Source organism: Argopecten irradians, chromosome 2 (assembly GCF_041381155.1).
Source record: "Argopecten irradians isolate NY chromosome 2, Ai_NY, whole genome shotgun sequence".
Lineage (NCBI taxonomy): Eukaryota > Metazoa > Mollusca > Bivalvia > Pectinida > Pectinidae > Argopecten > Argopecten irradians.
In genome coordinates, this window is record NC_091135.1 from 9213228 (window position 1) to 9285316 (window position 72089).

A 72089-nucleotide genomic window follows, 5' to 3' on the forward strand; every position below is an offset into this window, starting at 1 on the left:
AATTGGTATAAACTGATTGAATAGCATTGCCTATACTTTGTGTTTAAATATAGTGTAAAGGTTTTTTTTGTATCTAGTATACTTTTGTGTGTATAATACAGTGTAAATGTAAGATATAAATTTTTAATATACTGCGTATATGAAATGCTCATTCTCAATCGAATATAACGATAGTATACACCACTTGTTTTGTTTTCCGCTCATATTAAGTTACTTAGACTTGAGGTTGTGGGGTTTGTGTAAGAAACACATGAGCATACAGACATATTGAATAATGAATAGTCAGCTATACTACCTATATCAAGAAAACCCATGTTTGTGCAAAATGTTTAATTTGTAAAATACAAATATACATGCAGTGTGTTGGAATGTATATAAGAAACTATAAAAACAATTATGTGTATATATATTAACAAGGTATTAATGTGTAAAAGCGCAAAAGTGCCTTTCATGTATATGGAGGAGTCATATTTCAAAATTATCAAAACAGATATATGTGGCATGGTGCCTATAATACTTTAAAACAAAAGAAAACAAGTATGTAAAATCTGTTAAACAAAAGTTGTTTTGTTAAGGAGTGTCAATAATAAACTACTAATTCAAGGTTGTTTGCCATGTAAAGATATTTAGGACTAATGTACAAATGTACATGCAATATAATGAGTGTATATATGTGACCTCAAGGTATTACTATATCAAAGTAAAAATGTAAACGTGAACATTAATGTAAACTATACATTCATGTTTAATAGTATACATGGGTGTGACTGTATGAATAACACCCAAAGGGGATAACAAACTTTTGAAATGTGGGATAAAAAAGATATACGTCTATTTGTGTACATACAACACCAAAACTACATACATTTTATGTTAAAATAGAGATACATTTAACAGCATAATAACATATATATAAAAAAAAAAAAAAAAAAGATATAACATGGTATAAAAAATTTCCATCTTATCTATTAGAATGCATCAGGGATTGAGAGACTCATCTAAAAGACAACGTCTATTACAATATATAAAAACAACAGAAATGTGGACAATAATTTTTCTACAAGAAACACATTAATACTCTAGAGTTATTTCCCTTGATATAACAAAAATATGGATGGACAACTATCTATAATAGTATTGGAGTGAAAATGCGATAGTAATAGAGTTTTTTCAATTATATATTCATAAAAATGTGCAATATAATTTTGATAGATAATTTTAATGTCTGAAGATGGGTAAGGAATTTTGTTTATGTTAATCTTGAAAATAAATAATAACACATATACATTAAAAAATGCTTATCGGCACCAAATGAGCCAGATAAAACGAAAATACATATTTTGTGAATAGATTAAAAGAAAACTTAAAATGAATATAAGTGTTGGCATAAATATCATTGGGTGAGATTTCAATTGAAACTCTGAAACCGATATAAACAGAAAACAAAATAAATTATTCAAAAAATGGGAAAACCAGTGTTTGGTCTGACGGAACCTAATTAAATCATTAAATCTTATTGATATATGGCGAAGTAAACATTCATATACCAATACAATACAGTTTGAGGAAGAAGAAAAAATGGAAAAGAAGCAAGCAGGAAGATTACTTTACTGAGCTATACGCAAAAGATTTTCTTAAATAGAATTAACTCCTGTGATATAAGACCAAGCTCAGATACGCTCAACTGATCATATGGCTTTATACACTAAAACTGATAAATGTAGACGAAACGAACCGCGGAAAGGGAATTTGGAAAATGAAACAACAGATGTGCAAAAAGACATATAAACTAATTACTGTAAAAAATTTAAAATGTAATTGTTAATGCGAAAAAAGAATGTCGAAGGAGTAATCTAAATAGAAAAGGCAAACATGGGGATTATATAAAAATTCTAATTAAAGAAGCAACAATTGGTTACTGTAAAAATTTAAGTAAAAAGAGGAAGGATAAAAGTTATATGCCTTGAAGAAAAAACTTAAAATTGTTCATGAAAGAAATGAAAGTAAATCAGAAAAAGTGAAAATGAAGAGCAAATCCTTATATTGGAAAACGAAAATAGATGATATATTATGAACACACAAAGCACAGGGTGAACAAATTTAGGTCAAGATGGTCAATACATAAAAAAGGGAGAGAAACCAAATAAATACTTTTTGGGCTTAGAAAAACAAAGACAAGCTAAAAAAGTTATACATAAGGTTAAATACCAAGAATAATAAATTAGTAACGAAAAAGATGTAAAAATCCTGGATGATTTATTCGTCTGTTTTACGAGGACCTATACAAAAGTAAAAATCCTAATGACAGAATCCATAAAGCAATATCTCAGAAATACAAATTGTCAAAACACCCTAAATGAAATCGGAAAAGGCTATTTGTGATGGACCCCTAACAAAATCTGAATGTACACATGCTATCAAAAATATGAAAAAAAATAAAAGCCACCGGTTTAGACGGTCTAACAGTAGAATTACTATGAGCATGTCTTTCTGGAGTATTAATGGAGATGATGTAATCAACGCCTTAAATGAAGGGTATTATGCAGGAGAAATGTCAGAGTCAACAAAAATAGGTTTACTTTCTTTAATTACAAAAAGGATGATGAAACTTCATTACAAAATTGGAGACCGATCACCTTACTAAATATAGATTATAAAATTGCAGCATTTGTATTAGCTCAAAGATTGAAAAAAATAATGCCTAAAGTTAATACATACAGATCAAAATGGTTACATCAAAAATAGGTTTTTATTGGGTTTAATATACGAACAAATACAAAGATGTGATAGACTATGCTGAAAAATTTGGAACAGATAGCGCAATTTTATTTTTAGATTTTAAAAAGGCCTTTGATACTATTGAATGGGTATTCATGCTAGAAGCTTTAGACAAATTTGTTTATATTTTGGAAATCTTTTTATCTCTTGGGTACAGACACTGTACTATGATATATACGGGTGTATTTCCAACAATAATTATGTATCTGATACATATAAAATCTCACGCGGAATAAGACAAGGTTGTCCATTAAGCTGTTTGATCTTTGTGATTGCAGTTGAAATTATGGCAATAAATATAAGAGAAAACCAAAACATCAAAGGGGTTAAAATTAAAAGAAAAATAATAAAAAATTTCCCAATTAGCAGATGGTACAACATTATTTGTAAAATCAAGTGATATAAAAGAAGCAATAAAAGAAATTGAGAACTTTGGTATACATTCTGGGCTTGAGCTTAATAAAGAAAAATCACAAGGTCTTTGGCTAGGTAAAAACAAGAACAAAAAAGAGGTTTATGGTATAAAGATGACAAGAGAAAACATCAAGTCTCTAGGTGTGATTTTTTGTGTTAAAAATAAAGAAGTAGAGCAAATGAACTGGGAAAAAATATAAATGCTATCAATTATCTCATAAAAAACTGGAAAAAAAGAAAACTGACACTAATTGGAAAAGCTACTATAATAAATGCATTAATCAATACCTAAAATAACTTTCCTGGCAACAGTTCAACACTATATAAATAGTGATCAAATAAAGACACTGGAAAAAATAATATTTGGATATTTATGGGATGATAAACCAGACAAAATTAAGCGAAATGTACTGATAAATGAAATAGATAATGGGGGTTTTGAACATAATAGATATTGAAACGCATATAGAAATGCTTAGGATTACATGGGTGAAAAGACTATTTGACACAAAAAATACTTTTTCGAACTGGACAATAATACCTAAACTCTATTATGATAAATTTGGTAACAATTCACTAATATTCAGAATGAATATCAAATCACTTAAAAAGATACATAATATTGAAGAGATCCCAGCTTTTTATAAAAAAAATACTACAGTCTTGGATTAAATTTAGATCACAAGACCGAAATGCTTTACCAACATACGTGCATAATGAGATAATAAGTGTGGGGTAACTCCCAGCATTAATTACGAGGGTAAATCTATTATTTTTAAAAAATTGGATAACAGTAATATAATACAAATAAAAGATTTATTTGATGAAACTGGAAAAATTAATGAATGCTAGCATCTATGAAAAACTAGTTTGCAAAGCAAACTGGATTGCAGAACTTATCAAATTAAAAAAAATCAGAATACCGAAAACATGGATAGAAAAAATGAAAACACAAGTAAGAACAGAGCCAAGTAAAAAAATAAAGATGTAATTCAAGTATTAAATGGACATACAAACAAATTCTTATATAAAACCTTACTTAATCATAAAATAGAAAAACCCAAACCTATTAGAAAAATGGAGATATCATTTTCGATGTGATATCAATGAGTTTCTGTGAAATTTTGAAATTTAATTTAAAAAATTTACATGACAATTCATTAAAAAATTTCAAATGGAAATTGATTCATAATATAATTCCAACTAGAAAAAAATCTGAAAAGGTGGAGAATAGAAAATTCGGGCATTGTGTCCATATTGTAATAAGGTGGACGACAACACACATTTTTTCATAAGAATGCACACATGTGGAAATGTTTTTGGAATAAACTGACAATGAATCTTTATAAAATAGGAATATTTATAAATGTACGATCTCTGAAATATATGGTTTTGGGTTATTATCCGGAAAATAAGATGTGTAAACAACTTTAAGTTTTTGCTTGCACTTTGCAGGATACACAATGCTATATAAATCTTACTATGTCAGTGACAAAAGGCAAAAAAAGTCTTGACATATATAGTATGATTTTATAGCATCACTTGACATTTTTTCTAAGAATTTCAGTCAACTTGGTCTATTATAATTAGCATACATTGTGATACAAAGTAATAAACTTTAATTGTTCAGCTGCAATTTTGAATATCCACTTGATATACACACTGATCTTCGTCTGTAGTATCAACAACACTAACTTCTTTAGAAAATAAATCCCAATGGCATGGATCACTTGAAATAACACAAACAGCATAGGCATAGCTTCAACAGGCACTTTTTAGAATAAATCCAACTGATGCTGAAAAGAAATAATAGCAAATCAAAATAATTATAGTAGCAATTTCATTTAATTTTAAACTGAATATAATTTTGTATTATTTTCATATGAACTACATTTAGTTGCATATATGACAATGTGTAAAAAAAATCACTGTGAAGTACTTTTGTTTACATTAATTGGTATATAAACTGTACAGGAACTTTGGATATTGACCTAGAAATTATTTAAATAACAATTTTACCGGTAGTTTGTAACTTTGTATCTTAGACTGCTGGAGTATGAAAGATTTATTTACATGTATAGAGCAGCCAGGGCTAGAGTGTAAGCTTACTAGACTCCCAGGACCCTAATAAACAATACAAAAATGTATTTGGAAAAATGGTCTTTTTTATAATAATATAAAATTAAGCAGTTCACTTACCTGAAATAGTAGACAACTGTTTATCTTTACCACCCAAGTGTATACTATAGCTAGCTTAGTGGACCACGTGTAGACGCCAACATGTGGATACTTGTACATGTGTTTCGCGTGAAACTACTGACTTCCGGGTGGTATTAAGAGTTACCTCCCTTAATATAAGGTATCACGACATAAATCTGTAGGTTCTAGGCCTAGCTATGTATGAAAGTGGGAATGATGAATGGATCTCCTCCTGTGTGAGGACACTACATGTATAATGATAACATGCCTATTATGAATAAACTTTTATGTTAAAAAAAAAAAAAAAAAAAAAAATCCTCTAAATAAATCAATCTATTACGGGGATTTAATCGATGTTGGCGGCCATCTTTGAAAATGGACGCCATTGACGTCATAGAAAATGTCGCTTAATACTACATTTAAAAAATAATAAAGTCAAAAAATCAGTCATTTAAACATTGGTGGAGAAGGTTTTGAGGCGAAACATTTCAGAAAAAACGGTTACAATAAATCTGAAATGGGGTTTTACAATTAATCTGAAATGGGGTTTTTAAAGTGTTTTTGGCGGCCATCTTGAAAAATGGCCGCCAGTGATGGCGTATTAATGTCTGTAAATTCATTTTATTTAGAAACTTAAGTGTTATTAATTCATTTTCAACATTTAGTTTTTAATCAATGTTGGCGGCCATCTTCCGCCATTGACATCATCAGAAAATGTCGATAAATAATATCTTTAAAAAATAATAAAGTCAATAATTCATTCAATCATTTAAACATTGATTGAGAAGGATTAAGGGCAAAAAAAATCATAAAAAAGACCTACACTTAATCTGAAATGAAGTTTTAAAGTGTTTTTGGCGACCATATTGGAAAATGGCCGCCAGTGACGTCATATGGCTAATTCGCGATGGCCCAGAGGCCAAAAAAAATTTCTTTTGGCCTAAAACTTCATTTGTGCCAAGTTTTATGTTTTTATCATAATGTGCACGAAATATGCACTTATCTGCCCCACTAATAATAGATAAATAGAATGTGAATTCACAAGTCCTTTAATTTATCTAAGGTTGCTAATAACCAAATGTAAAATGATAAAAATAGAGAAGATAAAAGAAAGACGCATTCATGTTTTATTTTAATGATTTAACTTCTAACAATGAACAATTACTTTATATGTCAACTTATATTTTATTAAATATTTGAAGAATTACTGTTTGGCCTGTGAAATCGTTAAAATTCTGAATGACATGACATCTTAATTTATCAGTCCGAAACTGAATAAATTTTGTTTTTTCCTTACAGAGCACAAACGGTAGCTGTACAGCCAAATGGTCTCTTCCGCAGGTATGAGAACACGTCTTAAAGTTGTATATTTCATGTGCTGCATGTACATATGATTACGGCAATTTTCATGGTAGTATTGTATTTGTATTATAGGGTTTTGTTACATGTATAGTTTGTCCCTTGTTTTGTCCTTTTGCCTGTAATACATGTTGTGCATGATATAGAATATGTAATATGTTGTTGCTGTACAGTTTTATATGATGTTTGTCGAAATCGAAAGGGTTAATTGCGCTCTATTGTGCTGCTTGATATTTGTCAACTTGCATTGTCCTGTATTACTGTCCGTATCATATTATGTAATTGTGTTCGTTTTGTGAGTCTAGATAAAGGGGCAGATCGCCTCGAAAATTTGACATTTTTTTTGTCCACATGGTTGGAATTGCTTCTTTGTCCCCCATATATAAATATATGACAAATATAGAATAAAAATCAGGATTATACATCATTTAGTTTTCAAGATATTATTTTTTGATTTTTTGCCGTCACTAGCAAAATCCGTTTGGGGTCCCGTTCTCAAATACCTTGTATGTATTTAGTAATATGCCCTCAAGAAATCTATAAGGAAATAAATTCGTGGCTGAAAAGTATCCAGGATGAGTAATGATTTGGAAGTAAAAAGAAAACGACGATCTGTTTAATAACAATATTTAAAACATATCTAAAATTAGTAAATCATCCTAGTTGATATTAATATAAATTGCAGTACCATGAGACTTCGCGTGTGTTTGACAGTAATAATACATTGATTTGGTCAGGGACCACTGAGACAATGTGATCGCATGTTTCTTACCATATTGGTAATTAAATACTAAATGTATTTAGGGAGAAGTTTATATCGTATTCATTTCTTATGGAAGACTTTTAAAATGATTTCGTTTTTATTACAGCCGCCGATTTGGAGATTATAATCAGTTTAAGACGTTTGTGGTGAACAGTATAAAGGTTTTGCTGTACGCCATCGAAAGGTAAGAATAAAACTATGGGGAAAACCCTCAAATGGTTAAATGTTCAAATCAAAAGATGAAACATGGAGTTGTTAAATCAATGCTTACATTTAATGTTACACGTGCTATATTTTCATAATTAAAAAAGAAACAATATGATATCGGCAGATTGACAATGATTATTAGTCTTTGATATGGTTATATATTAAACATACGAAAGCATACACATCGAATCCTTTTGACATTGTAATGCAACTGGCGGCTATAGATTATATCATGGAATATGATATATATGGAGGCTCCAAATTGATTGCAATGTGCTTATTGAATGTTATAATGTTATTTGAACATAGTGGGAATTATGTTTTTAAGACAAAATGTTAAATTGAGGAGTTTTAAGTGCATTTCCACAAATCATCATGTTTTGCCCCTTATACAATGATTGAACACTTTTTTTTCTAAAAACTAGTCGTTTTCATATTCAGTATTCCTCAAATTATACAATATAAGTATTTGAGATGATTAAAATGCCTTCCTATCAATGGCATATTAGCAGCATGTAATCTGCAATCGCCATTTGCTTGACAAGGTAAAACAGGATCTGATGTGTATGCCTGTGTAAAGTCGTATCCGTTCAATACGAACCAATTATATTTCATAAGAATAGAGCGGGGTAGATCAAATCATTACAATATTACTATAACCTAAGCAAGTCAAAATGGTTACGGCAAAATCGATATGAAACTGTTTTATTGGTATAATATGAGCATTTGCCAATGAGTGAATAATAATAAGGTAAGCATTGACATGTCTTAAGGCATTTACACTGTGTGGTGTACTATGTATAAATAGTGATATATAAAAAAACAGATTATTGGTCAGAATACATGACCATTAATATTGATCGACCTCAATGCAATGGCATAATTTAGAGCGAATCACATAATTTGAATCTTTCGAATTAATGACTGTATTGTGTTTGTTTTATTTTCAGCGTCATAAACGAATGCAGAAAGGTTGTCTTCAAAGCAGGAATTTTTTTGAAAGAGGTCTGTATGACATAAAGAGATGTAAGGGTCGATAACTCTAGTTATCATTTGTTCGGAACGAAATTTTAACACGACAACTTTTAGCTACATTGTATCAACCTGCTTCTAACCGCGATTTGAGTAATAAGGAAATTAATGCATCAATTATGATGACAATTTGAAATTTAACAAATCATGTATGAAATGTAGAGACGTACATCTAGTTATCGGACAGGAAAATAAAGTTGACAATATATCGGATTCCGATAATGACTCATAAATGAAGAAAACCAAAAGTTAATTCCAACTATGTGCAAAAGGTGCTATTGCAGAACCACCCACAGCGATTTCCTGAAACTGACTATATTTTCAAGTTAAGCTGTGAAAAACAGTGGTCGAACTGTTTTAATCATTATACGGACTAAAAATATCGTGTTATATGTCAACATAGATTCAGCGATTATTTATTTAACTTTTGTAATCGTACATAATCAATCATTAATCAACAACACTGGCATTCGAATAATAATGCCAGGTCGTGGGCATGCCCCTATTTCATGATCGTAAATGGCGACTACTTTTTAACTAACTTTCTTCATCCTCACGTCTGAAACCATAGGTTACTTGATACGCTCTGCGTCGTTTTCCCGAAGAAAGTTTCTTCGGAAATTCCGACCAATCAAAATAAAGGTTTCATAGTACCGTGAGATAAACGTAACCAATGCAAGGTGTATACATACTTTAGTGTTGAAACATGAAACTATTTTGTTACAATGATACAACGTATTAATATAGAAGATATATCTAAAATATCAAAAAAGTCACCCGATCATCAACCATTTTTATCTTAAAATATCAGTTTAATATCTTAGACAAAGGGCCGCAGGGGTTCCTAACATTGCAACTGCTTTATCAACTACACTACTACTAATAATAGTTATAACCGAAGTCAATGAAGATCGTCATGTTGGAGATTCATTTTTAAATTCCACGGCTTCTGATTGGTCAACAGTTAGATATTGTCTGATTTCAGTGGAAATTGCATTAGTACAGTTGGGTTTTTAGGGATGCCGAACCAAATCTATGTACATAACTACCAGTCATTAGAGTTTTAATCATAAAAGACATTTTTGCCTGGTGATTGCTCTTCCTAAAGATCTTTAAAACACACATTTCAGAACCGTGCTCTTGTTTGCAGTGGTTAATAATGTCATCAAAATTTTCTGGGCTATAACTGCATGATCCAAGTTATCAATCTGTGTGAAAAAGGGTCTTGTTCCCTAACAGACAAAAGTATTAATCCAACAAATCATACAATCATATAAAACCAAAATCGCTATTAACATACAGTTTTGTCGCTTCAAACGATACAGTGTTCAAGGGTGCTGTTTAAACATTAAAGTCTATTCACTTTCTGACGGTCTGATATTTACCCGTGATCTTGCACTGAGAACAATTCTGAGATACATGTAGACTATTACATATACAACATATAATCATCCCTATGAAAACATCCCTTCCTACCCAGAGTTGGTGTTCGGGGAAGACCCCATATGCACGTACCAGCGCGCATACTCCGATGCGATCTTCTCTTGTCCACATGTGATGTTTTTTTCCGTTCGGTTGATGGCAAACACTTTACACGCTTTAAACGTTAAACAAATTGCTTGTCGGTACTTTAAAATGTTGTAATTGAGAGAAAGTGTAAGTTTTAGGAAATATAATAAGCTGCATAACGCTTGACTTCTGTTTATAACGGTGAAATTTAAATTATTAGTCGCTTTAAATGAAAATACTCGGCGTAATTCCAAAGTCACATGGGTCAAACGATATTATAACTACTAAATAAGGTTACCACAGGAATATTATTTGGTTTAGAACATTGTGACAAAAACCGGACCCGGGGTGGTATTAAAATCTTCCTTGGTAGCGGTTTGGCAGTACCAAGCACCCAGGTCGCAGTTTCTGTCTGAATTTATACTTTTGTATGATCCGTAGGTTAAGACTACAAGTCTAAACGACTGTTTATCTGGAGATTGAATAAAAGACTCAAACCAGTACTAAAATTCAACAATAACTGAGAAAATAACAACATGTGATAACAAATCAACAATTCTATACACTAACGCCGACGCCATTGTTGACAGCGCGATACATACGAACGATGGTTGTCGCGATTCACCACAGCGAATAAAATAGAAGTCTGACAATGGAATCGGCACTATATCTCACATATATACAACAAATAGGTCAGTACTACATCATTCTGACAAATAATAATATTGAATACACTTTAAGACCTAAACTGACATAAATATTGCTAGGCATACTATCGAGGCACGACGGCCTCGTACGAGCCATGGCCTCGCCTCGTACATCTCAATCGCCCACTCCTTGCACTCTTAATATAACACAAGTAAACATTTCACAAGTATCAGATAATGTAGCATTCAATTTACAAATGTTACAAATGCCATCCTTATAGAAACATTACGATTTAGTTTATCTATCTACTCTCGAAATACCGGAACAAAATATATTTGTCATGTAACCTTGTCATTTTGGCCCAACCGATCATCTGATCACAACTATACCTATAAAAAAGAGGCAAATTGGCCGATTTCGTTACAACATCATTAAATAATAAAGGGCGAATAATTTCAGAGTAATTTATTCATATCAATAACAAAGGTCTATGTGATTAGAAGACTTGTCATTCGCCCTGAAGCAGGTTGATGTTACCTTGACTTCGTTCAAGCTTAAAATGGCTCCATTTGGAAATAACGATTTCTTATCAATAACAGAATGCTAAATGCGTAATACTTTAAATCCACTCTGTAGCATTATTTGATCGGTGTCTAAAAACTTTAATGATATGAATTAATTCAATTGATTTTATCTTATGCAAGTTTAAAGGGGTAGTATATATGAACATTTATAATTAGTAAGTTATTCATGACTTTAAATTATGCATGAAGCATGCATTGTTTGTGACCTATTAGATCTATCTGATGAATTATCTTAACGTTCACACATGTCCACGAATTAAGATATCATTATTTTTAAAGGTTGTTTTCTACTGTTTGTTTACATAACAAAGAGTGTCATTTAAGCTGCAGTTGTACTTGCATCATACAGAAATAAAGGAACCGTTTTCTGGGTTATCAGCATAGAATATTGTATTTCTATTTTTACTTTTTATCCAGAGACTTCATATTTATGATCCTGGTGCCTTGCCCTACTGTCGTCAATTCTGAAAGCAAATTGCCTCATTGTCTCCATTGTTCGAAGAAAAGTTTACCTTATGACAAAAATGTATCCCTTCATTTCTTGTTAAAAATCAATGTTTTCTTATTTTATAACTGTTCCTCAACAATGTTTTAAGATTTTATTCGCCCTGTATATCAGATGTTTTTTTTATTAGAAATCTTATACAAATACTGCTGATTACTTGCTGGACATCTAGAATTAATTGTGCATTTTGATGACTCGCAACTATATCATTGTTGTAAGCATTAAATAGGATACCTTAAAATGCTTTCATGTTCGCACAGAAAATTGATTCATACATTTTGTTTGTTTTTTAGCGCCCATACATTGACATAGGCATTGCTTCTGGCTTAGTAGCTGGTGGTACATATATGCTAACCGCAGCGGCATATACTGTCGGTAAAACAGTGTCGGTAACTGCCATGAATGGTGTCGTAGTTGGTTGTTTATCACATTTTGTAAGTATTACTAATCAACACAATAACTGATGATCGACTTTCTGGCAATCTATTTTAGCACTGAATTTCTTTCTTTGTGACTGAACCTTCGAATGTCAACCCTTTCGCTGTAGTATTTGTAAAATAGCCCATATATAATTTACAACCGTAATTTTCATGCCAAGTTCAAAAACTACTCGATGTGTATGCTTTTGTAAAGTCGAATGCGCACAAACAAGCGCTACTTGTACTTACTATAGACACCAGTAAACATAGTGGCATGGTTATTTGGTGACATAAATGTGTGCATATTTTCCCAATTTTACCAGCAACAGAGCAATCTACAATTCAACGATAATACCTAAGGTTAGGCCCGATGCATACGCGCTTTTTATCACATAATCCGCCTGATATCTACAGCTTTTGTCTGTGTAATATTTTACATACATTGTATGTCACGAGTGTAATATGACCTGGAGCGATTTTCATTGGCTGGAAATTTATTGTGACGTTATGACAGAAACAATGCAATGACATCAGGAACAATGACATGACGTCAGAATTTCGAGGACGGCGGGACAAGATGGCAGCCTCCGCTGGATTTTCGCAATACCTTTTGACGTGAGATTCTTCGAAATGTACGTTGTTGTAGTTATGTGATGAAAAGTATCTTAAATTTGTGATCTTTTCATTAGAGATTTTATGAAACTCGTCAAGGCTCGCAATAACAAAAACTTCTTAGACTTATTTGATGAAATCTTGTATGAAATGAACACTCATTTAAGATCCTATATTTCTATATTTATGAAGTGATAAGTGATTTATTGGCATACAGCGTGGCACTAGTTTAAACAGGGGCTAAAACCTTAATACCTTTAATAATATGACTCACTTTTATTATAAATAAGGAATACAAATGTATACACATATAAATCAATTGATTTCTGGTATTCTTTTTCTATTTATAAAAAAAACCCAGTCTATGTTTTAATGAATGCTCTGCCAACTACAAATCGATATTACTAATGAATTTATCTTTACTTAATAGTTTTGTTAAAATATTCATAGTTTCGACAAAAATGCACATTACGAATATATAACAAGAAGCTCAAGGGCCTTAGCGGTCATTTGACTACCTTAGCAACAGTCGTATAGGAAATTAATTAGATATGGTATCATGGTGACCATCTTCAATTTTGGGATCAACCTAAAATGTACAGAATTCTTTCTGCCAAATCGCACTGATAGAACTTGAGAAGAAGTTCAAAATACGTTTTCGAGATGGCGGCTGTAGCCGTAACGGCCCCCGAAGCAGCAGTAATTTTGGGGAACAAAACCAGAACTAACAAATACAGGATTGTTAGAAACTACCAGAAAACCTGATTCTTTCTCCTTCCTTAAGATAAGGACGAATTCCTCTTACGTGAGGAAGAAGATCGCCTGGGTGTTATGCAGGACTAGTCATTAGCATCAGAAAATTAACAGTTCACAAGGAGAGGATTTACTTGAACGCAACTAGGTTGGTGAGAAAACTGAATGCATCATGGCTAACATAAGGTATTACCGTTTGACTCGTACGTTTGTAAATTTCATTTATGCGAGAAAAAAAACCATTTCAGTATAACACGTCCACTGGTTTCGTAACATATTGGTACACCGAGCGTTTGTTTGGCCAGATTCGACTTTACAAAAGCAAACATTTACAAGTAATGAATGCTTTGTATAGTAGGATTTTATCAACACAAATGGAACTGTGTTTTAAGTTAGAGTTAAGCCTCATACTGTACTAAAGTTACGAGACAGTATAGCTACGAGGCCCGTTTACTGTGTGCAATTTTCGTCCGTAAAGGTCAGAAGAATATTTACGTTCATTTCATTTATAAACCCACGGCTGGTCAAGCAAATGCTATAGATATTGGTGAACATTACTTTGGGTCAATTTCGATAGTTCCTTATACACGATTTATCCTCTGAAAATATTGAATAAAACTCCTATTAAATCGGTAGCAAGTTATAACAATGACAGGGCTAACCTCCTGGGGTGGTGAAGAGAGCGCTTACTTATAAGATATGTGACTTATGTGTATCAGAGTTTTCGTGTATATATTTTATACTTGCATATTTTACTCTTTTATTTCGACCCCCTCGTGTTGGGGGGGGGGGGGGGGGTTTCAGCACTGATCAGACAAGACCACTTAAATTGTAAAAGAACTGTTTGCTTACCTTATTGCTTTCCGGACAAACTAATCTGATGTATTTAATACTTTCTATTTCGTTTTCCATTTCAGTTATTTTCAAACATGATGGTAAGATTTTTTCTTCTAATATCAAGAGTATTACATATGAGTTCATTGTTTGATGTGTACCAGTAAAACACGTTTATACTGAACATACCTTATTCATGCTTATAACGCAATACTTTTATTTCTCATTCAGGTTCTTATAAGATTTGTTATTTGAGTATTACGCACTGAACTGTGCTTATCAAGAAGATTAATTTCCTTGGTCCTTAGAGGTTCGATATAATCGTGTTTTACAAATATCAATGTGTTTTATATTTATGCAGTTTTCGGATTGTTATTAGTGTGTTCGTCTGTCTGTCTGTCCGTCCGTGTGTTTGTTAGTCCATATATTCCATATTTACCTTGAAAACACGTAGGCTCAAATGAAATATTTGTAATTTATTTCTTTGATACAAGTTGTATAAACAAATATAATGTAATTTGTAAAGGATAGTATTTAAACAAAAATAATTTACATTACCCCTGTATTAAAGGTGACAATGCAAGTTAAAAAACATTAAAATGATTAAAAAAAATAAGTATACTTGTATTTCAAGAACCGTTTATGAGACATTTCTCTGTCGAGGACAGCCATTTTTGTTTTACATTCCGACGCGCTCATCGACACACATGCGCTCAGTCTATACATGTACATGCACATACATACCTAGCAGTTGTCCACTGTGTATGATCACATACTAATACGTAAACAAAGTCGTTCCCTATACTGCTGTATGGGGCTTGTTTTAGCAAGAAAGCATATCAACTCCTCTAAGCTGTCTTTTAGATGTTTGTCAAAATAAAAATTCCACACAAGTGAATAGAAATCCAAATAATAATCCGTCCACATATATCCATGTATATCATCGTACTCTATGCACTCAACTGACCATGTGCAAGTGACTACCTGTCCCGAACGAGCGACAACTACCAAGGCACACACGTGTCAATGTACGCGTAAAACCTAGTGTATATCGAAGTGTTATATAAGAGCTCGTATTGGACATAATTTGGGATCTAGCTGACAACACATTCATCTGTTACTTCAATGAAACCTTGTCAGACGAGTGCAGTGTTTATTTTGAGTTTGACATTGTTATTTGCAATATCGGGGCAAGTTTATCTGAGACAAGATATGTTTAGAATGACGCACGTATGTCAAGTACCGTGATTTATATAGGGGTTGGCCAGTGAAGGTAACTAAACAGAGCAGAAAGAAAAATGGATACGACACTGTCATAACCAGGGATGGCTCAGAAACAATTTTCGAAAAAAAATATTTCATTATATGTATGTTGTTTTTTTTTAATTTCAAATACATGCTTTTTAACTTGCATTGCCAGCTTTTTATTAATGAATTTGTAACAAATTAATAATAATAATAATAAATTAATTCAATATACTATTGCTGTATTATGTTCGAATAGAATGAAAATATGTTAAAATACCCTTTTTGTTTTCTTTCCATGCGGCCCGTCAGGAGAGGATTGCCACTTGAAAATAAATAAAACAATAGCTTAAGGTCAAAGGTTCCAAAGTTAATGATTCAAAATTTAGTTCCTGGATGCAAGTTTCAAAATAACAGATATTATGTTGCTAAGTTATCTGGCTCGCGTTGTTCTGTGTGCATGTGCACGTTCAGTGTTGAAACGAAACCCGGTGTAGTATGGAAATTTTGACCCCCATGGTAGAATGACCCCAGGGTCAAAATAACCATAATGGTGAAATGAACCCCCATGGTAAAGTGAATCAACCCTTCTAAAACTTAGAACAACACTTGTATCCATGTTTTTTTCTCATTTATTAAAAACTACAAATAGGAATAAGCTTGAAGACATATGGCTAGCAGTGGAAGACCTTTTTTTCTTCTTTTTTTGGGAGGGGGGAGTCAAAATACTATAGCCATGGTGAAAAAAACCCACCCCCCTTCCCAATGGTAAAGTGAACCCGCTCTTTTTAAAAGTTACTAATATTTCTTTTCTTATTTTATTATAATACTCCCAATTAAGTTAAGATATATGGCTAGCAGTGGAGGGCATTTATGTAATTTTCAATTGACATTTTAGTGCCTCAAGATACACTAAAATCATATCTATTATCTATTATACTATTTGGCAAAACTGCTCTTAATATAACCACATATATCAACCGCGGTAACTAGGTCCCCTAAATGAAAAATGTTCGCCAACTTCCTTAAAAACGATCGCCGATATATAGTGACATCTGCAAATATTTTTGAAAGAAATATAAACTAGAAGTTTCTTGCGAAAATATCGCTCTAAAAGTACCAGTCAGTGATGAATGATATATCATATCGTATATATTAATAGAAAATATCAGCTAATAAGACGTCCGAGGAAAATTCCGCAAATAACCGGAAAATGCCTTACGGTGTGCCCCGCACTGTTGTACATCAAAAACGTTCCGAGCCGGCATGCGCAGATGGACGAGCTGTGTGAATATATTTCAAGTTCAGCTCTATATGTATACATGTTCATAACATATAGAGCATTTTTTGTTCATTTTTTCGTAATTTGAAATCATTAAAAGGTGGGATGTAGAATACAAATCGAGATATAATTAGCATCGATTAACTGAGCTTCTAACTGAACAAATAATCGACTTGAGACAGGCTTTAGACTACGAAAATTCAAACAAATTCATGTTCAGGTCGACTGAATTACCATATGAAAGAGACAAAAATCATGTGCTAATTACCCCCCCCCCCTCCCCCCCATAACTAATGCACGTGATTTGTACGCTGATTGATCAATAGAAAGTGTTATTTATTAATGGGATTCGTTTACTACGCATAGCAACGGTGAATGCTTTCTTTAATTTCCCCCACGAACCACAATATTGATAATACAATTTGTAAATGAAATCCACCATGTGTATTAATAAATTTTCAACATTTTTACCGCACGCCGTTTTCTGGAAATGCGGCTTTTTTGAACAACCCCAACGGATTACCCAACTATATAAAAACCCCGTTAGTAGCGCCAAACCTTGCATACTACCATCCGCCAACCCATTTCAAGTACAAAAGCTCCTAGTCCCCGTATTATATACTCGGACGAGAAAAACTGATATTTGTACCCTAACCAAGACATTGCCACATGTTTCAAAAATGAAAGAATAATACGTTACAATATTTACATTGATTACAATTTACAGCATAGACTATACAAAATATACAATATCCAATTGCCACTTCCACACGCACTCCCACAATACTCTTCCAGTGAATCGCACTTCAATAAGTATATTTATCACGCTTTTGTCTTTGATATTGAACATTTTGCCCATATCATACTAGTCCGCGTCGTCAGCTCCCGGGATCAAGTTTTATAAAAGTTATTTTCTGTCTATGAACAAATGAACAATAGTTTTTTTTAACTTCTACATATGCCTCAAGATCCATCCTAATAGTGATATAAACATATCAGTTCGTATGTCAAACCCTTGGCCAGACTTTATAATAAAATGTTAGCCCTTTCCAGCATTAATAAATTAGATTTTTATAACATTCAAAGCTCATAACCATGTAGGGCAGAAGGGTGATTTTTGAAAAAGTAAGGGGGTTCACCAGAACATAGTTATTCCATAGTACCACATTTTGATTTGTTACAAGCCTGTCTGATCCTTTCAAACGAATGATGTTTACTGTTAATAATAAAACCCAAGATGGTCAATTTCTTAAACAATATGTAAAACAATATAAAGACTAAATGGACAGTTGATGTTTAAAGTTCTCTTATCAGAGAATACTATAACTTTACTTTTTTAGCTGGAATAGAGAAATCCCCTTTTTTCTACTGTCGACTTGATTCAATAAGTCATTAATAAAAACAAGACACATTTTTGCGGAGAGGGCCCCATCTTGTAATATAAGACATATGTGGAGATGAAGGATAGGGATATTCTACCCGAGGGTCACAACATGTAGTAAAACCCGAGGCTTGCCGAGGGTTTTGCAACATTTTGTGATTCCGAGGATAGAATATCCCTATCCTTCATATCCACTCATGAAAGAGTATTTTTCTTTCATACCTCGACGTTTTTTGCAATTTTACATCAGTAATATCCCACCATTTTGAAATAAATTCGAAGAAATCCACTGCTGAAAGTCAATTATATAAATATAAACTTTATTTATTTTACATCAATTGAGAAACAAGTTACACAAATCACTCTCGATGGCCCGGATGTAAGCGCGCGAGGGGTCTTAGTGTGGGAGGAAACCGGAGTGCCCGGAGAAAACCCACGTGATCGGGCAGGTGACCCATGACCTTTTCACGTCCGTGCCGGGGATCGAACCCTGGCCGTCTAGGTGAAAGGCGAGTGGCTTAACCACTACACCACCCGATCACCCAATAGCGAAAGTCATACATAAAAAAATTACGTGATATTTTCAACATAAATTCTGTTGTTTGCATCTTTCATAGTAAAACCAGTCAAGTTTGTGATAAAAAAATTTACCGAGGAAATAGAAATTTTGTTGACGCTGTGACGTCATGAGGCTTTATTGCATGGGTAGCCATGCAATACAGCCTCAGGCTGTATGAGTGTATTGCCCTAGTCCAGCCAGTATTGCACCCGTAGGTATGAAAGAAAATACCTCTCTCCATCTAGACTGGCTCAATCAACCTTACGAATATACAACTATACAGTAATAATATTATAACTTTCAATCCCTTGTTTATTCCCCTGTATACTGTATCAAGTCCGGAAGCTCCAAAACGCTGTCTCTACAAAGCCAATACACAAAGTCAGTAAATTCCATACAAAAATCAAAGTACTGAGAGTACTGAAGGGGTTGGATAACATTTTCCATATTACAGATATGCTTATTTCTTTGAATAAATTAAAATGTTTTTTGCACAGAAAGACGCAGTCTTTACATTTCTTTTCATTTTGATGGCTTCATGCAGTAGAATTTTCAACCATAACAAAACAGTAGTTTGAAGAAAAAAATGGTATTTTTCATGATAAAAATCAGGAGCACACACATCAGAACTTTTCTTCTTTTTCCAAAGTAACTTAACAACACTACCACAATTGAAAAGTCTGAGCTTCTAATTGTATTTCAAGATGAAAATGTAGCACTTTGTCCAATATGGAACGAAGTGCTGATTGCGTATGCACCAGAAGCAAAATTAAACATCTTAAATAATTTTTTTGGTGTTAATTTGACATGTATAAATATACGATTTAACATCAATTATTGTTCAAATGAATGGTATCATCAATGCTTTGTCGGGGATGGAGCGTCTTTAAGAATAAGGCAACAGTACGAAAATCATAGAATTCATACAAAAGTTTTTGAACTGAACCAAATTTAGTTTAACCAAAAGAAGATTAACAAGGAGTGTTTTTGAAATAAATAATGAACTATTTTGGAACGTTCTGAAGTGCTTATTGGATTCTGTAGAAAGAAAATAATTAGTTTTTCAAAAGTAATTCCATCTATAAATCTATCCGATTGGAAAATGGTATACATTGAACACCCATTTCTGACATAATTCTATCAGATTTTAGAGTTTACTCAGTATTACTTAAGAATTGAGTTACATGTATTCAACTACAGACAAGTGTTTTAGGGTGTGACTTATAAAGGGACAATTAAGTGAAACGGTGCGATGACAATTTCAATTGAAAGTTGGGCAGTCGGTGTAACTATGGATATTGATGTTACCAATTTATGGCAAAATTGGTTATGGTAATACATATGGGGTATAAAAAGGCCTCTCCCACTCACTTCTAGTAAAGTATTAGGCTTCAATTTAGCTGTGACTACTTAATCACCTTCCCTCTCTTCTCTTATGATTCCTATCTTGGGCCTCTGTGCTTTAATTAGGTGAGTATTTATGACCCCCTCCCTTTCTCCCAGTGTAATGTATCCACCTGTGACTAGATAAGGATTCATTGACCAGACGTATCTGACGGAAGCTGAGAAGGTTATTAATCACATCTATTTATAGGTAGATGGGGCAGGTACAGGTGTAATATGTATGCGGAAGGGCCTATATTTATACCTGTTGAGTCATTATTATATTTATTTATAAATATCTATCTACACATTTCCATTGCCTTTTAGTCTGTATTATTCAATGGCATTTTCTATGTACAGCTGACAAATTAAATCCTAACATAACCTAAGACCTCAGAACCTTGGTTCACCATACACAGCGACAGTGTGATCAGTGTGGGAATTCCTCTTTACAGTTGGATGCTATTTTAAAATATATATAAATATAATGAAGATTGTCAAATGAGAATCACTATAAAATAAGTGAATATAACTGATATACAGAAGTAATATACATTTAATCAGACTATGTTTTGTTTGTTTCAACCGTATCACGGCAATGATGCATTCCAGACCATATGTGTGAAACGCTACACATGTACATTGGGTGGCCAGCGCATTAATACATTAATACGTGTTAAAAAAAATTATAGGATGTGTATAAATGGGTCAAAACGTAATAATCATTTCAATATAAGCATATTATGATATTTCATTGTGACGCATACCTGACAATCAGTCAAAATGTGTATTTAGCACAAAGAGGAATACTATGACAAGAGAACTATATCTTGCCTCGTAACGTTTCATTTATTGTAGGTTTGTGCTAAAATTGTCTCCCAAATTTTGCCAACGATCCCAATAGGGTTGAAAAAGGCCCATAGGGCCTTTATCCAACCCCAATGAGGCCTGTTGTACCTGTCTGATATCAGGTGCTGTACTCCAACACTGTCTCCAAGATGAACGACGTACTCTATACTAGTACAATAGTTTCTGAGCGCACGTCAAAGTCTATGGTAGTCTACTAATAACGTCAATACTGTCAACAAATCACCCATCAGCGGGACTCCAGGGATTACTATCACAGACGATATATCCTCCCCTGGGTTATATCACAGCAAAACTGAAAGGAGCAGAATACACAGATACTATAGTCCTTTGATGTACGCCAAAATAATCGAATAACGCTTCACTGTTGTTGACCGTGTGGCTTTAAAGTTGGGATTCACTCTTTCTTTATGTAAACATCAAAAGTAGTCTTTGCAGGCCTGTGATTGGTCAGTTTTTTTCTCCTGAACTGCCTCCAATTTACTATGATATATTTCAGGGATGGATATAACGTCTGTGATAGTAAACCCTGTAGTATCGAGGATGCAAATGAACACGCACGAAATTATATACCTTTGCGCTCACGGTCGTTCATAAACACGACATATACAGGTAAATTAAACATATTTTGACTTACCGTGACTGCATTGCTTGCTTCCAACGGCCTAATCGAATGTAAACACTAACTAATTCATCAAAATCTCTATCGTAGTATTACACGATTAGCTTACCTGTTCGAGTCATGCATGCGTAGTTTCTGTTACGACGTTTACGCGTGAGAAAATGTTCTAAACTTTATACGTATACACGTCGAGGCGGTATGTGACATATTATACTTATTATAAAGAATTTGTCATATACGCAGACACTAATACAATAAGTTGCCTGTTTTGGTTTTGAATGGGATAGTAGTATAAATGCACTATTCTCATTTGTTAATGCACTGTAACATAGTTTTTTTTTTTTCTGTATCTTACTGAATGTCCAATATTTCTCATACATCTTCTCATGTATGTATAATTGCGTGTACAAAGACATTAGAAAAGCCTTATTGTATCTATTTACTTGCAGTTGTTGATGTTATTGATAATTGCTATTTTACTTTTGTTTTATTGCAGACCGAGCTAACTAACGTTAAGGTAAGCAAATTAGAAAATGAAAATGTATTGTGTTGCAGTTACACTATATCATTTGTGCAATTAATTCACATCAAAATTTATTTTCTCAATTAAGGTTTGCAACCCAAATTATTCTTTCACTCTTAACAACAGTAATGAAAAAAGACATTCGGCCTTTGAATATTTTAATCGCTTATTAAGGAAAGACGCAACCGTCCTTCCATGACCTAAGTTGTTACGTTAAACACAATCAATCAACCTAAACTTTGGGGTCGGTAACGTGAACCCAACCAACTTTAAATCATATTTCGGTAGCCTTTCAACCAGTTATATTGATTACATTCATCTTAAAATCTTAAAGTAACGAGAAATAGTTATCATCCGTCTTCGGAAGAGAGGGTCGTAAAAAAACTTAATTCAATTTTTACTGTTACTAATTTCTTTCTTCATTTTTATAAACGGACCAGCTGCAAAAATAAATATATGGCATTGGACTTTGTGACCAAGCCATTATGATAATTTTTTAATTTGATGAAAGGGACAGTTTTAGATAGTTGGGTACTAAAGCTTCATAATACAATGTCATATAATGTTATGTTATGGGCAGATATATGCGCTATGTGAATATAGTTTAGGTTCATCTCTATGTATACATGTACATAAACACATTGAGCATGTTTACCCGCTCTATCGACTATACTGGTTTTATTTATCGTCCGGGCAAGCACAAAAGTTACATACACACGGCTGAATCTAATTTTCGCTTAAAATCATGTGAAAGAAGCACGATTATATCTTATTTACCAGGGGTACAACCTCAACCGGTATCGAGTTTGAAATCCATTAAGTACCTATTCAATTCAGAAAATTATTTTTAATTGATCTTTCAATTATCTGAATTTGGGGTAACAAATGACCCATCCCCAATCGGAGCTAAGCTCCGCCCACTTTCCCGAAGCATGGTTAATGTTGCTAGGTCGGACAAACACTGCGGAAAGATGGCGATAATCCGTGCAGCAACTTGAAGGATCTTCCGCACGACTTTTCTTTAAAAGTATCCAAAAGAATCCATCAGTTTAAAATCAACACAGTGGGGTTTCAAATATTTAATCGAGGGGTATCTTAGGAAAGTTAAACTAACAAAACCAGCATCGACGAGCTATCAGTTTTCGCTAGGTGCTTCCGGAGCCAATGAAACAAATGACCAGCCGCATCTGCTGCATCTCGACATAAATACAGTGAGAATAATCTTTATGTATTTTGTCCATGTGTTGCAGGCCAAGTAAAAAAAAACTTCAACTGTATATGCAGGCTTTCCATGTGCATTTATAAATGTTTACAAACATTACCTTACCTTTGGCTCCGCCCCCTCGCTCTGATGACTGACAGTTCCGAACACAGTACGCAGTGATACGTTGCCGTCAGGAAGTACTTCGTCTAGACGTCTACAGTAAATACGGTTTTAAAACGAATCAAGGAAATACTATCATAAAGGATAGCTATCTGGTTCATTATTACAGCAAACACAAGACAGTCGAAATGAAAAACACTGCATTGAAATAAAAACTCACTAGATCTACTGGTATACAAGTGTTCGTTATAAACCGTGGTTTACTCTAAATCTAGACCACAGGGCCATGTATAGTCTCTATATGAAAGAATATAGACTATACATGGCCCCCTGTGTCTAGACGTAGAACTCGTCATTTGAGTCACAGGAGTTACCTCGTGACTGGGGTCACAGCCTATGTTATTTCTCTCATGAATTCTTGAGCTTGTCTCAAGCACAAGTTCTGATAGCACCTGCAGTCTTACAATGTAGTCTTAGCGACATTGCTTATACATCTCATGATCAGATAAAAACAATGAAACCAACTTAATATTAATACACCATAAATTGCTTTATTTTGCAGCCTTACACTTTTCTTGAAATCATGCAATAAAGAATATAGAATGTCCAATAATGGTATAATATATCATATAACACATCAGTTAAATAATACTTATACACTATGATGATGAGAAGATAGGTGTTTTGATTTTTGAGAAATGTTTTGGATAGATGTACAACATCAGTTTAAAGAATTCTCAGTTTATAATGTAAAGAAATTACAGAACTTACAGTATTATGTCAACATGTATACAGTTTTATACTGTGTTGTATTTTTGAAACTATTTTCATAAAATATGCTTTTAAGTAAAAGCATCATGAGCATATGACTGTAACCTCAGACCGGCAAATTTATTTTCATTACATGTCTTCTTACAGCAGGGAAAATGGCATGTTATCATTGTTATGACTTTTCTACATTTACTTTTAATATCAATTGTTACCTGTACATAAAATGAACAAAATTATACCAAAATTGGTTTAATGAATTAATGAGATAATAGATGAACTTGAAATTACACTCCTCAATCTCCGACACCTGACTTCTTGAATATTTCCTTGTTAGACATAAATCCATCAAATAACACAGATATATATATATATAAAATAATTGAACCTCTTGGATCACATGCCACAAGGACTCTTAAGTTCAATGTGTTTGTAGACTTATAATCGAGTGGGTTTGGGAATGCACAGACAATGATGTTGGTTTAGAAATCTTTATTCCTGTGTGATCAAATACAGCAAATGTGGTTGGTAACTCCAGCTGATGAACTTTGGGGCATGTGTTGATATATAACATCTCTTGATGCATGGCCAGGTGGAAACTTCTCCACATCAAAAATACAAGTAATCCATCCAGTTTGGGAAACAATACACTTGCAGTTTTGGTTTCTAATGCCAAATTTGTAACCAAGATTCACATTATCAAAGTCGTGACGGACTTTCAATATAACTACATGTAATAACAGTTGATTTTTCAACAGACAGTGACATAACTTCTTTTTGTCTATTGGTAGGCAAGTTGATATGGATATTCTGCAACATCTGGTACAAAAAAGTTCACAATATAATCATACTGTTGTGTTGTAAATCCAGTGTAGTATCTGAAGTGTTCCTCATTTGTCTCAAGTTCATTAAAGTGATGTCATTATTTGTTAGTTTGAACTGATGAGCTGGAAGAATTTCTCTGTAATGTTTGGTATCTGCATACAGTGTCAAAGATGATATATATTTCCTGTCTATGTTGGATGTTCTCTTAATTGCCAAATTACAAAACTACCATTGGGTCAACCCCTGAAATCAAACGAAGAGAAATATCATATATATATACAAATAATTCCATAAACTCAAACAATGCTTCCTGACACTCAACTCTCATATAGACCTTTTGAAAATCAAGACATATGAAAGTTTTATTTGTCCTCAGCATATATTATATGACATCTTGCATTAGTTAGTTTATATTAAAGCCTTGAAAGTCTATTTGGTCAATACTTTAACAATGGTTAAAAGACTTATTAACATAAAATTATCCTTATAAAGTAACTAATATTGCTGCTGTATCTATCGGTGTGTTACATTTTAATATTAAATGATATAATACCTCCTTTGGTGACCCGTATTAATTAGATATACCATTGACATATTATGTACGAATGCAATGAAGATATAATGAAATCCCTTTTGATTTGTTTTCAGGAGGCCCATCAGGAGGAGATAAAAGAATTGAAGGTAAATACGACAATATCTTAGTTGAACGTTCCAAAGATTTTTTCCTTGATGTAAGATTTCTTTTGTCGATTCGTATGTTTCTGGACTTTCCATAAAACCTACAAAGCCTTTTATGGAAATAACTACTAGAAAATTTTCATGACTAAGTCCAACTAATGTTCCGTGGCGCACAAAATTTTATAACTACTAATCGGAAATTAAGGAAACATCCCAAACAAGGGTCGTCAAAACCACTAACTCAATTTTCAGTGCTACTAATTTCTTCATTTCTAGAAACGGATCAGCTGCAGACATAAATATTTAGTATTGGATTTAGTTGACGAGTCGTTATGATACTTTTTAGCTCGCCTATTAGAAGAATAGGGGGGGGGGGGCTAATGTTGTCACCCCGGTGTCGACGTCGGCGTCAGCGTTGGCGTCCCATTTCACGTTAAAGTTTTCGAGCAAGGTTCTGTTTCGTCAATTGTTTAAGCTTAAGTCATCATAAATGTTTATCATTTTATTTTCCTAATGTGTATGGATGCTGAACGTGATAATACAACCAATTTGGGGCCCTTTAGGTTTTTTGAGTCTGTTAATTTGTCATATTTCCATGTTTAAATAGTAAATACTGGAACATCAACATCAATCTTACTAGAGCTTCATAATACAATATCATATAATATTATGTAATACGCAGATAGACGAGTAGTGTGACCTTATTTTAGATTCATCTTTTATCTATATGTATATATGTTCATGGACGTATACAGGAAATCGATCGTGCATGTTTGCGTTGAAATTAATGAAAATGGAATATTGGATACTATACGATATATAATTTGCAACTAATACCTGTGTTTCCAACGGAATAGATAATCGATTTTAAATAGGTTTTACAATACAGAAATTTAAACAACTATGCGTTACTTGTTTAATAGAAATTAAGTATTAGATTTAGATATCACTAAAATCAACACGGTCCGTTTATGGAGTGATTTCGCAAATTTGATTGACCAATCCTCCCGATCGCACAGCTGTGCGGCACGACGTACCGCTGTCACCGTGGAGAACTCGAAGGTTAAAGGAATCGGGGTGCTCAGGGGGTGCGTACCTCTGACTTAGGAGGCGCTGAGACGGCATTGGGGGGAGCTCGAAACGAGAGAATGGCCGACGGTAGTTGTTTACATTTTTAATGCGATCATAGACACGTATATTGAGAGGAAAATTAAAAACCAACAATTTTTGCATGTAGAGTGATTTCCATTCTACCGATGAGATGTGTTGAATGAAGCCAAGGATGCACGATTCGTTCAAGTTAAGTCACATAAGTCATGCGAGTAGGTGCGACGGGTGGTTTGTTTCCATTTTCGCTGCCAAAATACGGAGCTTGCGGTGGTTTTACGTAGTTTACAATTCCAGAACTAGACTCATGAAAATTCAGATTTTCATTAACATTGAAAGGTATATTAATGTTAAAATTTCTCCATGACATGTAAAATGGTTGAAATCTCAAAAATTACCCTACGTTAGCGAGGGACGTGATCGGGGGGAGACCCTATTTTAGCTGGGGACGGCGCATGGATTGGCCCTGCTGGCCCCGGGTTACGTTACGTATATACGTTAGGCCTACACTTAAATTGCAGAATGCATAATATGATCTCACTTAAAATTAATTTAGATGAGTCTAATTTCCATATGCATGATTTATAAGTAATCTACGTACGTCCCCGTTTTTGACAATATTTAAACCAGAGACATACATGTACTTGATTTCTTTCAAACATATAGTGCTACATTAATATCGTAGACAAATAATATTCGATCATAAGCTTTGAAATAAATTTTGATTCACATATTTTATCTATTTATGTTTGTTAATGTTATCATTTCGGGTAGGTATAACCTATCGACATTATATCTACAATGAAATCACGCCAAAATTTGCAGATAATGCGTCATAATTCATGTTGTCAGAAACATTTTAATTGTCAATCTGATTTCGTGCATTTACACACAGAATAATTACTTGTTTTGATTTTCATCCAGTAAATTTATATTATAAATTCACCTATGAATCATTACTTTACTATGTGTATACCCAATGTATAGACATATTAACATATAGACACAGATGGGGATACAGGGTATGTAGGTTGTGTAATAATTGCACCTAAATATTTAGTTAGTGTACCTGTAATTATATAACTATCTATAGGCACAATACCCTGTAGGTCTGTTGGGCTGTATTATCTCCATTTGCCCCACGTTTTATTATCTGATAATTAGCAGAATGTTGTGATAAGGACTATAGTCTATTTCAGAGAAGTTATCCCTGACTTACATGTGTTTTACCTGTGAATTTCACCTGTGATACGTACTGTACTTATTCCATAAGGGTATCATTGTATGATATATTTTAAAGAGAAAAGTACAATATATGTATGTAAATAAGTTTGAATTTGACTTTTTTAGGATAATTAAGTATCTCATTACTCTTTTCATAGTGTTTTTTTTTTTTTTTTTTATTTATTTGTACCTTTCAATGTTTTAATATAATTGTAAATCTTTGAAGGTGAGACGCTAATAGAGTATCTTATTTTATCTTATCTTACGGAAATAATATTACATGTAATAATCTTTTAATTTGTTACTTTTTTGTGATGTCAGTTATGTTCTTGTTTTTGTTATATTTTATAAATAAAATATATCAAACGTAAAATTGATATTTGGTCGTAGCATTAAAAACTTAAAAATTCATTTCTCTCTTTTTGACCAACATATACGTCGTGTATATATGTGCATACAACTACATTGAAATACATGTACATATAAACACATAAATGATAACTATAGTTGCTAGTTGTAGTTCAATCATAATTGACCTCCATGGGTATCGAGCTACATGTATTGAGGTACATACACGTAAATACTTACGTAGTGGCATTAGTGGCATTTATAAGAAAATCCACATTTAACATATTTACAAAAATAGTTTATGGTAATAGGTATTATGTTTATGCTTTTTTTCATTAGAAATCACCTTTGCGACAAATTCCACTAAAATATCTATACTGCAATATATCGTAAAATTTAGGAATGCCGTTGAGCCAATTTGCCGACAAAAATCTTACTTTTACGTTCATAATTTTGACATGTTCGAACTATCCGAAATATGGTCTATAATAAAAAAAAATCTATGTTCGAACTATCACTAGCTAAACAATTATCTCACTCACATTCACATTCTCTCAAACAATTTGCAATCTGCTGATGTCTATATTCTTTAGACATGTTTTTATAGTGTGATAAGAAGGATATGCATTATACATGTATATACATAAAAAATACTTGTCAAATAATACAAATTCAAATGCAAATGTAAGTTTTGCGGGTTACCCTTTCGCTATTACAGTGTAACATTTAAAACAAAATATATCTCAATGAATCCAAATATTACATATTGACTAAAACGTATATTTAATTTATTATATTTAGTAATTATATCAGGTGGGATATTTTAGCGACCATCTGGATTTTTCAAAAAAAATATCACCCTTGATGAAAAATATCTTGATTTTCTCAATGTCTAACAAATACATATACAATATGTTGACTTTCTTGTCAATGAAGAATTGGAATTTCGGGACACCATTACAGTTTGATATATATGGTATACAACTGTATATGGTATAATTAATTAGATACAAGTTCAATATACATTTGTATCTACATGTGTATTGTTACATGTATCATCCTATAGAGTTTAACAGTATCTTGTGATATATTCTCTATATCAATCTGTAGCTACATAAGTGCACACGCCAACTTGTATATATATATCTATATATATCTTACAAACATTATTGTCATGACAAAGTCTTTATAATAATGACAGTGGAATATGTGTATTACTAAATATCACATATTTGTTTTTAACTAATACTTGAAATTGCAGTTTGTAAAATAAAACACTTTCTCTGACACTTAATTCTCCTAAAACTTGGATGCAATTTTGTTCTTTAATTCACAATTCTAATAGTGAAATTTATTAAGAGGTAACATATAAAATATTACATATATATAGTTGTCTGTCAAAATGCTCAAAATATTATATAGTACTGTACTGTTTACATGTATAGTGATATCTCTCTAATTCCACACTTTTGACAAACTATGGGTAGCTCAGGTAAACGAACACAGCTAAGCACAGGTAAAAATTAATATGGAACTGACTGTAATTAGTTTTCCATTATTCTCCTATATCAACACGTTTCTTTGTTCTCTAAAAAGTGGGCAAATGGAGAACACACCGTCTGTTGTTATGACCACCAGGACTTTTAATTTTCCACGTTACCCTCATTCGACTCATTCCCTGGGGCCATTCCCTACCTAAATACCAAGATTTCAAGATTTCAAGATTTTATTTATTCACTCAGACATACAATATAGTGTGTAACAAGAGGTCATACAATTTTAAACAGAATTAATGCATGACAGGGAAAATGTAACATCATATGCAAAGAAAATACATACATATTAACATTTCATAAGTGTAGTTATAAATATTATAAACTTACCTACTACATAATCACAATGCTGGGTGATAAAAGTGTGTTATAATAACTTAACTATTTTTTGGATGAATTAACTGACATTTATATATATATATTTTTATAAAATATTGAGAACATTCCTTTCATTTTGTAGTAATTAGGATTTCTATGGTAGTAATTTGGGATATATTTACTACGCAACTGGGCTACGATATGGTTGTTACACACAAATAAAAAATGGAACTCATCTCCAGTACCAGTGCTACAAAGTGGACATACTCTATCTTGACGTTGTATCCCAGCCCATCTTCCAGTTTCAACCGGAAATGTTATATTAGATGTTCTAAATTTACATATTGTTTTCCTGTCTTTTACATTAAGACGCACCAGATAATTTTCGAAGCCAAAATGTTATTTAAATATAGAGTATGTCCGTACTCTTGGCGTGTTTCCTAATTGGTTAAACCATGTTTGTATAAATTGGTCGTGTAATTTTTGAGTAATTATAGTTGAATGTAGATATTTAATATTAGGTAAACAGTTTCTCTGATGTTTCCAAACAAAACCTAATCCAACACTGTCTAAAATATTTTTAACATATTTCATCCATTTAAACTCAATCTGACCAGTTACATGGAGAGTATACCAAATGTAACACTTTACCTGATGATCGGTCAAGCGTCACAGCATGTAAGTATACATCATGTTACCTATATAATCTATCTCCATGGGTTCCATTTATAATGACAGCCTAAATAATCTAACTAGTAAAATAAAGTCTACGTACTACACTTCCCGATGTGGTTGTGTTCTAAGTAAAAAAAAATTGTAATTAAACCTACTTATTTTGTGAAAATCTACTTTACAGGTACTTGTCCAAAGTTGCAACAGATTTACATAGTATTGTAATTAATTACCTGAATGAAAGAAAGATATAAACATAAAACATAAACATATCGCTCATCGGATTCCGTGTGTTGTTGGAATATCGAGTAATTGTAATTTCTCAATAAGATCACATATTCAGATTTCTTTATTACGCTCTGACACACTTACGTGTGTAACAAGAGGTCAAATCAATGTATTACATTTTGACATGACGGAACACAATCAACATAGCATTAGTATAATACAATCAACACAACATAAGTATAATACAGAATATAATGGAATTAATTAATCAATCTAATTATTACAAATAATTTTCTCTAATTTCTCAATAAACCTGCTAAGTTGCGAAAGAATACGCACATGGCACTAGTTTATAATTTATAAGACTAGCAAATTACTATATAACGGCAAAATAACACTTCCTCATTATGAAATTCATGGACGTGCTCACCCAGGCCGCCATCGCCGGCTTTCGGCCGCCTCACCCATACCTCCGTCCCCAATATATTCACTATTTCATCAAATCACCACTAAATTAAACCTAAAATTTCTTTACAAATTAATCTACAAACATCTATCATCAATTATATATCTTTACACACAGTGTTAAGCACGTAAAACCGCCGTATGCTCCGTATCTTAACAGCAAAAATATAAACAAATCACCCGTCGCACCTTCTCGCATGACTTATGTGGCTTAGCTTGAACGAATCGTGCATCCTTGGCTTCAATCAACACATCTCATCAGTAGAATGGAAATCACTTTACATGCACAAATTGTTGGTTTTTAATTTTCCTCTCAACATACCTGTCTATGATCGCATTGAAAAAATGTAAACAACTACCGTCGGCCATTCCTTGTTTCGAGCTCCCCCAATGCCACCTCAGCGCCTCCTAAGTCAGAGGTACGCACCTCCTGCGCACACCGATTCCGTTTACCTTCTCCACGGTGGCTGTCCGGTGTGCGATTCTAACCGCACAGCTGTGGGCACGATGTGCGAACTATGTTTGCACGATGTGCGCACGCAATTTTACAAACGTGTTAGGCATTCATGCCCGCATGGTATATATGCCTAATTTTAGGTCTCTGAGCCTTCAAGAACTTGAGCAGATTTTTTGCAATTTTGAACTTTGATCCTTCTTTCAAAACGGAAGTTGACGTTTTAATGAAAAATGTACAAGTATTTCCATATCCTATTCTACATTACTTGAGTTTTGTCTTGATCGCACTGGTGGAGTCAGAGGAGGTGTTTAAAATATAATTGTCAAAATTTGCAAAAAATATTCTAGTTCAATATTAATTACGTCATAACAAATCGATTAGTTGATTAATTGTAAATTTGAAGACATGGAAATCTTTAGCATTACATACTGCATCGATATAATGCAAAAAATAAGGGAAATAATTTAATTATGAAAAACAAATTATCTAAAAATAGTAACATTTAGTAAACTTTGACCTCTAGCGAACTTTTAAACGAGACATATTCTGTGTAAACATGTAATAAGGAAGAGTTAGATATGACCTTTGCCTACAATGAAATATCTTCAGATTTAAAATACCTTTGTATACTGTTAGAATGATTTTTTTTTAGGTTTTACGTCAATCAATATGATATTTTACGTATTCCAGCGACATTAGTATATTTTAATTTACTTACTTTTGGAAATAATGAATTTTTTGTGCCCCTGTTCCCCCGATGCAAATATTCACTGTTGCCATACTTTGAAGGTATTTATCAATACGGTGTTTATTCCCGTTGAAAACAAGCGTTCTGATGTCCATCGACTTTATGAATTTAAATTCAACACAAGAAGCCGAACATGTTCAATAAACAATGCATTTTCAGAACTAATATCGACATTAGTCAGTCATAGAACTCGATACCAGATAATAAGAATTCCCAGTAACAGTTGCGATAGGAAAATATTACAATTTTAGAAAATGAGTGTTTAAAGCCACACTATACGTTACTATCAACAAAAATTCAAGTTAAATTTGACTCCGATATTGTTAGTATTTGTAGATGTAGTTGAAATTAAAATACATTAAAGAATGTTTATAAGTTGTTTTAATAACTTTGGAACAGCAGTAGTTGAAAGTCGATACATGTAAACATGCCTTCATTTTAAACTGGTCGCCATAGAAGTTACGATTATTGCCGAACGGAAGTCGTAAAGTTCATGACCCGTTTTCGGAAGAGTTCGGACAGACGTTACGTAGTTACGGTAGTCACATGACGTTCTCGGCAACTACGTTACTATGTCGGCTAACTTCGGCTTGTTTGACTAAGTGGGACCCACCCAGCGATGTTTAATATTTGTTTGATTTGTATCAAAATATTCCGAATCATAATTGCTCATAATTGCTCATCTTGACTTCGATTTAGTCCTGTCTCTGCATGATTTACAACAGGAATTTTTTTCAACATTCTTCTAAATCATGAAAAAAATAAGAAAATACAGATATCGGCTTTTAATTTCTTTATTTGATTCCCATTTATAAATTTGATGATTTGATCCCGAACCTTCCAGTGACGTCACATTTTATTACTTTAGCGTTGAAAGCTGACGTTTTGAAGATAAGTGGTGTTTATGATGGCAATTTGCACTCATATACAACAGAACATAGGTTAGAATAATTGTGTAAGTTATTCTTGAAACATTACCATTAAAAAGTCACTTTTTTTTCACGGGAACAGATCCGATTTGATGCATTCAACTCAAATATAAAAAAAATGAATGATATTGCAGAAAGTTTTGGGACCTAAGATAGTTCATGTGAATGTTTAAGTATTCAATGATAGCTTCTTTTTTAATGAATAAGAAAAAATAAACACGAAAATCACGATAGCTGATTGCAACCCAGTGGTACCGCGGTTTCAATGGTTTTTCGACGGCGATAGACCAAAATAGATTTTTTTACACACAATGTCAAACATATTCAATTCAAATCATTAATTATATGTTTCAGAAGCGTGTTAATGATGTTTTTGTGCAATATTTCATGAATGTCATCTACTAAACGAAGCATTGTATCCACAAACGCTGTAAGATTTACAGCCTACTGTTTCTTTTTCTTTGTCAAAGTGACGTTTAAATAATGAAACGTATCAAGATATAGTAACACTATTATTTTTACTATGTTATGCTGTATATGAGTGCAAATTGCCACCGTAATACCACAAATGAATGCTTATTCCTTCAAAACGTCAGCTTGTAAGGTCGAATCACCCGGGAGGACTAAAAAGTGACGTCATTGGAATGTTGGGGATCAAATCGTCAAATTTAGAAATGGTAATCAGAATAAAGAAATTAAACTTTTATTTACTGACATCGCAATATTTTCCTATCGCAACTGTTACAGGAAATTCCTATTACCTGGTATCGAGTTCTATCGCTGAAGGGCTGGGTTGCTGATTAATCTCGGTATTAGTGTGCTGAAAATATCTGGTTTATTGATATTGTTCCGCTACTTTTGTTGAGTTTGAATTCGCAAATTCGAAGGGCGTCAGAACGCTTGTTTTCAACCGGAATCAACACCGTAGTGATAAAAACCTTCCAAGTGAATTTTTGCATCGGGGGAACAGGGACATAAAAAGTAGATTTTCTCAAAAAGTAAATGAAAGTAAACGTGATTACAAACAAGTCATACTTTGAACAAATTCAAAATGAAAACATTGGTGAAAGATAAACTTCCCAATTTTTTCTTACCTGAATTTAACAATTAAATGTTGTCCTGAATCTTGGCTGAAAAGCCGTTGTATGTGAGCAGTTGCTTCGGAATTTTTCGGCTGGCAACGGAGAATGACGTCGAGATATTTTTTGTAGCCGCAGTCACGTAGCTTTGCAGAAAGTGAAAGTAGAAGTATCACGTGTTCAATATGGTTTTCTTGTTATAAACTCAATGCCAGTAGTTCAACAAAGCTATGATTCTAATAATTAATAATTCTATAAATGTTATCTAGTAAAACAGTTAGTCAGCGCACACAATAAGCAATAAAAACAAAACACAAGTCAACATCGATAAGACTAATGGGTCTGGGGAGATTTACTCTTTCGCCGTTGAAAATCCTTTATCTACCTAACATGTGTCTATTTAGTAACACAGTTAAAAAACAACAAACGGAAAAATGGATTAACTGCTGCGCTCTCAGATAGGCTTTGCCTAAAATTATATTATTATTATATATAATGTACGTTAACAATATAACCGATATTTACATAATATATAATTCATTTTTCGATTATATGGGCATGACGTACATAGCAACTATTTTACATAATGAATAACTTGCGTGCCCGAACGACAGATATTAAACATTTATTTACTGACATCGTAATATTTCCTATCACAACTGTTACAGAAAATTCTTGTCATCTGGTATCGAGTTCTATGCTGACTTATGTCGATATTAGTGCTGAAAATGCATTGTTTCTTGATATTGTTCCGCTTCTTTTGTTGACTTTAAATTCGTAAAATAAACGTAACCCTCGAAGGCCTTAAGAACGCTTGTTTTCAACGGGAATAAACACCGTAGTGATAAAGACTTCCCAAGTGAATATTTGCCTCGAGGAAACAGGGACACAAAAAGTTAATTTTCTCCAAAAGTAAGTAAATTGAAATACATTAATTTTGCTGGAACACTAAAATATCATTCTGATTTCAGAACAGTTGGAATTATGAAGATACCTCCAACAGTCTTTTAATTGTTATTATTTTATATTATGTAAGTTAACAAGCTAACCGATATTTACATAATGTAATATAATTTTAATTACTGGGATTGAGTTTATAATAAGAAAAACAATATTGAACCAAGTATACTTCTACTTTCACTTTCTGCAAAAATACGTGACTGCGGCTACAAAATATATCTCAACGTCATTCTCCGTTGCCAGGCGGAATACTTCGAAGCAGCTGTTCACATAAAACGGCTTTTAAATTAAGATTTAGAACAAAATGTAATTGTTAGATTCAGGTAAGAATAAATTGGAAGGTTTATCTTTCACTGATGTTTTCATTTTGAAAATTGTCAAACTTTTCAACTTTTTATAACTTGTTTGTAATCACGCGAGAGTGTGACTGATCTTGTGTTGACTTCCTGTTTCCGGCTTTTGAGAAAGTTTTCCAACTCTGCATATATTGGATGATTTACAATAAGAATAACGTTACCGAGACATCTCTATCACAAGAGTTCGCTTCGCGAACGGGCCTTAGGCCCGTTCACTGCGCTCGCTATAATTCATTTTTCGCATTTATGTGGGACATAACTTACATCGCAACTATTTTACATAATCAAGGACGTATCATGACTTATAAATCCTTTGACATAATGAAAAAACTTTCTTTGCTCCTGTGCTTGGGCTTGGGACCAATATTACATGTACATTTTACGGTCCCAATAGGGGAAATAGAGGTAAATCATATAATTCGCTACTAGTCATAGAGTTCTGCATGGATTGAAACCATATTTGGCCAAAACCATCCTTGGGGGTAGGAAAACAGAGTTTGTATACATTCTGGCTCTGACCCCTGGGGGCAGGAGGGCCGGGGCCCAATAGGGGAAATAGAGGTAAATCCTATAAATCGCTAGTAGTCCTAGAGTCCTAGTCCTTTAGGGAATAAAATTTTACTATTCATACCAAAGCCAAACCTATACAATGCCGAAAAAACACTAGTCAAAATACTAACATTTTATAATTTATAACATACTAAAATATGTTATCTATTGTTTTCACAAATCAGCAAATAACTTTGACAAAAATTGAGATCCGCTACAATTTTAAATGAATCTTAAAATATTTGTAATGTATCTGAAAAAAGAAACATGAATATATGATGGCAACGATATCTATTTATAGTAGCAGGGTATTTTCCGACTTGGATGAACGGTGTCTGGGCGATAGCTATCGTGGTTGATATCAATTAGAAATTCAATTTTATTGAGTAAACATGCGAAACGACGATGGGGTTTTATTGCGACTGTATTGAAGAAAAGGTAAATTTAAACGTGAAATATAAAGGATATCCATCAAATAATAAATACGTATTTTATTTTTTGTTTACTTGAGAATTTACGTACTTGAGGCTGCCATACACTCTACTGCACCGGCTAATTAGACCTTCACAATGTTGATTTAATACGTATTTAATAAAGGTCTTCAAACTTTTTTTTTCTATTGAAAACTTGAACAATATTTCAGTTTTAAAATTTGATTGTATATTATTAACTAAAACAAATCAGATGAATAATTTGAGGCAGTACAGCTTTATTAATTAAAACTATTGCCATGTGATATCATTACGAAATTACATTAAGATATTCAAACTTAACTATATGCAAAATCGCTTTAAAGATATTGTGTTCCTGTAGCTACATTTACCATTTAGATTTAGATATCGCTAAAATGACAGTACAAGCAAATTACACTCTTCAACACGGTCCGTTTATGGAATGATTTCGCAAATTTGATTGACCGATCGTCCTGCTCGCAAAGTTGTGCGGTACGGACCGCACAGCTCTGTGCAACCGCACCCACAGTTGTGCGGACGATGTGCAAACGATGTATGCACGATGTGCGCTCGCAGATTTTGGTACGTTATATGCGGTCACACAATTGTATGTCTCACAAAGGTGTGTAGTTTTTATTTTCCATCTTACTGAATGTCCAATATTTTCCAAAGCATGTACATGTATAATTACATGTGGGGGAAAGGCATTCGAAAAGCCTTAGTTTATCTATTTTCATGCAGATATTTATATTGCGAATAATATGCTAATTTACTTTTGTTTCATTCCAGGAAGAGCTCACTGACGTTAAGGTGATCAAATAAAAAATGAACTTGTATTGTGCTGCAGTGACACTATGTCGTTTGTCAATTAATTCCCACCAAAACTTATTTGTTCAGATAACGTTTGCAACCGAAATTACTTTTAATCTCTTGACACCAAGCATTGAAACTAGATATTAGGCCTTTGATGGACATTTTAAACTCTATTTCGAATTGTGTTTGTTTTGGGTATAACATACCGAGAGAAGAACTATGTTTTTGCTTGATAGATATTTATTGTTTAAAATATTGTTTGAGACCAATATCCTAACATAAATAAGACAAATTTATATCATGACTGATATGGCTAGCAGTGGAAATTAAATAGTGACCCCAGAAGATACTAAACCGTGGTTGTGCGTAGTAAACGGTATCTATTCTATTGCAAATTTACATACACAAACTATCCAAGGTAAAAAGATTAAATACAAATGTGTATGGCATTATGATTATAGTATAGTTTAGGTTTCCTTTACTGCATGTCTACATATTTCAAATTAAAGAAGCTAAAAAAGTAGTATTTTTAAATTACCTTTGCTATTACGTGAAAATAATCATGTGCATTTATCGAACTATTTATGGCAATGATCCTGAAGGATAGACTACCTTTTTTTTCTTTTTCGCAGGGACAGTTGCCCAGGATGGAGGTACGTTATTGTTCAAAATATTGTTTGAGACAAAAATACTCACATAAAAATGTAGAATTTATATCACGAATGATGTGGCTAGTAGGGTTAATTAAATAGTGTCCCCAGAAGATACTAAACAGTGGTTGTGCGTAGTAATCGACTCCTATTCATCAATCACACTTTCCATTGATCAATCTGCATTCAAGTCACGTACATGACTACAAGGGAAATAACTCGCACAGGATAATTCAGTTAACCTGGTTATCTTGGATAATTCAATATTTAAATTTTGTATTTCGACTAATGTTACATGCGATTAAGGTGATTCAACTAATGTAATTTTTGGGTTTTTTTTTTTAACATATAGGCGATGCGTAAGGAAGAAATAAGTTTCAAATAATCTTTGAATGCCACAATTAAGATGTGAATTATGAAAAAATGTTAATAATGAAATAGCTTATTTTAAGTTTCCAAAACTTATATATCTATTTATTCGTCACTTGTTTAATAAACAAAGGTAATTTTTTTAAGGACATGAATTAACCAATTCAGAATCCGTAGAGAATGGCAAATCGTAATTAGCATTGCCGTTGTATTCATCGGTGTGTTAAATTTTGATATTGAAATATATAATACCCCATTTGGTGTCCCGTATCAATTTAATACACTATTGATGTATTATGTTCTATTACAATGAAAATATTATATAATCCCTATTGTTTTCTTTTCAGGAGGAGAAAGAAGCTTTGAAGGTAAATATATCAATAGCTTAATTTCATACTCAAACGTTAATGATGATAATACAAGTTTAAAATAAAACACATTAAAATAGATATGGTGTTAGTTATCGGGCTCGCGTTGGACTATATACATATGCACGTTCATAGTTTTCTTAACCTGTCTATATTATTCGGGTGTTTTCTTCATGTTAGGCAAAAAACCCCTAATATTATAGGCAGGTTTAGCAGACTAGCACGTTCAGAGTTGAAATGAAATCCGTTTTTGGCAAGACTGCCCTAATTAGTATTTATATATATATATATATATATATATATCAACAAAATTCACAGTGTAGCATTTCAAACGGAAAATAAACAGCAAAGTTTCAGCTGGTACCTTGTGCTGAAAAACGTCAAGGTACATTTTGGAATCATGGCCATCCATTATAGCCACCCATATCCGTCTGAATCATTTTAAAAGATAGAAAATGCGGAAACATCTTCTGAAGAAAATGAAATGATGCAGGAATCGACCGCAATTTTATGCTGTTTTTTCGTTTGAAATACGACAATTCCCCGAATTGTAATATGTTAACAACTGAACATATGTTTCTGGGATTGCCATGAAAACCACCAGGCCTTTTATGGAAATGACTACAGGAAGAGGGTTTTATCACAAATTTTCTCAAATTAAGGAAAATTCCCAAAATATATTGCCTACACCCGGTCGTTGAGCTAAATTAAATGTAGCCGCCGCTTGCATATTATTTAGTTATTGATATATATTTTCAGTAGTTCTCATAAGAAGTTAAGAAATTGTTGTGTGAATGTCCAATATTTTTTGGTCCATACATGTTGTGATGTACGTATTATTGCGTGTAAAAAACCCTTTGGAAACCTTAGTTTATATATTTACTTGCAAATATTATGTTTTGATTGATTGCTGTTTAACTTTTTTTTATTACAGAAAGAGCTCACTGCCGTTAAGGTAAGCAAATTAGTAAATGAAATCGTGTTGTGTTGCAGTGACACTTTATCGTTTGTGCACTTAATTCCCATCAAAGCTTATTTTTTCAGATAACGTTTGCAAACGAAATTACTTCTAATCTCTTGACACCATAAAACTAGACATTCGACTTTTGCTGGACACCTTCTTCAACTCAATTTCAAAATGTGTTTGTTTTGGGCAAATCATTTTATAACAGACGGAGAGAAGAACCACGTTTTATTTGATAGAAATTTATTGTTTTTATGCCATTTAAAATAAGGCTAAACTGGCGTCGATAAACTTCAATTTAGTGTTCTCACCAATTGTGTACTGTGTCGGGGCCACGGTGGCCGAGTGGTTTTGATGTCTCAACATATGACCACAAGCCCTCCACCTCTGGGCTCGCGAATACGAATCCCAAGTATAGCATTTGCCAGGTATTGACTGCTGTCGTTGTTTTTTTCTCCAAGTACTCCGGCTTTCCTCCACCAACAAACCTGCCACATCTTTACATGGACCTGGCTGTTGATTGGACGTTTAACTAACTAAACCCGTATACTGTTTCAGTTTACTGACAACACATATTTTGTGCGATACCCTTGAAAATGGCTAAATATTGCAGGGCCTATTCTGTACTTATTTTCATATTACCTAATGCTATATTAATAAAGTCACATGTCACGTGGTATAAATGAATGATGTCATTCTCATTCATCGGTCATATCAAAAGGTTTATCATAATTAAAGATATTAATGTAACATGCCGTTAGGAAAAGCATTCTAAAATTAAAAGATATTTATTCTATTGCAAATTTACAAACACTAACTATCCAAGGTAAAAAGATTTAATACAAATGTGTATGGCATTATGATTATAGTATAGTTTAGGTTTCCTTTACTGTATGTCTACATATTTCAAAATAAAGAAGCTAAAAAGTAGTATTTTAAAATACCTTTGCTATTACGTGAAAATAATCATGTGCATTTATCGAACTATTTATGGCAATGATCCTGAAGCATAACTTTTTTCTTTTTTTGCAGGGACAGTTGTCCAGGATGGAGGTACGTTATTGTTCAAAATATTGTTTGAGACAAAAAATACTAACATAAATCAGTAGAATTTATATCACGAATGATGTGGCTAGTAGGGATAATTAAATAGTGTCCCCAGAAGATACTAAACCGTGGTTGTGCGTAGTAATCGACTCCTATTCATCAATCACACTTTCCATTGATCAATCTGCATTCAAGTCACGTACATGACTACAAGGGAAATAACTCGCACAGGATAATTCAGTTAACCTGGTTATCTTGGATCAAAATTAATCTCAATATTTAAATTTTGTATTTCGAGCTAATGTTACATGCGATTAAGGTGATTCAACTAATTGTAATTTTTGGGTTTTTTTTTTAACATATAGGCGATGCGTAAGGAAGAAATGGTAAGTTTCAAATAATCTTTGAATGCCACAATTAAGATGTGAATTATGAAAAAAGGGTTAATAATGAAATAGCTTATTTTAAGTTTCCAAAACTTATATATCTATTTATTCGTCACTTGTTTAATAAACAAAGGTAATTTTTTTAAGGACATGATTTAACCAATTCAGAATCCGTAGAGAATGGCAATCGTAATTAGCATTGCCGTTGTATTCATCGGTGTGTTAAATTTTGATATTGAAATATATAATACCAATTTAATACACTATTGATGTATTATGTTCGATTACAATGAAAATATTATATAATCCCTATTGTTTTCTTTTCAGGAGGAGAAAGAAGCTTTGAAGGTAAATATATCAATAGCTTAATTTCATACTCAAACGTTAATGATGATAATACAAGTTTAAAATAAAACACATTAAAATAGATATGGTGTTAGTTATCGGGCTCGCGTTGGACTATATACATATGCACGTTCATAGTTTTCTTAACCTGTCTATATTATTCGGGTGTTTTCTTCATGTTTGGCAAAAAAAACTAATGTTATAGATAGGTTTAGCAGACTAGCACGTTCAGAGTTGAAATGAAATCCGTTTTTGGCAAGACTGCCCTAAGTATATCTATATATATATATATATATCAACAAAATCACAGTGTAGCATTTCAAACGAAAGATTAACAGCAAAGTTTCAGCTGGTACCTTGTGTTGAAAAACGTCAAGGTACATTTTGGAATCATGAATATCCGTATAGCCACCCATACCCGTCTGAATCATTTTAAAAGATAGAAAATGCGGAAACATCATTGAAGAAAATGTAATGATGCAGGAATCGACTGCAATTTTATGCATTTTTTTTCGTTTGTGATACGACAATTCCCCCGATTGTAATATGTTTACAACTGAACATATGTTTCTGAAATTGCCATGGAAACCACCAGGCCTTTTATGGAAATGACTACAGGAAGAGGGTTTTATCACAAATTATCTCAAATTAAGGAAAATTCCCAAAATATATTGCCTACACCCGGTGGTTGAGCTAAATTAAATGTAGCCGCCGCTTGCATATTATTTAGTTATTGATATATATTTTCAGTAGTTCTCATAAGAAGTTAAGAAATTGTTGTGTGAATGTCCAATATTTTTTGGTCCATACATGTTGTGATGTACGTATTATTGCGTGTAAAAAACCCTTTGGAAACCTTAGTTTATATATTTACTTGCAAATATTATGTTTTGATTGATTGCTGTTTAACTTTTTTTTTATTACAGAAAGAGCTCACTGCCGTTAAGGTAAGCAAATTAGTAAATGAAATCGTGTTGTGTTGCAGTGACACTTTATCGTTTGTGCACTTAATTCCCATCAAAGCTTATTTTTTCAGATAACGTTTGCAAACGAAATTACTTCTAATCTCTTGACACCATAAAACTAGACATTCGACTTTTGCTGGACACCTTCTTCAACTCAATTTCAAAATGTGTTTGTTTTGGGCAAATCATTTTATAACAGACGGAGAGAAGAACCACGTTTTATTTGATAGAAATTTATTGTTTTTATGCCATTTAAAATAAGGCTAAACTGGCGTCGATAAACTTCAATTTAGTGTTCTCACCAATTGTGTACTGTGTCGGGGCCACGGTGGCCGAGTGGTTTTGATGTCTCAACATATGACCACAAGCCCTCCACCTCTGGGCTCGCGAATACGAATCCCAAGTATAGCATTTGCCAGGTATTGACTGCTGTCGTTGTTTTTTCTCCAAGTACTCCGGCTTTCCTCCACCAACAAACCTGCCACATCTTTACATGGACCTGGCTGTTGATTGGACGTTTAACTAACTAAACCCGTATACTGTTTCAGTTTACTGACAACACATATTTTGTGCGATACCCTTGAAAATGGCTAAATATTGCAGGGCCTATTCTGTACTTATTTTCATATTACCTAATGCTATATTAATAAAGTCACATGTCACGTGGTATAAATGAATGATGTCATTCTCATTCATCGGTCATATCAAAAGGTTTATCATAATTAAAGATATTAATGTAACATGCCGTTAGGAAAAGCATTCTAAAAATAAAAGATATTTATTCTATTGCAAATTTACAAACACTAACTATCCAAGGTAAAAAGATTTAATACAAATGTGTATGGCATTATGATTATAGTATAGTTTAGGTTTCCTTTACTGTATGTCTACATATTTCAAAATAAAGAAGCTAAAAAGTAGTATTTTAAAATACCTTTGCTATTACGTGAAAATAATCATGTGCATTTATCGAACTATTTATGGCAATGATCCTGAAGCATAACTTTTTTCTTTTTTTGCAGGGACAGTTGTCCAGGATGGAGGTACGTTATTGTTCAAAATATTGTTTGAGACAAAAAATACTAACATAAATCAGTAGAATTTATATCACGAATGATGTGGCTAGTAGGGATAATTAAATAGTGTCCCCAGAAGATACTAAACCGTGGTTGTGCGTAGTAATCGACTCCTATTCATCAATCACACTTTCCATTGATCAATCTGCATTCAAGTCACGTACATGACTACAAGGGAAATAACTCGCACAGGATAATTCAGTTAACCTGGTTATCTTGGATCAAAATTAATCTCAATATTTAAATTTTGTATTTCGAGCTAATGTTACATGCGATTAAGGTGATTCAACTAATTGTAATTTTTGGGTTTTTTTTTTAACATATAGGCGATGCGTAAGGAAGAAATGGTAAGTTTCAAATAATCTTTGAATGCCACAATTTAGATGTGAATTATGAAAAAAGGGTTAATAATGAAATAGCTTATTTTAAGTTTCCAAAACTTATATATCTATTTATTCGTCACTTGTTTAATAAACAAAGGTAATTTTTTTAAGGACATGATTTAACCAATTCAGAATCCGTAGAGAATGGCAATCGTAATTAGCATTGCCGTTGTATTCATCGGTGTGTTAAATTTTGATATTGAAATATATAATACCAATTTAATACACTATTGATGTATTATGTTCGATTACAATGAAAATATTATATAATCCCTATTGTTTTCTTTTCAGGAGGAGAAAGAAGCTTTGAAGGTAAATATATCAATAGCTTAATTTCATACTCAAACGTTAATGATGATAATACAAGTTTAAAATAAAACACATTAAAATAGATATGGTGTTAGTTATCGGGCTCGCGTTGGACTATATACATATGCACGTTCATAGTTTTCTTAACCTGTCTATATTATTCGGGTGTTTTCTTCATGTTTGGCAAAAAAAACTAATATTATAGACAGGTTTAGCAGACTAGCACGTTCAGAGTTGAAATGAAATCCGTTTTTGGCAAGACTGCCCTAAGTATATCTATATATATATATATATATATCAACAAAATCACAGTGTAGCATTTCAAACGAAAGATTAACAGCAAAGTTTCAGCTGGTACCTTGTGTTGAAAAACGTCAAGGTACATTTTGGAATCATGAGCATCCGTATAGCCACCCATACCCGTCTGAATCATTTTAAAAGATAGAAAATGCGGAAACATCCTTGAAGAAAATGTAATGATGCAGGAATCGACTGCAATTTTATGCATTTTTTTTCGTTTGTGATACGACAATTCCCCCGATTGTAATATGTTTACAACTGAACATATGTTTCTGAAATTGCCATGGAAACCACCAGGCCTTTTATGGAAATGACTACAGGAAGAGGGTTTTATCACAAATTATCTCAAATTAAGGAAAATTCCCAAAATATATTGCCTACACCCGGTGGTTGAGCTAAATTAAATGTAGCCGCCGCTTGCATATTATTTAGTTATTGATATATATTTTCAGTAGTTCTCATAAGAAGTTAAGAAATTGTTGTGTGAATGTCCAATATTTTTTGGTCCATACATGTTGTGATGTACGTATAATTCCGGGAAAAACACTTTCGGAAACCTTAGTTTATATATTTACTTGCAGATGTTATGTTGTGATTGATTGCTATTTAACTTTTTGTTATTACAGAAAAAGCTTACTGACGTTAAGGTAAGCAAATTAGAAAAAGAAATTGTGTTGTGTTGCAGTGACACTTTATCGTTTGTGCACTTCATTCCCATCAAAACTTATTTTTTCAGATAACGTTTGCAACCGAATTTACTTCTAATCTCTTGACACCAAGTATTGAAACTAGACATTCGACTTTTGCTGGACACCTTCATCAACTCAATTTCAAAATGTGTTTGTTTTGGGCAAATCCTTTTATAACAGACGGAGAGAAGAACCACGTTTTATTTGATAGAAATTTATTGTTTTTATGCCATTTAAAATAAGGCTAAACTGACGTCGATAAACTTCAATTTAGTGTTTTCACCAATTGTGTACTGTGTCGGGGCCATGGTGGCCGAGTGGTTTTGATGTCTCAACATATGACCACAGGCCCTCCACCTCCATCAACACACCTGTCACGTCCTCACATGACCCTGAATGTTAATAGGACGTTAAACTAACTAAAAACGTATAGTGTTTCAGTTTATTGACAACATATATTTTGTGATGCCCTTTAAAATGGCTAGATATTGCAGGGCCTATTCTATATTTATTTTCATATAAGCTAATGCTATATAAACAAAGTCCCATGACACGTGGTATAAATGAATTGATGTCATTCTCATTCAACGATCATATCCAAAGGTTTATCATAGTTAAAGAAATTAATGTAACATACCGTTTGGAAAAGCATTCTTAAGTTAAACGGTATTTATTCCATTGAAAATGTACATACACAAACTATCCAAAGTAAAAAGATTAAATCGAAATGTGTATGATATTATGAATATATTTTAGTTTAGGTTTCCTTTACTGATTGTCTACATATATCAAAATAAAGAAGAGATAACGCAGGAGTTGGAAAGACCTTTGCAATGATATGAAAATGATAGTGTGCATTTAGCGATCTATTTATTCCCAATGATCCTGAAGCATACCTTTTTGTTCTTTTTTGCAGGGACAGTTGTCCAGGATGGAGGTACGCTATTGTTTAAACTAATGTTTGAGACAAGTACACTATCATAAATTAGAAGAATTTATATCACGAATGAAATGGCTAGCTTTGGAACATTCATTACAAAACAAGATATCACTATTCCTAAAGTCTTCATGAGCCATACAGTCCATGTTGCTGTAACGGAGTATAGTAATTGTTTTGGGTTAAAGATTATATAATTACAGTATCATTATAGTAAAATATAGATAAATTTTTCATACTTCAGGAGATAAAATAAATTTCTCTAAAAAAGATGATTTCTTTCTTCACTTTTCTCTTTGAATACCAAACTTAACAAGGAGTGAGCAGAATTAAATTGAATTACCATGAATTTGTAGAAATTGAATATTAAAAAGTGTTTGCTTTTTCGTTTTCTAGATCATGATGCAACAAATGCTGGTAAGTGGAAAAAAACACTCATACGACCATAACGAGGTCAACATAATTTCTAAAATGCATTGTACCCCCATTACCAGTTAAATAACTCGTCATTGGTAATACTACTCAAATAACAGGGAGCTGTAATTCAGGTTAAAGGTACACCATTTGAATTAATACATAATGGTTATACCTCTGATACCATTTTCTTAGTATTTAGTTATCACTTTATACATACAGCTTATCATTTTGCTTACTTTATTCATGCGGTAATACATGTACGCTTAACGTAGAACTGAGTGTTACTTTCTCGAATGTACAACCTAATCTGGTTATTTTTTATTTTTATGCAAACTGGATACGTAATTATTTTAATTCAGGCCTTATTTAGTGCGGTATTATTACTATTTCAGGACAACCAGCAACAAAATGACAGGGCACAGTAACTTAACTAAATAAGGTAATTTGGTTATTTTGTTATATTGTCTACCAAAACAAAAATTTGAGTTGAACTGAGTCTGACTTGATAAATCTTCCCCAATAACTATTTCGTCACTTTTTCGCGTGATATAAACTACTAGCGAGATTTGAAAAATTTAATTAAAGAATCATACATCTTTACCATCATTCTCTATTCTGCATGACAATTAATTCAGTAGCACTGCGTTCGCCATCTTATCATTACATAATTAATCATCTTAAACTAAACTAAACTAACAAATACCAAATAACGAACGATTATTTAGACTATTGTTCAAGTACTTTTTCTGTCTGTAGATACGTACACCTTTCAATTACATTAGTTTACCTGGATCTGTTGATTAGTTTCAACTAATTATTGATCACGTGCGATTATTTTTCGACACCTTCGGTGGAATATGCTTATCCTACATACACTCATATATGAAAGCGTCTTATAATCTTCAATTAAATAAATTTCGAACTTCCCTTTATGACATTATTTAACGATAAAAGGATCTTTCTTGTGGTTTACCGAAGGATAAAGCTGAGTAGGATATTGATACTGAAAATGGACCGCTAGTCCTAAATATTATTGAAGATGGGTGTGACGAATAGATATTGTCTATCATTCTCACTGAGCACACAATGGTGACCGTAATATATGTTATCAAAACATGGATGCCGAAGATAATCCCTTTGGCTGAAATTACTATTTTATGATAAGTACGAATAGATTCCATTGATAAAGATAATGATAACTGAATGATTTTTTTCAGATCACTCCGGCCTAATCTCGGCCTCCAAGTCATACCAAAGACAAAATGCTTTTTGCAGTTTGCAGTTTTGTGATTGACCTTTAACCTTTTCTATAATGAAATGAATTTGTCCACGACAATTACTTATTGTATAATATAGTCGTTGATATATGTTTGTGTGACTTTTATGCTTTGTAGATTAATTATCATTTCTGAAACTCCTTTTACCTAAGGAAGGAAATTCTGGATTAAACAAGCACCAAATGAGAACTACAGCTTTAAATTATTTCCTTTGATAAAATTTCCTGTAAGATAGTCCAATATGACATGAACCGTATTTTTACTAGCAATTTTAATTTCGACTCTGAATTTGAAAACTCAGGCTCAGTGAAAGCTGATTTTTATGGCGAATAACTGTGGACATTCATAATATAAAAGAATAAAAAGGTTCAAATATTACGCTAGCGATAAAAGTAATTAAAGTTCAAAGTGAAAAAAATACATTTAAAAATTATGAAATAGTAATAAAAGATTTGGTGAAAAGGTTAAGGATATGCTTACATGCTTATATGAATATATTTACTTCTTGACTTTTATTTAGGATTTAGTTGAATGTGTTGGTTTTTGCATCTTTATAGCTGTTTGGTAAGTCATGATAAGTCATCATTATAATAGTATCCCTTTAGATAAAAGTCAATGGCGATCGACCAGCTCGCGCATCAATTTGTGCATCACTCCGACTGGTGTCCATGGGGTCCGGTCTGGTCGTGCCAGCTTTTCCTTGGCTAAGTTATAATCGACATTCTGCGCTCTCTCTGGTGGTAATTGGGAACCAGTCTTAAAACAAAATAAATTAGTGATAAAATTCAGATAATGACAAACTCAAATATGTTTTATGTTGCTAATAATTATACTGTAGTCATGTTTTTGATGAATATATCGATGTTGCCTAATGTTTTATTGTTGTTTTTGAATAATGTATAGATATTATCAAGTTTAAGAATGGTATCAGAACTCCATGTAATTGTGAAAAGAAATAAAGCAAACATAAAAATATCATGACGAAAATAATTAAATATTGATAGAATCAGGTCATATATTATCAACATGGTATCATATGTTGATGATTCAAATTATATGATGATAGAATAAAAATGAAAATTGTAAAACATGAAAATCATGTAGTAAGTTCAAAGTTGTGTTTCAAGGGATATCACTCTAATTCGGCAAATGGTCTGTTTAGTCACAGCTGTGACCTGCCATCATTCTAAAAAAATACCAAAGTTGCCATATTTTCCGTTTTATTTTCTATTTTTAGACTTACGTTATATGAATTAGAATTTCACATTAAATAATGTCCCTAATTCTTGTTGGATGCCGTTCAATTTTGTACAGCTTGATGTTAAAATACCAGTTATGTTTCATTTTATAGCTATTTTTAATGGTGTTTATGATTCATCATAATAATTGTCTTTTACCTTTTTCATGTTGATTGATTTGCACTATGATTAAGTAATATATCCAAGCTTATCAAGTTAGTCTACTTTTAACAGTTATACTATCGCTTTTTGGTTTACATCTATTCTTCCAATTTAATAAAGTGTGATGCAGTTACGAATTGTTTTTTCTATGTTTTTACCAAGGCTTTTACCAAAAAGTTTCATAAAATTGGCACTTTAGCATGAAATCAACCGTACGTTATAAGTTCATCTGACCTGGCTCCAGGATCATGAAACAATCTTAGACTAAAGTTTTGACTTAGCCAATCACATATGACATAATGTTTTGTAACATCATCTTTGATTGGCTAAGTCTAAGACAGTTTTGGAGTTGATTAAGTCTGTTTCGTGATGCTGATGCTTATATAGTCATCATGTTTCGTCTGTCGTCTGTCGCCGTGTGTCGTTCGCAATTCGTAAAATTTTCATTCAAAATACTTCTTCTCAATAACTGGAAAACCAAGGGTATTCATATTGGATCTGTAGCTTGTTTGGATAAAGGACTACAAATTTTGTTCAAAAAAGGCTACATATTTTAAAAGGCGTATTTTTCATTACTATTAGGTCTTAAGACCTGATATTGGGCCTGTAGCATGCTTGAATGAAAGGATGTCAAGTTTATTCAAATGAATGACCTTTACTCAAGGTTACAGAATCGTTTTTGTATTATGTCAATAGTCAGATAACCGGTAAGGCCCATGGGCCTCTTGTTTTTCTACATTTCGGTTTTCATAGCAAGGCCAACTACGTCGTATAAATATGTAGGCTAAACTATATCAAGTTCTGATTTCATTTGTGAATATAATTGTTTTAAATGTTTATTATCAAATGGAAAATGTATTTTTTCATTGAGTCGATCATACATACATATTTGTCTTTTATTTGAGTTATATCGGACCCCAAAAACAATAATAAGAGAAATATTTGGTATAGAATGTCACAAGATTGATAATGTTCTCTTCTAAAGTTTAGATATTTAGATCTTGAATATCAGGCAGACATAAACACGGACCTTTGTGCGTGCGAGGTATGATGCCGAAGACACCAAGCAACACACCCAACCCGGTCACATGGTACTGACATCTGGCGAAACAGTCGCTATTCACCCTTAGTGCTGAACGCTAAGCAAGAGTAGAAACTATTACTTTTATAGCCTTTGGTGTCGCGATACAAGAGCATATTGTTCTGATTTCAATTTGAAGTGTGGATTCATATGAAAGATTTTGGTTATCTTACGTTTGGTATCACATTTCGTTTATAACTGTGTTTTGCGGTACCCATTTCTTACTAATCATTCGATTTACCAGGTAACAAAATGGAACACTTGTCAAGAAAGATAACTCAAATTTTGTGTATCTTCTCCAGAAGTATAACTCATGTCGCCTTAGTACTATATCAAAGCGAACTTTACTCTCCATGGATGTTATAGTATTAACTAAAATGGAAACGAAATGTCATCATATCAGATATGACATTTGCTTAGCAGTATCAACCGAAATCTGTGTACTTCATACGTTTATGCAGTCATATCATTCTGATAATTGTATGCAACATGATTTATATATAATTACAGATGTATTTAAATTCGCTGGGTAAATACTCTAACACTATTTCGTGTTTTACCCGAACGATACGCATGACCATTGCGCCTGATGAACGCGTTTTATGTACTATGTTGTTCTTTTTGAAGTATATCACGTATGAAGTGCATTAATTATGAAACTTACGTGTGATGTAAAAGTGTAATTAAGAATCTGACTGTAAATTTCGTTCTTTTTTCTTTAAATAAAATTGTTCTATTATTATTTTAGAGCTGATTGTTCCAATTTTTGTGTTTTTATCTTTTTATCATCTAATTATGCATTATTTATTTTAGTGAGGAAGGAGAAATAGGTTCCCATGTACCCCTCTGGCAGTTTTTCGAAACATGGTTTTTTAGGACCGATATGATGTCTAGTTTCATTTTATGCTTGTTGCCATTGCCAACTAATGTCCCATGGGGGTCATATGGCGGCCATCTTGGATTTCAGGTATCAAACATGGCCAAAATAAAATGACAAATTTGCATATATGCGCAAAGATAGAGAACCAGACAAATTTCAGAGGCAATTAAACACATTTTTGATATAATTGAAACATGCTGAATACGATTAAATCATAATAATGACGTTATGTTTTGTCATTTTTATGAAATGACGGGAAAACAATAAATTTTTCAGCTTTTTTCCCTAAAAAATCGATAAATGTCATAATTTTTATCACAAGTAAAAAAAATGATGGACAAATCACCTTGTAACAATCATTTCGAATTGAACCAACCCTTGTGTAAATAGATGTGTACTATAAAAAGAAAGATCGCATTAATGAGGTCGGAAAAAGTGAGGAACCCCTCCCCCCATAAAAAAATGGCCGAAATGACACATTCGTATATACGCGCATAGATATCGAACCAGACAACACACAGAGGCAAATAAACACATTTTTAAATATGATTGAAACATGCTGAATACGATTAAATCATAATAATGACGTTACGTCTTCTCATTTTTGTGAAATGACGGGAAAACAATAAAATTTTCAGCTATTTTTCCCTAAAAAATCGATAAATGCCATAATTTTTATCACAAGTAAAAACATTGATGGACAAATCACCTTGTAACAGTCATTTCGAATTGCACTAACCCTTGTGTAAACACATGTGTACTATAAAAAGATAGATCGCATGAGTGAGGTGGGAAAAATAGAGGGAACCCCCCCCCCCCACAACCCAAAACAACTTGGTTCGAACTATTCTCCTTCAATTTTGGATAAACCTCCCCTTGGAAAAGGTGTACCATGGTGATGCCTGCTCGCATAAGTTAAAAACTACAAATACATATAATATATGCTGAGTAGGAACAGTCACAAACTGGGCCGCCACAACGGGATCCTAGGAACACAGTCAATTAGAATGAGAGGACAGGGACCGTAGGTAATAGTCCTTGAATGTAGTCTGACCACGCCAAAAGGCAGCAGACATGATGTCCTGGAACCAGGACCCATTATGGAGAGCCAAAGAAGCCGCAAGGACTCTAATTACATGTGCCATCTCCTTGCATTTCGCCCCAGATTGATAATTAGACTGCTCATAAGCAATCCTGATCACCTGACATATTCATCTGGAGATTTACTGGGAGGAGAAATCCTGCTGACCCTGTTTAAAGGGCAAGAATAGTACATCGCCCCCTTGTTTTATCAAGGAAACACTTAAGCGTCCGACTGGGACAAAGCAGCCGATCATTCTCCTTCGGCTCAATAGGGATTGTGAATCTTTACCAAAAAGGCAGGATCAGTGAGTAGGGTAACAGAGCTATATCTGGCCCAACGAAGCACGAAATAGAATGGAATAAGATGAATAGATGAATATCACTACTCCTACGGCCTGAGGCAAAAGCAAGCAGGAAGTCAAAAGTTAAAACCTTAATGGAGACCGACACCAAAGGCTCTTAAGGAGCCCCTTTTAGTAACACAAGTGATAGATTCCACTGTGGAGCTAACTGCCGTACTCTAGGCCTGTCAAGACTGAACCACCTAATCAAGGCAGAAAAGAGTTGGATCTAACTCTGATCTACCATGAGAAAACAGTACACTGGAAATAGTCATGCGATAGCCTGCAATAGTACTAGAGGCAAGTTTGCGTTCTCTAAACAAATAGAGATGGGAATCCGCAATCAGCTGGGCAGAGGCCTTGACCTGATCAATCTTCCTGTCGATACACCAATCACAGACGATCTTCCATGACTGTAAGACGGCAGGTGAGGAAGACCTATTGATCGGGCGATGCGAGCTGACACGTCTTAAGAAAGGACTGACTGAGCGAGGCCTCCTGAGATAGCTTCCACGCTCTTGAATGGATCTTCCGGGACTGAGGCTGGCGCAGGAGATTGGTTCTGAGTGGGAAAACCAGAGGAATATCCACCAACAGAAACGACAAGAGCTCCGGAAACCAGGATTGTCTCGGTCACTGGGGCGCTATCAGAAGGAGGGGAAAATGATGCTCCCGAAACTTCTATTAGAACCCTGCCCACCAGGTTGAATGGAGGGAATGCATAAGCATGTATCCCCTCCCAATCTAGAGATTGGGCGTCCACAGCCCAAGTCATTTGGTCTGGCACCGGAGAGACAAAAGTGGACAATTAGTGGCGAATTGGAGAAAAGGTCTATATGAGGTCTGCTCCACACCTAGCAAATGCCCTCGAAGATCGGGGAGATTTAGCTGCCTCTCTGTCACAACCGGCTTGCGGCGCCTGGAAAGAGTATCCGCCAGAACATTCAACCTGACTGGAAGATGCTTGACTAAGAGAGTCAACCGCATTTCCTGACAGAAGAGGAGAACACGAATGACGAGGGCACAAAGGACGTGGGACTTTGCCCCCACCCTTTCTCTCCAGATACGCGACAACTGTAGAGTTGTATGTAGTCACACAAACCACCTTGGAATGAAGAATCTTCCGAAAAGCCTGCAGAGCCAACCTAACAGCCTTATCCCCAGCACGTTGATGTGCTCGGAAACCTGATCCCCAGACCACTCCCCGACTGGCAATGGCCTTCGAGGTAAGCCCCCCAACCTGTCATCTGTCATCGTTTCAACGATTCCTAGACTCGGTGGAGCATGAGGGAATCGTCGAAATAGATGTGTATATTTATTTCCTGGAGTGATGAAATTCCACGCCAACCTGCAGCAGATGAAAACCAAAGTAACAGTCGTGACACCGAAAGGATTTAGTTTTGTTGGAATGAGCTGTGCTATACCATCGTGTCTTCAGGAAAAAAATCAAAGATAATAATTCGAACACAGTGGTACGTTTCGTTCTGGCAAGAGCCGAAAATTTATGAAAAATTCTATGTTTACAGTTGTTCACTAAAAGAGAATGGATTATTACGGTTCTAACCAGATTCTAGTTGTAATTGGGGCCGCGATGGCCGATTGGTATGATTTCTCGACATATTACCACAAGCCCTCCACCTCTGGGTAGCTAGCTTGTTCGAATCTACAGGGGCAGTTACCAGGTATTGACTGCTGGCGGTGTTTTTTCTCCGGGAACTCCGCCTTTCCTTCACCAATAAACCTGGCAAATCCTTACATGACCCCGGCTGTTAAAAAATGTAATTGATGTTTGGAACTGTCTGAATCATAGATCAGGAAATATGTAATTTATGTAATAATAGTTATGAGATTTTTTTCTCTATGAGTAGTGTTGGGAGGGGGGATGTCCACGATTCTTCTGCTAAAAAACATTAAAATCCTTTCAGAATACACGTATGTTTACACAAGGGTAAGTGCAATTCGAAATGACTGCAATATCTTTTTTGTCATCATTTTTTTTTACTTGTGATATAAAATTAGGACATTTTATACGATAATTTTCGGGAAAAAAAAAAAAAACTGAAAATTTTTATTGAAACTTTTCCCGTCATTTCACAAAAAATGAGAATACATTAACGTCATTATTATGATTTAATCGTATTCAGCATGTTTCAATCATATCAAAAAATGTGTTTATTTGCCTGTGAATGTTGTCTGGTTCTCTATCTATGCGCATATATGCGAATGTGTCATTTTGGCCATTTTCGATACCTGAAATCCAAGATGGCCGCCATATGACCCCCATGGGACATTAGTTGTCAATGGCAACAAGCATTAAATGAAACTAAACATCATACCGGTCCTAAAAAACCATGTTTCGAAAAACTGCCAGAGGGGTACATGGGAACCTATTTCTCCTCCCCCACTAGGTAAGCTTTCAGTAAAGTACCTCAATATAGTGTAAATGAAAGTTTAATATCCATGTTTATTCATCTTTAATAATATCGGATATTATGTGGGGGGGGGGGGACATTTCGGTTTTCCCTAGGTAGGGGCATTTAATGAGAGATTTAGGTGAGTTAAATTGCATTATTAAGTTAGCTTCCCTCCTAGATTGGCTACCAGTCTCAAGAATATTTGAAAAAAAAATGAATTGATTATTTTTTTTTGTCTCTACTACATGTCTGATTAAGTTTACTAAGTTAACTAGGGGAAGATACTCAAGTTGAAGAGAAGTCTACTGAGAAAGTGAAAATCAACAACTTAGGGTCTGGTGGCCAGTCTACTTCCCTTTCTACCAGCTATCCATCTTGCGCTGTCCCCCTCCCCAGGAAAGTAGCCCCTCCCCATCCGACTCGACAATTATAAATGAACTTTATTTACCGTATATATAACTTGTTACCATCACGGGTATGTTATTTGTATATAACAGTAATCGCCTTTGTCGTAATGAATTTCCGAAAATATCTGTTTTCGGTTCCAAATGTCATTTCATCAGTACAACTGGGTACAGCGTCAAACTCGGTTAGATATCGGTGTGGAATGTTAAAGGGAAAATTCACTCAGGCTAATTCTGTTACATAACCAAGAAGCAAAATATGGCAAAAGTGTATTGTTCTATATTTCTTATGAAACATATAACATAAAAAATATTAACAAATTCCACATCATTGTTTAGTATTTTAATTGGTTTTTTGTAATTACAAATCGTTGATCAATACGATTAAGCCAGTTACAAATACAGTATGTATTTTCTATGTATATGTATATTTTTAGGCAAGACAATTCACGTAATAAGGTAAACACACTACTGTCAGAGCGATTTGAGCAGTTTTAGACAAAAGTTGCATTACTCTACAGAGCAAGGGACCAGGGTTCGGCATACAAGATGTTCGACCACAATGTGTAATGGCGGACAGCGAGCTAGTTTGAACATTTCACACGCATTTCACTACCATGGGCTTTCCTGGGCATATTACATTAAAACCGACAGATCTAATTACCATAAGAACTACTGGGTTTTTTCCAATATATGTACAAATTTTTAATGTTCTCTTAGACTGCAATTGTGGCCCTTTAATTGTATAAAAAAGCCTGACACTCGCCAATACGCCTAATTTGGCCACAAGTAAGGATGACAATACAGTTACTCTAGCAATGCAGTTGCCAAACGAGTAATATGACAAAAAAATGTCGGTAAGTGCTTTTTACTAAAGCAGTTGTCATGACAATCACCACAAATGTGGTGTAAATACTACAGTTTTATCTACAGTTTAGTAAAGCAGTTGCCATGTCGGCTGATATTGGCCATCATACATATGGGACATTTACTGGAGCAACGTATATTCTAGGCCTAAATGGTGGAAATCCACAATACCTGATCAGATACTTTTTTATACCCAGAGAGGTACGTTAAGAGTAGTTATGATAAAAAAAACTTAATTAAAACAGAAAAAAACGTCGGCAATAATTTCCCGACGCTACCTGTATTTAAATTTATTATCACAAAGAAGAACTGATACATTTAAAACCAGGTCTGTAGTCGCCTTTGTCAAAGTATCTGACTTTTAAGACTAAAGGTAAGACATTATATATTTTTTATTTTGTCTTTTTGTTATAAAAAGTCATCAGGAGACCGTTTTGGAAATATAAATTGTTGAATCTTTTTTCGGAGTGATTAAAACACTCCAGTGTTGTCCAGAATTTGCAATTAATTATTCAAACATAATTTGCTTTGGCGAGCACACCGATATATTTGTTATGTAACCATGTTTGTTTTAATGTGTCGACCTCTTCTTCAAAACTGCTGCAGCAAATTCAATGAAATTTTGCACAAACCTTCTGAGGCATAAGATCAATCAAAATTGTGAATGATATGGATGATATGGTTTCCCCAAGGAGCTGTGGGTGGGGCCAAAAAGGGCCAAATAGGCTAAAACTTCTTAACTCACAGATGGGTGGACAATAATATATTATTCTTCATTGATAGAAGAAAGGTAATAATGCCAAAAAAATATGAATGTATATGACCCAGGGGTCTTTCCAGATTCCCCTTGAAAGGGGGTCATATTTACTAAAGTTTATATATGAAAACCCCATTTATGAGTATTTTTTGCTCTCACTTTTCATATAGGAAATGAGGTCAAACTTGATTAGAATTATTCAGCTGAGATAGTATTTAAACATCACATCAATATAGGTTCCCTGGCTGACCCCAAGGGGCCAGAGAGAGGTGCCATAAGGGTCAAAAATGGCTTAAATTTCAAAAACTTTCTTCACCACTCAAAGAGTCTTCATAAATTGAAAGGTTTCTAGGCCCTCTACCAAAATTGTGAAATTTCATGGCCTTGGATCTTCAGATTTTCCCCTGGGTAGGGGTCAAATTTACTAAAGTTTATATATGAAAAACGCAATTGATGAGTTTATGTACTGCAATTTTCATAGGAAATTAGATAATAACTTTAACTTAACATAACATTAATAAAAATTATTAGCCTGAGGTAGTATTTGAGAGTTGTATCCAATATGGGTCAAAATGGCGAAATTACAAAAACCTTATCATTATACACTGCACATACTCATCATAGATTGTGAAAGGTCTCTGAAACTCTACCAAAATTGTGAATTTCATGGCCTGGGGGTCCTCAGGAGTTTTTCCCTGGGTATTGGGTCTAATTTTTACTATAGTTATATATAGGGAAGAACATTTATAAAGCATTATTGCTCAATTTTCATAGTAGATGTCACGGAAATCAAAATACTCCTCTTCATGCACAAATATCTAGAATAAAAGGTTTAATCATCACTACCTGATGAGTCAATATATAATAACGTCTATATGTACTGTTTCATACTGTATCCTAAAACTCCAGTGAACAAGAAAAAAGATAACAGACTATGAACATACAATTAGTATATCAAAGACGATGAAGAAATGCTTCAGTACAGTGAACAGGAACATCAATGTCAGGTACGTGTGTTATCAGTTTGAACCAAAACACGTGACGTTAGGAGATTTTATTAGCATCAACTTCAACAAATATAAATGTACGTATGTGTAATGATCTATATTTATCACATTACTGACACCTTAAGAAATCTCATACGTGCCCACATGTAAAAAATATCAAAAGTGACATATTGATTTATATTTTCGGTCTCAGACTGTAAAACGCAACGTCGCCACATTTATGAGAAACGTCCATAAATACTGGTTAATGTAATCAAGTAGAATACCTTACAATCGTAGACCTACGTAGGATATGAAATTTATTATTGCTCGTATAAGATACTCCGATCTACTTAGCTACCATCCTAAAAGGTCTCGGCAGTGTGCATAACAAAATACAATGCCGAGCGACGATTTATCTTAAATTTCATAATACATAAGACATCCATGTACCAAATGTAACAAATTATCATATTGAATATTCTTCTAGGTACTAAGGGTTCGCCGAACTGCTCAACAGTCTAGAGTGTTTCCTGGGCGATGCAAAGTAACCTATGATATATGCCGACCCAAATGAATTTGTAAACTAATACATAGTTATTATCAATGTCCAGAGAGGTGCAAAGGACGCTTCTTACACAAACAGTTCCGAAAATCAAAGAAACAAAATAGGAATATTTTTTGGTATAACATACTCAGACCATTATTATTTTTCTTCTTACGCATAGCCATACACGGGAAAAAACGATTTATGTTATTACAATATCTATAAATTACAACTGCAAACATCCGTAGGTAACAGTATATCTCAGTACTACACTATGGGATTCTTTGGCGGTGATGTTAGCATGACAGAATTCAATCTCTCAATTCCAAAGCTATGGATGTCAGCAGTTTTTTAGCTTGCTTTTATATGTAAATTGCTATCTTACTCCTAAAGCCGATGACGAAATTCAACAATGCGATACATGTTTAGATTAATCGTAAACAGTTATGCCAATGCAATTTACCAAACGGATGATGAACTATTTGGCCTTTAGATTATAAACTAAGAACTCATAATAAAACGCTACGAAAAGTTATACAAGCATCAGTGAACAACAAGTAACAAATGTCCACATTCTATAGAATGACTAGCAATCAACGGTGAAGAGATCGAAGAAAAATCAACAATTCATAAATTTGTACACTTACATTGAGTCAAATACAACGCATAATGGGGATGTTTTTCTAAAAATACTGGAGAACTTCAATTTAAAAATGTGATTTATCTGATAAAGAACTGTTATCCATCGAGTAGAATATGATAATGGAATAATCTTCTAAAATGCGAACAACATTAATCGCTGTCAAACCACAGGCCTATCAAATTGGCGAGTAAATGCGAACTGCCGAAAGCAGCAGTGCAGCAAATCATAGTTCGATCGAGAGACAACGACATTTAATACACAACAAAAACAATACCAGTACATAAATCTGATTGATTCAGAAATCTAAAAAATCTAGTTCTTTATCACGTTTAATCGCTGGGAGTTTTCTAGGAAAAATATAAATTCAAGCACGATACAGAGTTCATCTCCGAAACCGTCTTAGCAACTATGTACGCTTCCTCGAATAGTCCCGCAGCCACGTCCGGCAAGCCTTTCACCGTGGCAACGCCTAGCGTCAACCGCTGAGGTCTAGTATAGGGTATTAAATCCGGCCAGGATAATTATTCCGAATGGGAAGTTAGCTGAGTGTGTCCCCAGTAGCCAAAACAGTAGCTAGCGAGTCCGTAACAGGGCTGCAAACGACAAAATGCACCTCCGAACACAGCACAAACAAAAACACCAACAATATAAGTTTAAATGCCAATTTAGTAAAAACCTAATTATGGATTTCCATATCCTCATACACCATGCACCCTTATTTGAGTCTAAAGAGCATATGATGCAAGAAGTATAACATATAGGGTGTTCCACTGTGTTATACTTGTTATGTACGATTTTTAGCTCCTGTTATTCCAGTCGAATCGGATCCAAAAAAGGAGCGTGACAACATAGTACGGGAAACTCTAAGAAGTCCGAAATGGTGAGCTTACAATTTGCAAATTAAAAGCGTACAGATATCCCTTTAGTTTATGTACTGCGAAGCGAAAATCGGAAATAAACTTGTCAATAAACACAATTCATTCAAAACTGGGGCGGCATTATGGATCCGGCTATCTCTTGTGGAGTCATTCGATCTGCGCGTGATCCAAAAAAATCACATTTAACGATTCATTACTTTAGCGGTATAGTTCAGTGTAATAGTCAAAAACTTCGTGAGAAGAAAAATTCCTGTCAGTAACATTTCTGAGAGAAAAAAGCAGGTAACAAATCATTCAAATTAAATCAAACCCCAAGAATGGGCTGGCCTGTCGAGCCCACTATTTATTGGGAATAATTTCAGACACCGAGACTCGTGTACTCCCCGACGTTAAATAGAAAATGCACAATCTAGATTCCTACGGGGAAATTTACAATATGAACATACACTTATCTTATAGACATATTACTGGGATAGCGTTAGGAGTATTAATACTGAGAAATATCGCAAACAAACAAACAAACCTATTATCGCAAGATTTAGATTCATGGAGGGATTGATTGGAGAGCCAGCCACACAACGAAATATCAACTGTCTGCCATTGCGTAAACATAGCGGACATCTTTTCTCTGCCATGATCAAAATTTGACAAATCAAACACTTCTAAATTTGATGGCTACCTAGCCGGCTCAAGTTGAGTATCGACGCGATCAATCACCAAAATTATAATATAAATTACGACTAGGAAGTCATCTAACCGTACTTATGGAAGGGGGTATGGACCTTCTGACACAGCTAACCCATAAGAATTTTTGTCCACCGGAACCTATTTAACGAGAAACGACACCTGTGAATATTTGTCTATCACCTATGACAGTGAACCTGTCTTAAAATACCTAAAAAAAAAGATTCAAAAGAACCCAGAGGTAGTTCCTGTAATAGAGAAGATGGAGAGGTTCGAAAAATGGTTGCCCCTCCCTAAAATATACTAAAGAAAGATAAAAACTAATAAAATATTCCTATTTCAGACGCTAAACAATATATCTATTGTGCGGCTATTAAAAATTTGCGGAAGCCTATTACTTTAGCAATTTACCAATATAAATAACAGAAAGGTACCCCCAAATAACTCCCGGTTCTTATCCAATACCAAACCAGTATCTTGCAATTATTTGGACTAAAATTTCAACCAATAGAATGAGTGAATCTTAGAGTGAATATGAGATTCATCTAAAGTATAAAAACTAGTATTGAAGGAGTCAAATTATTTAGAAACGTCAGACAAATTCCTTCGTCACAATGTGCGCAGGCCAATTTATAATAAACTAATTCAAAGTCTGTAAGATTATTTTTTATCAAAACAAATATCATAATCAACATCAGCTGAAGGTTTCATCTAATGTTAAAACACTATATTTATGTGGAGATAAGATTTAAGTGAAATAACACCGCGTAAAGGGTACCATCAAACAGAACAATGTAGAGGATTATTATGAAGAGTTTTTTTTTCTCAACTTTTTTTTCGAATCTGCATTCCAATGGCTAACCAGAACTTTAACCGATAATGTGTAGACAGAATGCCCCTACAACCTAAAGTCCAAAAGGTAAGTCACCTACTCAAGTTCAACAAACTTCCGTACAATGTATATGGTGCCAATTATAATACAAAAAAATCAATAATCCGGTATTCCCGATGCTGTATATTCACGAAGTACGAGTGTACTATAAGGAAAACAATTCCTCTCATATAAAATTTTTTTATATCAGATCTTTCCCAGTACTATACAGTGAGAAATTAGCGGAAACAGAACCATGAATTATTAAAACAACCGAAGATGTGCTGCCTGACTCTGGCCCTCAATCTTTGAGATGTATCAATCAAAAATCAGAGAGATGCCTGTCTACCGGCCAATCATGTTTGCACCTGATCAGTACCAAAAAATGCAAATATTGAACAACTCGTAGTTTTCACGAGGATGTGAGTTTTTTGAGACAGCTAGCCAGAAACAAACGTCATATAGTCGAAATATCAAAAATGGCTACCTTATTCAACACAGCAGTGAGTGATCGTGATAAGGCGTTCCCAAATGCAATCTCAACCACGTACATATGAAAATATTAGGCGACAAGAACACTCACCTAATAAATTATCTGGGATAACACCTAAGTGGGGTACCAAGAATGTGTAATGAGATGGACGGAAGGATGGACGCCTGAGGAAGAGGCGATTGGAGTATATGAATCCCATAGCTTAGACTGTTAAATTAAAAAATGACTTTGTCAGTTGACAACCAAATCAAATCAAAACTGTTGTACTCAGATATAAAGCTATGGGCTATTTTTTCACAAAATTCATCAATCCGTTCTCAAGTTATCATCTGAAAATGACCATCCGATAAAAAAACTGACAGACAGACAACAGAACAAGTCCTAACATTAATAATCCCCTGCCGTTTCACTGACAAGGACACAGATACAACACGAACTCTGCAGCCCCGAGGAGGGTAGATTTGCGACTGCGATCGGACATCCTCCTTCCTCTGACAGTGAAGGATACAACCTCGTGTGAGAAATAGTGACCTATGATAACACAAAAAGTCAGGCGAACAACTTCAATAATCCGGGAGATGGAACACGCCCATTCTGAAAATAAACAAAAAATATAGATGTTAAAAAACCGTCTTACACAAAATGAAGGTACGCAATACTAACCTACAAAACTGCGTAAATATCAAAAGTCAGCTAGAATATGTTACCAGGTCAAACTAAACTTCGTCTATAACAAATCAATTGCGATACACACTACAAGTCCACATACCGCAATGTAATATGTTAGGTCCGGTCCCACTTAAGAGCGAAGATTAATTACAGTGCGGAATGAATTGTTAGATTTACAAACTTTTTGCCGTTCTCGTTGTCATCCGACAACAAAAATTGAGAGAGCTAAAAATAAGCAAATTTTACAAGTTATCGAATTTACTGATATGTTAATAATATACGTGAGCGAATATTATGATAGTAACCGAATTACAACAATGACGGAATATTTACAACGGTATAACAAACAACTAGAGATACGATTAACAGTCTGACCTCACACGTGTTGGAGGTACAAATCGGATAAGAATTAACACAACACTTCGACTGATGACGTATTAAAGCACAAACGAATTACGACTATAATAAAAAAATCGCATCATGTTTGTGAGGGGAAGAACAGATCGGAATGTCATAGCGATTAGTTACGGAAAGCTAAAACTAGCGAAATCTATTAATAAATAGCATTGCGCAGATGATGGTAGCGGAAACGAACGAGGTTGAAATTGCGCGAAGTAGGAGCCATCTAGTAATTTAACGGTTAGGGAAAGGAAAAATCGTCTAGGGCCTATTCGATGATCGCTTTTCAAACAAGCACGACTGGCACACCATCAGATAAGCCAAGCTGCAACTTCGCCATGCCTAACCAATGGCCATCCAGATATCAAGGAAAAGACTAGATCTAGCGCGTTCACAAATTCAAATCAAAGGCACAAACACTTTATCTATTCTGGTCTTTGAATTAAATTTACATGAATTGAACAATTCTGATATTAATTGTTTATGTTGGAGATACCGATGGGTTATTGTCTGTATTGGTTATATATTGCCGAGGACCCATTACTTTACCACCTTTATTGTCTCGACGGTGACTGGAAATAAAAGGATAAATAATGTCCGAGTTTATTGCCAAATTTTATACAGAGTAAGTTATGGCTAAGGGCAACACTGTTTGTTATACAATTCCGGACAAATTAGTGTCTACAAATTGCAAATCTGCAAAAACAGACGCGAATAACAAATATACAATCTCGTTACAAAATTATTTTGATTCGCGTGCACTATAAAGGCCGCAACAAAACCCGGCAGTTGCCCCGGTATAAGCAACGAATAACAGCCGTGGATATACAGGCTGCATATAAAAAGCATGTATTGGAGAATACTATTAGCGATCGAAATAGCGATAAGTCTATTTGTGAATAGAATTTCAGTAGATCAAAATTTTGTTGCACTTCCACAATCCTGGAAACGGAAAAACACGCCATTTGCGGGATATTTACGGACGTGTGCCGGATGTTGGGCGCCAGATACAAGTACTGATAAACGAAATATTGCTGTATGTATCATCGAAAATATCAGCCAATTTTGATGCGCAATGCGTTCGCAAATCTTCCTAAACGCACAGTGGGACCGGCCATAGATAAGTCGCACTGAGAAGAACAGAAATGTATCCATTCATATATTATGCCAAGCGACATTTATAAATAGTACACATTTTGAGCGAAATACAGCACCGAGAGACAAAGCATAAACCTTTTAGTTTTATTAATTTTTAGTTTTTTTGGCTTACACATATCCGGAGATTTTTTACAATACTCCTCGTCAGCGATGGTTCCATAATTGTTTATGGCGTCATTTCCCAGGAAGCGTTGATTGATTTACCGTAATCTCTTTCGAAATTTTACCAATGCAGGAAATAAAATTTACATAGAGAAAAGTTCCATAATCTCCAAAACCAGTGGATTTGACATCACATACAAGGAGATTCACATTCTTACCAGAACCCTACCCTCGCTGATTGTCTACCAGGGATTAGGACTTATACACATATAAGTAAGATAATATCACACTTACCTTCAATCCACCCTCGATTGTCACCAGGGATTTTATGACGTTTACATATAAAGGATAACTATCAAACTAACCTTAATCTCCCTCGATTGTTACCCAAGGTGGATCTATGCGAACTGATTCGCACTACAAGGATAGTATCTCACACTTACTTAATCTCCCTCGAATGTTACCAAGGGATTATGACTTTCACAATATGACAGGAACATTTCATACTTTACCAATAAGACTCCCACCGTTGTTACCAGGGTTTTGACATCACATATATGATGCGAGAGAAATAACAACTTACCATAATCTCCCTCGAATGTTACCAACAGGGATTTTGATCTTGCACATATTTGGCAACGATCCCACAGCCAAACGTTAAGGCGCCCAAGGCCCACGGTACTCAGAGTTTCTGCGTCTCACGGGTCAGAATTGGCTGTAAAGATCCGTACATATCGGGATATGGAACCCCCCGCCAAATTTGGGTGCGCACAACATGATACGGGCAAGGCGAACTCTGTTGAGTGCCACGGACACGAAATGGTGTACAGCGTATTACAGTGGCAGCGATAGTACCAAGGGGGCTATACTGCAGAACAAGCGGCAAGGTGTTATCCACGAAATCAATATCTGTAATCCCAATGAGCCTGTCCACTATTTGACTCCGACAACTTCTACCCAAAGTACAACAAGCAAGGTTGTATCCACTAATAACACCGTTACGCGTTGTTAATTGTACACGAAAGTGAACACATCTTCAATGCGTTTCGACAACGAATATTTTTGCTATCTCTGAGAGATTAAAAAAAAAACACATCTATATTAATAAAGCGTAGATAATCCCCATTTGAAGAAACCAGCAGCAAAACATAGGGGGATACACTTTTACGGAGCTGCAGCTGTATGTATTATACATATGCCGCGCGCAGTTTCTTCCGCTCCTCGCTATCCCAAAACTCTTGTGAACTGTCATCATGGACTCGTCTATGTTTTTGTACACAAAGGGCTTTAGTTAAATCTTGTATGCAGGCTTCACCAAGGTGGAGAATCGGAAGTTCAGAATTAAGGCAAACTATTGGCTTTAACAATAATGCCAGTTTGTTACTTGATTAGCATACAGCCGTCGCGTGTTATGAGTCGACGAAGGGACCAACGATGTAGAATTAAAAACAAATACAAACAATTTTCTATTTGATATAATCACGTTGATTTTCTGTGGCGTGACATATTTCAGGAGGAGAAGGTTCTTCGCCATTATACTTATAAATTACCAACATACAATCCCGAGGACCATTAGTAAATGATAAATCCTGTTATCTGTCAAGTAACACAAACGTATTTTTCGCCATTTATTAAACGATGTTTAGTCCTTACACATCAAATTCCAATTGTCGATAGGCCCAGATACATCCGGTGACGCAGCATCGGAGCTCCGTACCTGGATCGGAAGGTTTGAAACACGCTCGAGCTCGAGACAACAATTGTTACCAAGGTCCACACGTGACAGTCCCCTTATCCGGAGCACTTTGTGATGACGTGAGAGGATTAAAGCCGAAAGTACGGAAGCGCCCGTGCATATAGGCGCTTTTTTGGATAACTTATAATCCCCCCAACACGTTATCTTATTTCACACCTCATCACAAGACACAAAAAGTCATGCTTATGCAAATTCGTTAGAAAAGGGAGAGATAAAAGAATTACGCGACAATGCTGAACACACTTATCAACAGTAGTTCCAAGATAGTATACAATGTACAGTATTAATACTACACCACTAGTTCACCTATCTCTATATAGTCCCCTATCACAAAACGTAATCTTTATTGCTTGGTGGAACATCATGAGTTAGACCTAGAAAAAAGGCTAATCTACGACAGAAACAATTAAATTCGATACCATTTATACTTTCTAACAATTAAATAGTCCAATTTCCAATCGAAGTAAAGCAAAAACACACGGAATGTATACAGGCACCAGAATCTCTCTTTTAAAAACACTGACATTGCGACCTTTATCAAGTGTAATGAAGTAAAATAAACTAAAAAACAATAATAGCGTATACAACCACAGGGTGCAAACTGAGAAATATTTAACAGATTAATATAATCATGGACCCACCAGACACACAGGGTCTGAGAAGTAGTTTTACAGATTAACAAATCATGGACGCACCAGACACAGGGGGTCTGCGAGCAAATTGACGGGTTTTACAGATTAGTATAATCATGGACCCACCAGAGTGTCTCCAGAGGACAGCCATCTTTGATGAAACGTTCTAGAGCGTCGAGATAAAAAAAGACGGATAAAAATCATAACCCTACCAGTGTAACTGATCTACGAGTATAGAGCCTCTGAATAGTATTGTAAAGGAAAAACTCTAAAATGGGCGTCCATAATGGGCACAATGGTATGGTCCATTGAATATATAATCAGAGTAAGTAGCCTATAGGCTATATAGTAGGCGCTTAGAATGGCTCATGATAACCCTGAGGTTACAACATCGGATTTACCACAAGAAGAGGTCCATAGAGGTCAACTCAACACCAGAATATCTCACGTTTGTCCTTTCTTAGAAACATATTTCAACTACACCTAAAAAGATTACAAAACTTCGCGCGCACATTTTGACAATACCAAAGTAACCATATGGCCTACCTTTCTAGCCTTGTGCGTGTTTTTGGATTTGTTCCAAATCCGATTAAACAGAGCCATAGACATTCTAGTAACCATACTGACGGAAGTACCTACTCTTCAGCTGATTACATAGGAAAATTAAAGTGCCACAAAAACAAACAAACAAACTTTACATTCGTCATTTTAACCAAGACAGAGGTGCCACAATGGCCCTTAACGTTGATCGGACTACCTGAAAGCAACAGTTTGCACAAGGAAGAACATAATTAGATAGGTTTGTCATGATGGGCCCATTCTTACGATTTTGCGGAATCAACCAAAAATGTAAGTGTATGTTTGATAATCATTTGATTAAACCATATCACAAATGCTCCCGTCGGTATACTTTGAAAAATAGTATGCTCCCTGAGCAGATCGCCAGGGAGAGTAATAAAAGCAAGTTGACACCAGCCAATGGGCTTATGTGACATTTTGTTTAAGTACACGACAGATCTATATTCGAATCTGTAACGCATCCCAAAATGTGAATAGCGAACAGTTAGGTATCAAACCCAAGAATGTAACAGACACTTATGCCTGGAACATGTCAGAGATCAATTTAAGCAAGAGTGTCAGAGCGAATTCGCACTTGGAAGATTTTAGAGGAAATTCAAAAATGTGGTTTATTCAAAGAATTGGCATCTGTGGCGGCCATCTTCTTGGATATCAGATCGGACCCCAAAAATAACAGCACTTGGTAAGGACCATGTCCAGGCTCATTTCCAATTTTCAGCCAAATCGAACTGGTAAGACTGGAATGGAGATTGTTCAAAATATGTGAAAGTTTTACACACACAGCGGACAGCCCTACTGTGGTGATGAAACACATGAATGACATATAGGCCCACCAATGACCCTTCGGGGCGTCAGATGACGTTGATCAAAAAGGTGAGGGGAGACGCCAAACTAAGAGAAACGGTATCTTTGTTCTCTATGAGCTAGATATGCTCGATAATTGTTATTAACAAAAAATATCACATCGTATTCAACAAATCAGACTGGTATTTAAACACACACAACCAAACCAGAAAGATCAAAAAAACAATCGTTTTAACGGAAAAAAACATAACACTGCCAAAAAAAATTTTCTTAGCAATCGATTACTAGCAGTTTTTGAAATAGTAACCAATACATAAGTCAACTTACACCACTACAAATAAATCCTCCAATAATCAAATAAAGATGAAATGACAATGATAATCATTAAATTGTACTCCATATCATTCAAAAAGCGGCACAGGATCCGATATACAATGAAATTATCCTCATGTCTTAATAAAAAACAGCTGAGGACCCAGGAAAAACCATACCAAAAAATTAGTATACACCTCTAAGAACAAAACGATACCAATACATGTATCAAGTCCAGCGTCATTGTTTTCAGATTCAATCACAGCTGCGGATATTATGTATCTACTAATTAATCAAACATACAACAAACATGTAAAATGTTTCTCGAGTTCGAGATACGCGTTGTGTGGTTAGCAGATAATGGTCGTAGGCCTTTTCCTTTATAATATCCATAGTTGATAATTTAATAAAATTAAACAAGACCTACGATAATTCACGAAACTTATAGTGCCACAATTTTAACCCACAGCATGATGTCATATGCAATATTTAAGTTGCCTTGACAATCTATCAGTCAATGAATCTAGCTACAGTGGCTGCCTTTATCTCAAGTTGCTATTCATTTAGTGTATTTCTTTACTTTTCATATATTTCCTTTTTTTCATATCATTGCGACAGATTCGCCTGAATAGTACATGTAGATATAATCTCCACACCTTTATAAGTATCATACCTGTATGTACAGTCACAAGTGTCCACACGAGAAAAATGGCCAGCAAATATTGATAAAGATCCATGTTGTCTCTATAGTTACATACAAACTCTCGAAATATCCCTTCTCAATCCAACAGAAAATATTGTTTACACAATGCTTAATTCTCAGCTTTAGTGTTAGATTCCATTATTTCGATGATCAGAAAATATTCGGACATCACTGGATGTGTTGGATATTGACTACAGTAAAAATTGTCTGTGACAAATCGATACGACCCGCCGATGGAAACTCCCTCTTCATCCAATGCTGAACGGCTGGTAGGGATTCATCAACACACTTACAGACTGTACAGCTAATATTTCATTTTAAACTAGTTATAATTTTAAGTTTGACCACCCGAGACATAATATTCCCTTAGATTAATGATCCCATGTTGGTTCTGGGCTTTAACGGGTGGATAAACCCGTGTTTATGTACGCAGTAAAAAATCAATTCCTAAGCCGCTTTATAATTGAGAGTATATCGATAATGTTCACTATAATTGTGTACCCGGCTCGCACCAATCCGGTTATTGTGCGAGGTATTTATGATCAAGCTTTTAATCTAGTGATTTAAATGTTTGGAAATTAATTCATAAAATATAGAGGACTTTGAAAATAAATTAAAGTGAGGCGATGTTCTACATTTCATTGTACTAGGGGTGAATGAGTGTTGAAATATATTTTCTAAACCATTTTAATTTCAGTCGGGTATTGGTATTTTACATAATCATGTTAGGGCTGTATTGGGTATTAAACATATACATGTCACTTTTCATTTCTTGTTGAAAGTTGAAAATACATGTTATACACATGTGTATATAGTTTAATTATTTAATGAGATGGCATATGACTATCTTGATACATTCTTTGTTATCACGGGATCCTAATTCTAGATAAGGAAGGCTCATGACTCTTAGGATAATGTCGAGGGCTAATACGTAAGGGTTGAAATCTCATTAAAGTTAATTCATAAAATTGCACCATATGTTTTATTTCCATCCAAGAAATGTGTATTGATATGATTTTATATTAGATGTGTCTACCAGACAGTAAATCAACAGATTGAAAAATAACAAAAAAACATATATATATTTATAATGATTCCAACTCAAAACCGAATTTGGAGTGGCTGTTAGAATAGGTATAAACAAATGCATTAAGAAGCAAGTGCGATAGGCTTATTATTTCACTTTATTACACTTCATAGCTTTAAAGGCCCACTACCTTTCCGGAGCAAAATTTAAAGGTTTCTTAAAAGCATTAATAACAAAAGAAAATATATATCGATGGCTTAAGATGAGGTTACAACACCAAACATATGCAAGATTTCCTGTCTAATGTACGATAACAGTGGAGATTTATTTCGCTGTTTTGCTGTCTGGCGCAGTGATAGTCAACTACCGCGCGGCATTTAGGACGACGGCGGGAAACATAAAACGACCCGCGTTATGAAAAATTAACATTTTTATTTATTCTAATTAAACAGTTCTGAAGGTGATGATAAGTGTGCTAGTAAACGTATAGTTAATAACTTCTGCGACTCTACAAAATTATTGATCTCGTTTTACATTCCTATTTTAAAAATTAAAAGCTGTTTCGGAAAGGTAGTGGCCCTTTAATGAGGAGTGGCAAACGGCTTCACCTTTTGGGTATACCACAATCAAATTAAAATTAAAATCTCCTCGGCGGCTATAAAAAGTCTATCTTTTCGGGACGTTGTACATCTATATATGGATTTCGCCGTTACTATTCAAACATTTACAACTGTGGACTTTTTATTGCTGGCCAATGAGATTGCAGCTGAAGCCTCGCTCATGCATATTATATCGGTCACACCGTC

At 34.1% G+C, this 72089-nt stretch overlaps 1 protein-coding gene across 1 annotated transcript; it reads left to right on the top strand.

The window, feature by feature from the left end:
* The first annotated feature begins 6695 nt into the window (after window positions 1-6695).
* LOC138314372 (uncharacterized) lies at window positions 6696-51984 on the top strand. The gene is made up of 22 exons (XM_069254673.1): window positions 6696-6731; window positions 7622-7697; window positions 8671-8725; window positions 12292-12432; window positions 14700-14717; window positions 22452-22472; window positions 26044-26076; window positions 38964-38984; window positions 39698-39718; window positions 40653-40673; window positions 41715-41735; window positions 42095-42115; window positions 42443-42463; window positions 43387-43407; window positions 44448-44468; window positions 44828-44848; window positions 45176-45196; window positions 46120-46140; window positions 47099-47119; window positions 47516-47536; window positions 47929-47975; window positions 48754-51984. Exons 4-21 carry the CDS (start codon window positions 12346-12348, stop codon window positions 47959-47961), a joined length of 465 nt encoding a protein of 154 aa, XP_069110774.1. The 5' UTR covers window positions 6696-6731; window positions 7622-7697; window positions 8671-8725; window positions 12292-12345; the 3' UTR covers window positions 47962-47975; window positions 48754-51984.
* The last annotated feature ends 20105 nt before the right edge of the window (window positions 51985-72089 follow it).

Excerpts from the sequence above, each read along its gene's own strand:
- LOC138314372 (XM_069254673.1), top strand. The coding sequence starts at position 12,346 with ATGCTAACCGCAGCGGCATATACTGTCGGTAAAACAGTGTCGGTAACT. Across the intron at positions 22,473-26,043 it reads CCGAGCTAACTAACGTTAAG|GAGGCCCATCAGGAGGAGAT; the intron begins GTAAGCAAATTA and ends ATTTGTTTTCAG. Across the intron at positions 45,197-46,119 it reads AGGAGAAAGAAGCTTTGAAG|AAAAAGCTTACTGACGTTAA; the intron begins GTAAATATATCA and ends TTGTTATTACAG.